Raw genomic sequence first — 72,089 nt, forward strand, 5'->3', positions numbered from 1 at the left:
AGGAGAAGATGCGAGACCCTAAGATATCCACCAAAAATAGATCAAAATTAGATTATCTGGCAGGGCAAACAATCCCATCAGCTTATGCCAGCCCCTATATTCTGGCTGGCCCCAGAATTTAGTCAAGATCGAAGTAAAATTTTTTGGTTTCTGGGGTGAGCCTTCATCCAGGTCAAAATATTCTGGAAGAAGGCTTGCCTGGCACCTGGAATTCACAACCTCGAGCTCTCCTTTTCACAGAACAGCATTCGTCAGATTTGTTGACAGCATAGTGGGGCATAATTAACGTATAATCCAATAGAGTTGAGCTTTTGACCTTGGCATTATTGACATTTGGGGCCAGCCAATACCTTGCTGTGGCCCTCGTGTGCACTTTGGGATGTTATCGGCATTCCTGGCCTCCACCTGTTAGATGCCAGGAGCACCTCCGTCCCCAAAGAAGTTGTGTCAACCAAAATGTCTCCAGATATTGCCAGATGTCCCCTGGAGGGGAAAGTCAACCCTGGTTGACCACCACTGCAATCGTATTTTTTTTTTAATCAAATATATGAAACAAAGATTGCTAAGCAATATAGACTATTTCAGATGTCCAGTCTTTTTTTTTTTTTTTTTTTTTTTTTTTTTTTTTTTAAGACAGAGTCTGTCTGTCACCAGGCTGGAGTGTAGTGGCATGTTCTCAGCTCACTGCAACCTTCAACTCCATGGTTCAAGTGATTCTCCTGCCTCAGCCTCCTGAGTAGCTGAGATTACAGGCACACGACACCATGCCCAGCTAATTTTTTTTTATTTTTAGTAGAGACAGGGTTTCACCGTGTTGGCCAGGATGGTCTTAACTCCCGACCTTGTGATCTACCCGTCTCGGCCTCCCAGAGTGTTGGGATTACAGGCGTGAGCCACTGCGCACGGCCTAGATGTCCAGTCTTAAAGGAAACCACTACTATTATCATTAGCCAAGAAAAAAAAAAAAAGAACAGTGCTAATAATTAGACATAAAATAATCAATGAAAACTATCATTGCCTTGAAATATTCCCTGGAGGAAATGAAACATCTGCGTAATTTTATCCTTTCACGTGTGAAGATGAGTGGGATAGCAGGTGTGGTAAAATACATTGTTCCAAAGCCTGTTCTGTGGTCTGCTGATGAAAATATTCCCTGGCTTGGGCTACAGCTGCCATGTGCAGTCTCTCTATTGACAGTCTTTCTCAACCACTCCTGAAAATCCCCACATTGTTTGAACTCGAGTTTTGTAATTACAGAGATGTGGTTCTCAGAGCCAAAAATGAAGCCGCCTGGCTGGAGCAGCAGGATATAGAATAGGCCCTTGGGACTGGTAGATTAAAACTTTTGTGGTTTCAAGTACTCATAAATGTGGTGGAGAGGGGTTTTGGAGATGATCCACAACTCGTCAGAGACCCTGCTATTTTTTCTACCCACAGCCATTGTAGAGAATCCAAGCTGAGTTTAAGAGTGCTGTAGAAATACACTGCTGCTACTGCTGTTTCTATTATTGTCTGATGCTGGGACTCTTATGCTCCAACCACGTTTTCACCCAGCTGAGTTGCCTTGTATCACGCTTTTCCAGTGAGTAAGATCATCTGGATAGATTCTCCAAAAGAAATAACCCAGCGAGGGAGGGGCAACCAGCATGACCACAATACTAGTTGTTGTGTGTGAATGGTAAAAAGAATGAAATTATGTATGTGTGTGCATACTAGTCCTTATATGCATGCAGACACATACATATGCATATGTAGTATAAATTAATCTCCATAAATGCCTAAGGTGATGGCAGTGATGAGGGGCAGTTAAAAATGTTAAGCACAAATTGGAGCTGAGACACTGATCAGAGAAAAATTATCTGTAATACTGAGAAAGAGCCATCTGTCATGGCTGGAGGCTCAAGCAGAGAAGAGATAAGTGGAGAGGCCCCGGGAACAGATGGAGAGGCTTGAACCCCCACACAGAGCAGAGGGTCCAACAGCTGGGACTGATTAATCCAGACGGCTGACTATTACGTCAGATGTTGGATTACACCCAAGAGAGTGGCTAAAAGCTCCTAGCACTTTCAGGCCAACATGGAGGCACTTCACAGATGGCATCCACCTTGGAATTCCATGAGGGATGAAGACACTGCTCATCCCTGCCTTGTCCTCTATGGAAAGAGCAAGAGGAATGAGGATAGGCCCTTCTCACCCCTTTATTGTTCTTTATTTTCAGAGTAAATGGAAGTAGAGAAGGAGAATAAGTGAGCTTTTTAAAGAATCTTGTTGACCTGTGTCTTTGTTCTCTGCTTGCTCTCTAAATTACATGATAGAGAGAATGATAAGGAACTTTAATGTATGAAGTTCAGTCCAGTAAATTGATCCCATAGCCTAACATGTGATAAAAAGTTTCTGAAGATGAACTTGATCTACTCACGCTTCTTAGTAATCCCACAGACATTTTATATGACATTTCAAAAGCTCAGGTAATCCCACAAGCATTTTAGCAACATTTCAACTTAATACTTGTCCCCTCTCCAATGTTCCCTTCAAGTCAGAAACCTAACTTTCAGTACCCAACTCTACTGTCAATCAGTCACTGGGACCTTAAGGAATTGATGGAGTCTTGTAGATTCCATCTCCTTCGCATTGTTTGAAACCATCTTGGCCTCTCTATCCCCATTGCTGTTGCCTTAATTCTGATCTTTAGTAAGTCCTGCCTGGACTGTTACAATAGTTTCTTTTAAGCTATCTTCTGGTTTCTTTGCTCCAATGCATTCTTTTCATAGGGTCGGAGCCATAAGAAAACTTCCTCTTTGCCCCCTGAATCTGAAAATCACTGACAAGAAGCAGGTTAATAAGGAGAAAAGGCATACACATTTATTTGAGATCATAGTTTTACATGACTCGGGAGCCTTTAGAATGAAGATCCAAAGATACAGAGCAAACTGTCCATTTTTATGCTTAGGTTAACAAAGTATGGACAGCCATGTAGAAATGTGATTGGACAAAAATGTTGTGATCTAATGCTAATAGACTGAGTGGGAAACCCAACAAGGCCTTTCTGTCTAGATTCTTCTTGACCTCTCTGAGCAGCGTTCCTTCCTTCTGGGTATGGGGCAGGACCCTCTCTGGAATGGAGGTCTTAGGACCTACAGCCAAACTAGGTAGGTCAGAGAATTTCTGTATGTCCAGTTTTTACACATATAGTGGGAGGGAAAGTTAGAGGAATGTTTTTAGGTTCTTTGGCTGGCTTTGGGGAAAAGGGTTTCTGGTTTCTAGAACCTGCCTTGGGTAAGAATAATTCTAGCTTCTGTGGCTCCTCTGGGGAGAATGCTACTGAGAGACAGGAGGGCAGGAGAAGGTCAGAGAACAACATTTGCTTCTTAGGTTGCTTCTGAAGCGTTTATTTTGGGGTATTATTTTCTGAGTCTCCACAATAGCTTCCAGAATAGCCTTCTTAAAACTGAAATCTGTTCATATTATTTTCCTACTTACCACTCTTGTATGGCTGCCCGTTCTCAAAGGTTTTTAGACGTATTTAGACTTGACAGAGTATAGATGAAACTCATTAAAGCAACACAATTCTATATACATAGTCAGATTTTCATGAAACTCTAATTTTTTTTTTTTTTTTCAGAGAAATAAAGTTCATCACAGTGAGTCAAGAAGCCTCATTCCAAGCTATGGTGTAAATTTCATAGACTAAGAAATGTGCAAGTTGCCTTTTTGCTAAGTATGACACATCACCTCTCTCTCACAAAGGGATATATGTTGTTACCAATGTAAATTCATTAGTTTTGATCAATGTTTTGTGAACTCAAAAGTATCTGAGACAGCTCTCAATCAATTTAGAAAGTTTGTTTTGTGAAGGTTAAGGATATGCCCACAACACAGCCTCAGGAGATCCAGATGACATGTGCACAAGGGGGTCAGGGGACAGCTTGCCATATGCGTTTTAGGAAGACATAATACATCTGTCAGTACATGTAAGGTTTACATTGGTTTGATCTGGAAGGATGGGGCAACTCAAAGCAGGGGTGGTACTTCCAGGTCCTAGATAGATTTAAACATTTTCTGATTGGCAATTGGTTGAAAAAGTTATTATCAGTAGAAAGGATTGTCTGGGTTATGATTGTCTGGGTTGTGGCGACTAAGGTTTCATCTTGCAGATGAAGTCTCCAGGTAGCAGGCTTCAGAGAAAATAGACTGTAAATGCGTTTTTATCAGATGTAAGGTCTGTGTTGATGTTAATGCTAGAGGGCTATAATGAGGCTTGTCCAACCCCCTCTTCCATCATGACTTGAACTAGTTTTTCAGGTTAACTCTGGGATGCTCTTGGCCAAAAGGAGGGGTTCATTTAGATGGTTGAGGGACCTTAGAATTTTATTTTTGGTTTACAGTATCATGGTTATATAAGATGTTAACATTAGGAGGTGCTGGGTAAAAGGCATATGGGAACCCTCTGTATTCCCTTTGCAACTCTTCTATAAATCTATAATTTCAAAATGTTACTATTAACTATACTCTTGAGATTATTTATGTCTGTTTTATCTGAATAATGGGAATACCATCTAATGGTGTGCTAATACCTCTTTCCCCAACTCCACATTCAGTGATAGCTAGTTGGTAGTTTCACATCAGACAGTGTGGGAGTATTTACACCCTGGCAAGTGGTAAGTGCTATAAACGTTTATCAGCATACTAAGGCAGCCAGATGTGACTTTCTCTGCCTGAATATGAAAAGGTATCAATACATATGGGTTGCCAAAAGTGCAAGGGAGAAGAGAAGGCAGCAGCTGTGGAAACAAGCTCCCTTCTTTCTCTGTAAAGGCTGCAAATCTGCTTATGAGTGTTTCAGAGTCACTGGGCAACCCAGGTCACAGGCTTATGGTAGAGATTCCTGTGCTGCTCCCAGCCCCCAGGAAGGCAGGGTGTGGAGTCTGTCATTTGAGATCCTGAGAACTTGGGAGATGCAGGGAGAGGCCGTGGAAGCCAAACAGCAATCTTCTCATAATTTTAGCCATAATGAGTATATTGAGAATCATTCAAATATTTAAAATTTGGCATTGGGGGCAGGGCCCATCAGTTCTACATAGCAGCTACCAGCATAACATTTTCCGTCATGGTTTCTGTCCATTAAATGTCATGTTATTATTATTCAACTTAGTATATGAAGAAAAAAAGGAATACTTCCAGGGACCACACACCCAACAGAGTGGGATGTTGAAAAGATTCACCATCCAGATCTTTCAAGGTACAGATGATCAGCACTGAGGGTACAGTTTGATTTTTTTTTTTTAAATGGAGTCTCGCTCTGTTGCCCAGGCTGGAGTGCAGTGGCACGACCTTGACTCACTGCAACTTCTGCCTCCCAGGTTCAAGTGTTCTCTTGCCTCAGCCTCCTGAGTATCTGGGACTGCATTTACCATGCCTGGCTAATTTTTGTATGGCCTCAAGTGATCCATCCGCCTCGGCCTCCCAAAGTAATGGGATTACAAGTGTGAGCCACCCCACTGGGTCCTACAGTTTGATCGTTTTTTAAGGAGCAAACTCGATTCAACTTTCCATATACATGGGATTTCACACTGGCAGGGTGAGGCAGGGGATCAGAGGTGGGGTTAAGTATTGAAATCAGCATATAAGGCAATAATAGTTGATAATCAAAACTACTCTCTAAAACTCAAATCCATGGTTCTGCAGAGATGGTACACTGCTAGAGGGAATTATTTAGAATATTCATTATGTGTTTTTTGGTTAGCATACCCAAGGGAGGGGGCACCTTAGATATTAATGAGCCACAGCTGGGGATTTTAAGCAACCCTCATTGCTCATAAAGTCCAGAAAAAATAAGGATCCTCTCTGGTCCTGCAGGGCTTCTGAATTCTCTGCTAGACCTGCATTGTGTGTGAAAACCTGCTCAAGATTATCTGAGGATAGATGCTCATAGCATTTTACAACTAAACACTAAACCAAAGTATTTTTAGCAATTTTAATAAGCGCTGAGTTTTTCTAGAAATCAACTACTGTATGAATCAAAAGTTTGTGTTTTGCTCTTTAGGGAACTTTTAGCACAAGTCATTCATTGTTCTGCAAAATCCTGACACCGCCAGTTCTCAATATAACACACCTGAATCTACTGGCATTCGTAGTTATTGCATCCTTAGTTTTCCTACAACTGTTTATTATTAAAGGGGAGTACTGTTCTGATAAGGTTGGAAATCATTGCCTTGAATTTCTGTCAAGCACTGGAATCTCGGCTGCTTGAAACCAATATGTAGGGGCCAAGGGAAAACCTCCCCTTCGCCCTCTGAAGGCTTGCTGAAAAATCAACTGACAATAGGCAGATTAACAGGACAAAAGGCATACAAATTTATTAACGTGCATGAGAGTCCTACAAAGTATAAGATCTCAAAGAAATGGCCAGATAATTAATGCTTTTATACCATCTTGAGGTTACAGAATGAATGGGGCCTTGGGAGATCTCAAAACGTGCTATGTTGTCAAAACAAGGTTATGGGAGAAGAAGAGGGGGCCTGGCTGGCAAAGGTGGTCTTGTTATGCAGATAAGACCTCACAGGTAGCAGCTCTCAGAGAGAATAGATGGTAAATGTTTCTTTCAGACCTTTAAAGGTGTCAGCCTGTCAGTTCATCTTTCCTATATCCGGACAAGGGAGAGCCTAAGAAAAAGCCTGGCTGCATCAGTGCAGATTTTCTCTACAGATGCAAATCTCTCCCCACAAAAGACAGATTTGCAGAGCTGCTTCTCTTTGCTGGTGCTCTGAACAGCCATCTCAAAATATGTCAAAGAAATATATTTTGGGGTGAAATATTTTGGTTTTCTTTAAAGTCAAGAATGAAATTTTTTTTTTTCGCTTTATATTCAGGTTGTTGTCGCCTTTCCCAGGGACACCAGAGGTCCTGGCTTTGCTTAAAGACAAGCCTTCTCAACCTCAGAACGAATTAACATTTGGGGAAAATGCACACTGGATATTGCTAAACTCCTTACAGTGCACAGGACGGTACCCAAGCCCCCACCCCAACATGGGGTATATCCGTGGTCTCTACTCAATAGATTTGAGCAGCAACCTCCCCACAAGTTGTGACAATCAGTGTTAAAAGAAACTTTATACAAATTAAATTTAACAGAGTTTAAGTGAGTAAAGAACAATTCTAAAATCAGGCAGCCCACAGAACCACAACAGGTTCAGACTCCAGGTCTGCCACATGGTTAGATAACATTTATGGACAGAAAAAGGAAAGTGACACACAGAAAACAGAAGCGAGGTACAGAAACTGCTGGATTGGTTTTATAGCACCGTGTTTGCCTTATTTGAACAGGGTTTGAACAGTTGGCTGCCCGTGATTGGCTGAAACTCTGTAATTTGTACCAGGGTAGGTTACTCTGTTTACATATCAAGTTAGGTTACAGTTCACTATGTATGGAGAAACCTTTAGGCCAAACTTAAAATATGTAAGGAGGCAGATTTAGGCCAGACTTAGTTTTAACACCAGAAATGTCTCTAGACATTGCCAAATGTCCCCTGGGAGACAAAAATCACCCCTAGTTGAGAACCTCTGGTTTAAGTCAGCTCTACTCTGGAATTCTTTTCAGAATGAGGAGAATTTGGGCCATGTTTCTCAAAGCACAAATTGCAAATCAGATCAAAAATACAGGATTCCCCCAAGGTACTGACCGAAAGTGCAAATCAGAATCTGGAGTGTGTCATATGGTAGGTCAGAGGCAGGCGTGATGCCCCTTACCTGTAATCCCAGCACTTTGGGAGGCCAAGGCACGTAGATTTGAGGTCAGGAGTTCCAGACCAGCCTAGTCAACAAGGTGAAACACTGTCTCCACAGGGCTTGGTGGTACATGCCTATAATCCCAGCTACTCGGGAGGCTGAGGCAGGAGAATCACTTGAACCTGGGAGGCAGAGGCTGCAGTAGGCCGACATTGTGCCACTGCACTTTAGCCTGGGTAACAGAGCGAGACTCATCTCAAAAATAAAATAAAATTAGAAAGCTCCTGGCTTGATTGCAGCTCTACTTGTTAGTGACAGTGTGGCCTCAGCAATTTAACCTCACTGAGCTTCCTATTCCTCAGCAGCAAACAGTGAAAACCATGCCACATCTCAGGGTTCTTTCAAGGATTAAGTGAGATACTGCATGTGAGGAACTCACAATAGTGCAGGTCTTACTGATCTTTGTAATGCCTTGTCATTCTAACCCAAGTTGAGCACACACAGCTGGAACAAGGTCAGAGACCCTGGGAGCAGGGACTGAGGAGACAGCCTTGGCTTCAAATAGGCAAAGGCTTTGAACTGTTCCTGGTGGTGGTCTGCAGTTCACCCCAGTTGCCAGCTTAGCTCATGGGGACAGCAACTGCTTCAGCCCCCTGGGGCAGGGAGCCTAGACTCCTTCCTCCTTCCTTTCAAGAGATCACCATAGCCCCAGAGAGCAACGATTAAAAAGAAAAACCACACACCTTTCGGAGTGATATAACCTTACCTACCAGGTGCCCAGCTCTTCTCTGTGATATCATCTGCCCTGTTACTCAGTAAAGATCGTAGGGTCAGGAATCAGCTAGGCCCTATCCACCTCATTCTACCTCATTTCCTCCTGCAGTGGTTACTGCTATCAGGATCTGAGAGGTCAAGTCACTTGGTCAATGTCACACAGCTAGTAAGGAGGGAAGCAAAGATTTGTATGCAGTTAGTCTGACCAGAGTCCATGCTTCAAAAAGTATGAATGAGAAACAACATGTCAAAGTACCAGTGACGTAACTGCCCAATGGGTTCACCTTCCAATTGCCTAGACCAGGCATCCCCAAACTTTTTACACGGGGCCAGTTCACTGTCCCTCAGACCGTTGGAGGCCCGCCACATACTGTGCTCCTCTCACTGACCACCAGTGAAAGAGGTGCCCCTTCCTGAAGTGTGGCGGGGAGCGGATAAATGGCCTCAGGGGGCCGCATGCGGCTTGCAGGCCGGCCATAGTTTGGGGACGCCTGGCCTAGACAGAGCTGATTTGTCAAGACGGGAACTGCAATGGAGAAAGAGTAATTCACACAGAGCCAGCTGGGGAGGAGACCGGAGTTTTATTATTACATCAGCCTCCGAGCATTCCAGGATTGGAGTGTTTAAGGATAATTTGGCAGGTAGGGGCTCAGGAAGTGGGGAGTACTGATTGGTCAGGTTGGAGATGAAATAAAAGGGGGTCAAAGCAAGTTTTTCTCGCCATCTTCTGTTCCTGGGTGGGATCACGAAACTGATGGAGCCAGATTACCAGTTTGGGTGATATCAGCCGGTGCATGGAGTACAGACTTTGCAAAATATTTCAAGCACTGATCTTAGATTTTACAGTAGTGATGTAAACAGGAGCAATTTGGGGAGATTCAGACTCTTGCAGCTGCAGGCTGCATGGCCCCTAAATGGTAATTTCTAATCTTGTAGCTAATTTGTTAGTCCTACAAAGGCAGACTGGTCCCCAGGCAAAAAGGGTTTGGTTCCCGCCCCCCTCGGGAAAGGGCTGTTATCAGTTTTGTTTCAGAGTCAAACCATAAATAATTCTTTTCCAAGGTTAGTTGGCCTACACCCAGGAATGAACAGAAGAACAACTTAAAGGTTAGAAGCAAGATGGAGTTGGTTAGCTCTCATCTCTTTCACTGTCATAATTTCCTCAGTTATAATTTTTGCAAAGATACTTTCAGCGTATCAAGACTCTGACGTTTGTATGATGATAAGTGTTCTCTATCTGTGACATCCAGTACAGTAGTCCCTAGCCACATGTGGTTATGTACTTGAAATGTGGCTAGTATTATCCAATGCAGTAGCCACTAAACACGTGGCTATTTGAATTTCAGTATATATTAATTAAAATTAAAGTGAAATTAAAAATCAGCTTTTGGGTCACACTACCACATTTCAAGTACATAACCACATATGGCTAGGGACTACTGTACTGGATGTCAAAGATAGAGAGCACTTGTCATCATAGAAAGTTCATAGCACGATAATTTTAAATAACCACAGAAGCCTAGCTCAGTGTTTCTGTCATTTTTACTAGGAACCCGTTAAACTAAAATGAAGACACACATTAGGACTTTCCGGGGAAAAGCCACCAATGTTTTTTTCACCTTACATGGTTGTTTATTTTTTGTCACTTTGTGGAAGTTAAAAGTAAGTATTTCCTATATCTATATTGACTTCTCATTAATAACTAAGTCACAGGAAAAGTTATTTCTTTTCCCAGCACTCTTTGTTAGTGTTGAGGTTGCCCAATCTACTTTCAAAAAGAAATTATTTCCAAAATGCCCTACTCAGAATTATTCAGTTTCCCTTAAATATGGATTTCACTGTATTTTTTAAAAGACTGTGAAATCTACCACAACATTAATCAGACTGGAATTATTCTGATAATTATTATTATTATATGTGTAGGATAACTATATATTATATAGAGAGAGTAACTTCCTGACATTGCCATGGCATTTGTAAACTGTCATGGCACTGGTGGGACTGTCTTTTAGCATGCTAATACCTTATAATTAGCATATAATGGGCAGTGAGGATGACCAGAGGTCACTTTCATCGCCATCTTGGTTTTGGTGGGTTTTGGCCCGCTTCTTTACCGCATCCTATTTTATCACCAGGGGCTTTATGAGCTATATCTTGTGCTGACCTCCTATCTCATCCTGTGACTTAGAATGCCTACACTGCTGGGAATGCAGCTCAGCAAGTCTTAGCCTTATTTTACCCAGCCCCTATTCAAGATGGAGTCACTCTGGTTCAAACACCTCAGACAGGGGTACTTAAATGAAACAAGTAGGATCCATTTACTTCATGGAACTGGAGCCTTTTGGAGCTTCCTAAAGGAATCATGTCATCCTAAAATGTCAGAGCTAAGAAAACTCTGAGAAAACACTTTACATTTGTGGATAAAGAAACCAAGATTCGAGTGTGGTGGCTCACGCCTGTAATCCCAGCACTTTGGGAGGCCGAGGCGGGTGGATCACGAGGTCAAGGGATCAAGACCATCCTGGTCAACATGGTGAAACCCTGTCTCTACTAAAAATACAAAAAAATAGCTGGGCATGGTGGTGCGTGCCTGTAATCCCAGCTACTCAGGAGGCTGAGGCAGGAGAATTGCCTGAACCCAGGAGGCGGAGGTTGCGGTGAGCCGAGATCGCGCCATTGCACTCCAGCCTGGGTAACAAGAGTGAAACTCCGTCTCAAAAAAAAAAAAGAAAAGAAAAGAAACCAAGATTCAGAGTGAAGGGACACAGCCAGTTAGTAGCAGAACTAGGACTAAGGGAGTGACAAGGATCTGTTTGACCTCAAATCACTGATACATTCCTTCTCAAAACTTGGCCAGAATAGTGAATGTCCTTTTGCTGTAGTACTGACAACAGACCACCATGTCTCAAGTGTCTGTTCAGGTTCAACCATGTCATATAACATCCCCAGATGGTGATTATCAAATTCCTGACACAACATAAAACTACAAACATCCCTTTTCATTCCCCAGCTCCCAGAGTCTTTGAAAACAGAAATCGGCCACTTTTGCCCTTCAAGACCCTCTGCTACTTTGTTCAAAGGAAGTAGAAGTTCAAAGGAAAGTAGCCATGTGGAGGCTCATTGTTCAGACCTAGGCTGGCTGGGTTTCCAAGGCCTCGAGGGAATTAGGGATTGTGGATCATGTCAACTTGATTAGACCTTCAACTAGCCTTTCAGGAAATAATTCTCTTATTTGGGAGCAAGGAGAATACCTTTCTCCCCATACTCAGTATATTATATCTGTTCCCTTCTTAATGCCTTTCTTTTCTCCTCTCTTCCATGACGCAGAAGTAACTGGATATTTATGAAGACAGCCTCCGAGACCTTTAATATTCCCCCAGATTTGTGTATATCCCTGACACATAATGCTTCAATTTCCTTAGCTTTAAAATCAGGCAAGTAGTGCCTATATCACAGGATTGTTGCAGGATTAAATGCAATCCTTTATTAAGTGACTTGGAGACTCTAGGTTTATTCATTTCCTAAGGGACTTTCTGCCACTAAAACACACACTAGCCAAATAGTGTTCCTCCCCCAAAATGGCAAATTACTTCAAGCAGAAGCCCTTCAGACTCAGCAAGGAAGAAATGAAGAGTCAAATGTTACATCCTCCAATATCAGGAGAATTCAGGAGGGAAGTCTCTTTAGTGTCTTTTTCTTGTATGTTGCCTTATATTGCTGTTGGATTATGGATGAGAGGAAAAAAACTCCTAGATCCTAAAGCATGCTGACTGGACGCAAATAATGACACTATGAGAGCCTGTATTAGTTATCTATTGCTGTGGGGAACATTCCCATGTGAGACCCCCAAAAGGCATGAGTCTCACTATACGGTGAGTTTGATCCCAAACAGTTTTCCTACTGGAGGCAGTCGAGCTATCCAGAAATAGGAACTTAAAGATGAATGATCAGTTTCTAATATCAACCACAATATCGTTTGGGCCTAAAACTATGCAGTGCTGCTAGACCGAGTGACCCCCTGCCAGCAACTGGTTCCTGCTTTTAACTTTTTTATGACTCTTTAAGAATAAGCCTTAAACCTTTTCTTTACTTACCTGACTGCCTTGTACCCTAGATAATGGTTTAACTGTTGATATTTGCAAAGCAAATGCCACCATACGGGATGGCTTTGATTTCTGACTCAGAGACTCCTGAATGGGGAAGTTGAGCTAAGTTGAGTCAGGAGTAGACAAAGAAGAATCCGGTTAAAAGATATTCTGATGAGCAAAACCAAAAAACCTTTTCACATCTCAGTTCTAAAACAAGATCAAACCAGAGATACCTGCAGCCAGGAGGAATAATGTCTGGATGTAAACAAGCTTTGTGATCACAGGAAATTCTGTTAGTTTTTACAACCACTGATTGTGTATCTGACTTTTCAATTGTATAGGCCATGTAAGGTACACATTTGCATTTCCTCTTGCAAACATTGTGTATCTGATTTCTCTATTGTATAGGCCATGTAAGGTATACATTTGCGTTTCCTCTTGCTGTGACGTAAACCAGAGCAGAAGAAAGTGTATTTATTCCTGGCCTTTGAAAAATAAAATTTGCTGTTTAGGCACAGCCTATCAGCCCTCCAGACGCCTCGCTTTCTCTCTCTCTGTCTTTATTATTTTTCCAAGCGCACTCCCTCTTCCAGGTATTGGGACCCTCTTGCAGGTCGAGAGACCCCCGGCAGACATGCCTACCCGTCCCGGACGCTCCCCGACATATTGCCTTGCAACTGATTACCCAAAAACATTGTGGCTCAAAATAATAAACATTTATTATCCCAGTTTCTGGGAGTCAGGAATTCAGGAGCAGCTTAGCTGGGTGGTTCTGGCTCAGGCTCTCCCATGAGGTTGCAGTCAAGATATTGGCTGGGGCTACAGTCATCTAAAGGCTTGGCTGGGGCTACAGTCATCTAAAGGCTTGACTGGAGATGGTGGATCTTCTTCCAAGATGGTTTACTCACATGGTTGTTGGCAAGAGGTCTGTTCCTCCCTAGTTGGACCTTTTCATGGGGCTGCTTGAGTGTCTTCATGGCATGGCGGCTATAAGAGAGACAGCAAGGGGGAAGATGCCAGGCTGAAACCAACTAGTCTCAGAAGTCACACACCACCACTGCTGCCATATTCTGTTAGTTAGAAGTGAGTCATTAAGTCTAGCCCACGCTCAAGTGGAAGAGAATGAGTCTCCACGCTTGAAGGGGAAAAGTTGCAAAGAATTTGTTGACCTATTTTAAAGCTACCACAGGGCAGCTGTCTGGATGGTTCCTTCATCAGTTTTCTTGCAGTACTTCGTATCAGCTCTCTGTACCTGCCAAACTTCAATGATTATAAACGTATGAGGCATGTATAAAAAGCTCTGAAAAATTGGGTAGAAGAAACTTCAAGTCATTTAATAAGCTTGGCATTGCATTTTCATTCCCCCTTGGTTAGATTTTCATTGGAATGTGGATTTCTATAAACTACATATTAAAACTCCCTTTATGGGTCACTGCTAATCTAAAACTTATGGTGATTTAGACAGGGATTGGATTATAAAATAACTTTGTCCATAAGAACAAATAAAAAAGTGTGAATGAGATCTGAGGAACAGCGTTTACATACTTTAATGAGGTCATTGCTTTCAGGCACTTTATGGGCAAACTTTCTATTTAATTAAATCACAGAAGCCAGATTTAAGCTGACACTTTAAAATATTCATTAAAAAAATTATTCTTCTTGTACCCTGACCTAAGGGAAAGATCATGAAGTGTATGCTATATGCACAACTATATTCTGAGAACAATGAATCAGCTGTTTTTAAGGAGATTTTTTGTTTGCATTATTTTTCCCTAAAATCTATTGTAAAAAATTTTAAGCATGCAGAACAATGGAAAGAATAACACAATAAACACTTGGTTATCCTCCACCTAGATTTGATCATTTTGACATTTTGCCAAATTCGCTAATTCTCTCTGTCTCGCTGCAGACACAAACACACAGACATTATGCACAAAGCATATAAAAACATGGCCTTTTTGGAGCTGCTGACCCATTTGAAAGTAAGCTGCAAATAGTATCATGACACTTCACCCCTAAATATATCTCCCAAGGAAAGAGGACATTCTCCTACATAACCTTAATACCATTGTCATACTTAAGAAGATTAATAAAATAATTCCATTACATGGCCTTCACATGCAAATTTTCCAACTGACGTCAAAAAAACACAGAAACCAGCTTACAGGTGTCCCTACTGATGAAATCAGGAAAAATTTGAGCATCAAAATGAATAGTGAAAATAAAGGAATATAGTCCATTGAACAAAGAATGTCCATATTTATATAATAAATGGTAGGGAAAGGCAAGGGGAAAAAGGCTTAAGTAGAAGGAATAATGAGATAAGAAAAATTACTGTCATAATTGATTTAGGCAATAATCATCATGAAAGCTTGAGTAAACTCCTACTACTGTGACAACTTACCACAAATTTTGTGGCTTAAAATGATGCAAATTTATTATTTCACAGTTCTGTAGGCTAGAAATCCAATGCAGGTCTCCTCAGGCCAATGCCACCATGTTAGCAGGACTGTATTCCTTTCTGAAGACTCTGGGGAAGAAGCCCTTTCCTTGCCATTTCCAACTTCTAGAGGTGTATTAATAGTGTATTTAGGCTGGATGCAGTGGCTCATGCCTGTAATCCCAGTACTTTGGGAGGCTGAGGAGGTTGGATCACCTGAGGTCAGGAGTTCAAGACCAGCCTGGCCAACATCATGAAACCCAGTCTCTACTAAAAATGCAAAAATTAGCTGGGTGTGGTGGTGCATGCCTGTTATTCCAGCTACTCGGGAGGTAAGACAGAATTGCTTGAACTCGAGAGTCAGAGGTTGCAGTGAGCCAAGATCGAGTCACTGCACTCCAGCCTGGGTGACAGAGTAAGACTCTGTCTCAAAAATAAAAACAAATGTGCATTTTTATTTTCTATAGTTTCAATGCTTTGCTATCTTGGGGGCTTGCTGACCCTGGGTCTTCCACGGGCTAGCTAATCCCTAGAGATAATAGCAGATTTGACTACAGGTGTGCCTTTCTAATGCAAACCAACTAATCCAAAGCCCACACCCACAACCGCACCTCTGTTGAGTTCTGACACTCCGAGCCACTACTACACTGCCTTGATCACCCAGGCCAGATACCAGACACTAGAGACAGCTCTTACACCTCAGAGTTCACTGAAATGATTAAACTAGCCAATCTAAACCTGCGTACACTGCCTCACCCATTTCTTCCCATGAAAACCACAATAAAGGCTCTTGCCCACGTTTTCACCTTGCACTCTCTGCCTTTTGACCAACTAATATAGTTTGGATGTGTGTCCCTGCCCAAATCTCATATTGAAATGTAATTCCCAGTGTTGGAGTTGGGGCCTGGTGGGAGGTGATTGGATCACGGGGGCAGTTTTCTCATTAATGGTTTAGCACCATCCCCCTTGGTATTGTCTTCATGATAGTGAGTTCTCATGAAGTCTGGTTGTTTAAAAATGTGTAGCACCTCCTCCCTCACTCTCTTGCTCCCGCTCTGGCCACGTGACATGCCTCCTCACCCTTTCCATCATGATTGTAAGTTTCCTGAGGCCTCTCCAGAAACTGAGCAGACACAGCATCATGCTTCCTATACAGTCTGCAAAACCATGAACTAATTAAACCTGTTTTCTTTACAAATTGCCAAGCCTGAGGTATTTCTTCATAGCAGTGTGAGAACAAACTAATACACCAACCCCAGTGCCTCCTCATATAGCCCCAGTAATTTGGCATGTCCCTACTCTTTGGATCTGTGAGTATAACAAACTATGTTTTCAACAGAAATCATCTCCTGGTCTGTTGGCCTCACTGTATCTGAATAATAATAAAATCCACATTTTCAAACAAAGGGCCACTCATGTTTCTTGGCTTATGATCCCCTTCTTAAATCTTCACAGCCAGCAATGATGGGTCAAGTCCTTCTCACTTTGCATAATTCTGATTTTGTTTCTGTCATTATAACTCCTTCTCTGACTGATTCTTTTGCCGGCCTCTTGAACTTTTAAGGACCCTTGTGATTACCTTGGACCCATCAGGATAATTTTCCTCATAGCTGATTAGCAACCTTAATTCCATTTGTAACTTTTATCCCCCTTTGCCATGTAACCTAACATACTCACAGGTTCCAGGATTAGGACATGGCCATCTTTGGGAGGCCATTCTGCCTAGCACCAGGAGTAAGAGGATATTTACAGAGTCTCAAAGTTTTTCATCACAAGATGTTCATTAATTACAAAGGGGAAAATAGTAAGTAGCTTTATAGTAGAGAAATTTGTCATATAAGACCTTAATCAAGTGATTGAATTCAGCATCGCCAAAAATGGGACAAACTGACATAAATGTGACCCACAATATCATCATTCTGGGTCACAGAACACATCATTTCTGTGCTATTCCTGCCAAAAATGCATAACCTGAGTCCAATTATGGGAAAACAGATAAACTCAAACTAAAGAACATACAGAATAGCTAACCTGTACTCACAAATGTCAATGTTGTGAAAGGCTAAGAAGGACTAAGAAAGTATTTAGGATTAAATGAGATTATAGACACAGGACAACTGAATGCTTTATAAGATCTGAAATTTTCTTTTCCTGTAAAGGACATTGGGACAATTAGCAAAATTTGAATAAGGTCTATAGATTAGATAATAGTATAATGTCCATGAAAATTGCCTGATTTTAATGATTATTAGTGTGGTTATGTAAGAGCATGTCCTTATTTCTTAGAAATTTTCACTGAAGTATTTAAAGGAAAGAAGCATGCCTGCAGTGGACTTCAAAATGGTTCAGGAAAAAAATTAAATATATAAATGTACATATTAAATGTGTGTGTGTATACATGTATATACGTGTGTGAGAGAGAGAAGGAAAAAGTAAATATGGTAAAATGTTAACACTTGGAAAGTATGAGTGGAGTTGATATGGCCATTCTTTGTATTATTCTTGCACCTTTTCTGTAAGTAAAGTTGTGTCAAAATAAAACTTGTGGTTTTTTTGTTGTTGTTGTTTTTTATTTTTGAGACAGGGTCTCACTCTGTTGCCCACACTGGAATGTAGTGGCATGAACGCAGCTCACAGCAACCTCCACCTTTCAGGCTCCAGCAATTCTCCTGCCTCAGCCTCCTGAATAGCTGAGATTACAGGTGCGCGCCACTACCACCTGGCTAATTGTTTTATATATATATATATTGAGACGGAGTTTCGCTCCTGTTACCCAGGCTGGAGTGCAATGGCGCGATCTCGGCTCACCGCAACCTCCGCCTCCTGGGTTCAAGCAATTCTCCTGCCTCAGCCTCCTGAGTAGCTGAGATTACAGGCACGTGCCACCATGCCCAGCTAATTTTTTGTATCTTTAGTAGAGACGGGGTTTCACCATGTTGACCAGGATGGTCTCGATCTCTCAACCTTGTGATCCACCCACCTCGGCCTCCCAAAGTGCTGGAATTACAGGTTTGAGCCACCGTGCCCAGCTAATTGTTGTATTTTTAATAGAGACAGGGTTTCACCATATTGGCCAGGCTGGTCTCGAACTCCTAACCTCAAATGATCCACCTGCCTTGACCTCCCAAAGTACTAGGATTACAGGTGTGAGCCACCTTGCCCAACCATATATTTTTTAAATTACCTGATATTTTGGATTTCATAGCTATTTTTCAACTAGAATCTAATCATGGTTCATAGAAATATTTGGACATTAGGTTACCTTAATTTCAATCCATAACACTCCTCTCCACTTTTTTTTTGATGACATCAACTATCTAAAGAGTCCATTTGAACTGCCTTGTTGTACATAATGGATTCATCGGCAGGTTTCCTTGTGGTGTCTTTTAACTTATGCCTGGTAGTGTGAGCTATCAGTTTTCTTACTCCAACTTCACTACTGAAGAGTCGTCTTTCCATGGCAGAACAAGGTCTGCCAAATGCATAAATACTTATTAGCAAGAAGGCATACAAAACCACCACATTGTTCCATAGTACAGGGTTTGCCCACTCTCCCCCAGAACACACCGACTAGCATCTTATGTGAGAGGCTCACTCTGAAACAAACACAGAGATGTTTGGGCAGTAGTACTGGGTAGACTCTACTGATAGTCAGGGGCTGCTGAGTAGAGGAGAGCCATGGGCCATTGCATCTCAAGACCTCAAGAACTACACATACTGTTTTAAACTGGCTAGATGTGGTGGCTCATGCCTGTAATCCCAGCACTTTGGAAGGCTGAGACGGACAGATCACTTGAGGTCAGGAGTTCGAAAAGAGCCTGGCCAACATAATGAAACCCCATTTCTTTTTCTTTTTCTTTTTTTTTTATAAGAAAATAATTTTTATTTAAAAAATCTTAAGTACTGGAATGAAAATGTAGATAAAGCATTTGAAAATGATTTTTTTCTGACTCACACTGTTTACTGGGTCAATTCTAGCTCTATCCTGGGAAAGGCCTCCAAAACCCTCACCTATGAGCATGAAACCCCATTTCTACTAAAAATCCAAAAAAAAAAAAAAAAAAAAAAAAAAAGCCAGGTGTGCTGGCAGGTGACTATAGTCCCAGCTACTTGGGAGGCTGAGGTGGGAGAATTGCTTGAACTGGGAGGTGGAGGTTGCAGTAAGAGGAGATTACGCCACTGCACTCCAGGCTAGGCAAGAGAGAGAGGCTCCATCTCAAAAAATAATAATAATTAAAAATTAAAAAGATATAAACTGTTGTGTTTGGGCGCAGTGGCTCATGCCTGTAATCCCAGCACTTTGGGAGATCAAGATGGATGGATCACCTGAGGTCAGGAGTTTGAGACCAGCCTGGCCAACATGGTTAAAGCCCATTTCTACTAAAAATACAAAAAATTAGCCGGTGGTAGTGGCACACGCCTGTAATCCCAGCTACTTGGGAGGCCGAGTCACAAGAATCGCTTGAACATGGGAGGCGGAAGTTGCAGTGAGCCAAGATCGCACCACTGCACTCCAGCCTGGGTGACAGAGCAAGACTCTGTCCAAAAAAAAAAAAAAAATTTAAATAAACTGTTAGACATAAACAGTGGCACATTTTGAAGATTATCTCCAATCACTTTTCATGACCACCACTCATTTTGCCAATAAAATATTCTTCACATCCCTCATGTCAACTAGCAGACTACTAGATATAGGTTTAGTGAGGATTCTTTGATCTCTAAATAATCAACTCCAGCAGTACTGAGTCCTGAATAGGCTCCTTCATTGACTATTGCTTGAGTGGATATATGTGAGTACATGCACGCTCACTTCTGTACACTTACCCACTGTATACACATGTAAACATGTATACACTTCACCTCATTCTGAAAACAGTCACCTCCCAGGGACTCATTGTGCCCAACACACACACACACACACACTTGTTTGCTACAGGTCATTAAAAATAGCAAAGGCTAGCCGGGTGTGGTAGCTCACGCCTGTAATCCCAGCACTTTAGGAGGCCGAGGCGGGTGGATCACTTGAGGTCAGGAGTTCAAGACCAACCTGGCCAACATGGTGAAACCCTGTCTCTAAAAAAGAAAAAAATAAAATAAAATAGCAAAGGCTGCTGAAGGTGTTTTTATGCTCACATTCCCTATGACTAAGAAAATGTCCACCTGAATCTAATCATGGGGAAACTCAGACAAACCTGAATCAAGAGGCATTCAATAAAATAACTGCCCTATAATATTCAAAAGTGTCCGAGCCATGGAATTAAGAGTATGACTGAGGAACTGTTTCAGCTGGGGGAGATGGAGAAGATATGACAACCAAGTTCCGCATGTGACTCTGTACTGATCCTTTTGAGATAAACGGCATTGCTGGGATAGTTGTTGAAACTTGGTTGGCGTCTGCAGATTGCAGGGTCGTAATGTATCAGTGCTAATTTCCTCATGTGGATGGTTGTATTTGGTTGTGTAGGACAATTTTTTTTTTTTTTTTTTTTTTTTTTTGAGACGGAGTTTCCCTCTTGTTACCCAGGCTGGAGTGCAATGGCGTGATCTCGGCTCACCGCAACCTCCGCCTCCTGGGTTCAGGCAATTCTCCTGCCTCAGCCTCCTGAGTAGCTGGGATTACAGGCACGCACCACCATGCCCAGCTGATTTTTTTGTATTTTTAGTAGAGACGGGGTTTCACCATGTTGACCAGGTTGGTCTCGATCTCTTGACCTTGTGATCCACCCACCTCGGCCTCCCAAAGTGCTGGGATTACAGGCTTGAGCCACCGTGCCCGGCCAATTTTTTTTTTTTTTAATAAGAATCAGGAGGATTGGAACATCAGATTGGAAAATGGTTCAGGGAAATTGTTCAGGGAAAAACAGTTCTGTATTCTTCTGGCAACTCTTCTGTAAGTTTGTGTTTGTTTCAAAATGAAATAAATTATTTATTTTTTTAAAAGATAATGCCAGTTTTGCACGTTGAAGTGTGTTAGATAAGTGGGTGGCTTGAGAGGTGGTAGTAGAAATTGAAGGAGTGTCTGAGGATCTTTCTGCCACAAATCCACCCTTGGCCTTTGTGGCGTTGATCACGTCTGGGGTCACCACCTGAGTGAATTCCTACATTTCAGGCCTTGCCCCTGGTTTTTCTCTGGGAATCCCTCAGATACTTCACTTTTTTTTTTTTTTTTCTTTTGAGACGGAGTTTCGCTCTTGTTACCCAGGCTGGAGTGCAATGGCACGATCTTGGCTCACTGCAACCTCCGCCTCCTGGGTTCAAGCAATTCTCCTGCCTCAGCCTCCTGAGTAGCTGGGATTACAGGCACGCGCCACCATGCCCAGCTAATTTTTTGTATTTTTAGTAGAGATGGGGTTTCACCATGTTGACCAGGATGGTCTCGATCTCTTGACCTCGTGTTCCACCCGCCTCGGCCTCCCAAAGTGCTGGGATTACAGGCATGAGCCACCGCGCCTGGCCTGATTCTTCACTTATTCTCCATGAAATCCTACTCGCATCTTCATCTCAAAGCAAAGGGATTCAAGATGATTGCGGGATGACTGGTGATTTCCACAGACTCCTCAGTTCTCCTGTAGTTTGGCCATAAGCCTCTCCACTCAAAGCTGAATGTACATGGCTCTTTGTGTCCCTAATCACCCTCAACTAAGTCATGCTTACCTAACTAAACATTCCAGTCGACACACTGTTTTCAAATGTAGGTTTGTTATTATTCAGATATAGTGAGGCCAACAGATCAGGAGATGATTGCCATTGAAAAGATGGTTGGTAACACTTCCGAAGAAGATGGGCCATGCCATGCCACTCAGGACCACCCAGAGTGTAAGAGTTCCATAAAGCACGTGGTCGAGGGCAGGGGCTTTGAATTGGTTGGTTTGTATCTGAAAGACATACTTGTAGGTAAGCCCTTCACTATCTAAAAATTGACTAGCCCTGGGAAGGGCTATCTGTCTAGGGTTAGCAAGGCTTGGAAATGTGAAAGCATCAGAAACACAGGACTAATACACAAACCCAGAGTAGACAGCTACCTTTGCTCTTCCAAGATGACTTAACATATGCCTGGTGGCCTGAGGCCTCAGGTCTTCTCCACATGGACTTCTCCATAGGTCTTAAAATTTTCCCTTTCTGAACAAGAAAGACATAAATGGAAATGGCCAAGCCAGATGGAAGACCTTGAGTGAAGTGCATACTGTTTCAGCAACTCTTGTCACACCCTGCAGGCCTTGATAGACTAGAAAAATGACAAGACTCCAAGTCTTTGAAGAGGAGGAAAAGTGTGAAGAAAACAAAAAAAGGGAGATTGATGTCTGCTTCACCATTTTACCCAAGGCTTGACCTATCATACACTGAAGGTACTTGCATGTTTATAATCATAAATTTTATTTTAAAATTAAAATTCCAATCTGTTGTATATCATCAGACAGGCTTTTCCCCCAATCAGTCTGGATTGTCAAGACCTCTCTATATTAGCATTATGCTTTGTGATGAAGGATGCACTCATTCAATCAATAAGTATTTATTGAGTACTCACTATGTGCCAGGCACTGTAATCAGTGTTGGGGATAAAATGGTAAAAAAAATAAATATGGGCTCCTCCTCTATAAGGCCTACTTGACACTCTAGTGGGGAAGCCAGAAAATCGAGTAACATGAAATAGATGTGAGACTACAACAATGATAAATGCTGCAAGTCACAGTAAGGAACTAAGAGTGGGGGAAGAGGTAGTTTTTCAGAAGGAAGTTAGAAGGAGGGTGAATATCAGATGGTGTTACTGGTGGAGGGTTTCCAGGTTCTTGGCGTTTTGAACAAAGAACTGGACAAAACACACAAAGGAAGGAAAGAATGAAGCAATAAAAGCAGAGATTTATTAAAAAACAAAGCACACTCCATAGGGTGGAAGCAGCCTGAGAAGGCAGCTCAAGAGCCCAGTTACAGAATCTTCTGGGGTTTAAATACTCTCTAGAGGTTTCCATTGGTTATTTGGTGTATGCCCTATGTAAATGAAGAGGCTAAAGTAAAATTACAAAGTTATTTACTTGTTGTATATCTTATGTAAATGATGAGGATGAAGTAAAGTTACAAAGTCATTGTATTAGTTCGTTGTCACATACATAAACACATAATACATACCCAAAACTGGTTAAAAAAAGAGGTTTAATTGAACTTACAGTTCCACATGGCTGGGGAGGCCTCAGAATCATGACAGGAGGTGAAAGGCAGCCACTTACATAGTGGCAGCAAGAGAAAAAGGAAAAAGCAAACGCAGAAACCCCTGATAAACCCATCAGATCTCATGAAACTTATTCACTATCCCAAGAATAGCATGGGAAAGACCAGCTCCCATGATTCAATTACCTCCCCCTGGGTCCCTCCCACAACACATGGGAATTCTGGGAGATACAATTCAAGATGAGATTTGGGTGGGGACACAGCCAAACCGTATCAGTCATTTACTCATTGTATGCCCAGTGTAAATGAAGAGGCTATTTCCTGTCATAGCTGAAGTGTTTTTGTTTGATTTAGTTCTAGGAAATTCTTAGGTTCCCTGCCTTCAGTCTCTATTATCCTGCCTCAGTGGTAGTCCTCAAAATAGTATAGCTAATTACTATGTTGAAGCTCCCCAGGATGACAACATGCTTTGGGGTGGGAAGGAAGACTGTGAGTAGGTGCAGAAGGCTTCCGTGGATGATGGGGGATTACCAGGAGGTCAGCAGGAGAGACAGAAGGTGGTACAGGGGTGAAACAGCATGAGCTGGAAAGAGGTTTCGTTTTGTTTTTAATAAGAGTTCTAATAATACCATAGAGAATGTTCAAGAAGAGGCAATGAAGAACAAGGAGAAATACTAATTTTGAAAAAAATGAATGCAAACTTTATAATTTTCTAAAATGCCTATGGGCCTCCCCACGCCCCCGTTGGAAAGTTAAGTAAAAGTGATCTTTGAAAGTACTCGGTTGTTCCACAGAGCATTCAGAAGCTTTTTATTAATCATTTATTCGCCATCTCTGCCCTTCTTTCCTATGACCTCATGCTTTGTCTGTCTTCCCAATAAGCATGTTTCTGAATTATATGTTTTCAACTCCAGACTGACATTCATAATTCTAATGCCCAATTTGTTTCCCATTTCAGTCCATTTCTTTCAGCAAATAGATTTGCTTTCAGAAGAGCAGCCTTAAGGAACAGCTAGCACAATCTACGGTCCATCAACCAGAGAGTGTATTTCTCAACAGCCCACTCATATTTCATAAATCACAGAGCAATTGTTATAACTGATTACTCTAAAAATTTCATTTTGTTTTCAATCCAATTACTTTGATTGATAAAAGTAAGATGGTTAATGGTTCCTCTTCTTTGAACTTTTAAAACACAAGGTACATAATAACTAGCTTTCTAAACTAGTAAAATTCATGGTACATTGCATCTGTTTTGCAAAAATCGTCATTTATGAAGCTAAATTAGCCTCTCCACCCAGTGAGAGAAGGTGCTTAACTTGAAGAGCCTGTGGCAGAAATCTTAGCTAACATAAATGTAGCCCCTCACTCTTTCACAGTGGCTCTGATATCTCTATCCAAGGCAACGTCTGCAATTTGAAACGTGCACAAAATAATCAGAATTTTCAAGGAACAAGTAACATATCAATGACTGGAGATGCCTGTTTAAACATTCTCTCACCTTTATGTGTCGCAGGAAGCTCTTGTTTCACCTTCCAAAAAGATTTTGAAGTATCTATGGGAACAGCTATTATATGAAGCAGAGATTATAATAGATACGGAGTTTAAGTTGTAGAAAAAGAAGACTGAATTCTTAAATGGGACATCAGAAAATAAAAACCCTTCCTTTTATCTAGTTTGGAGGACCTAAGAAAATTAATAGGCAGAAATTTACATAATCCTTATTAGATTCCATGAGCTACAAATGTACTATTAGTATAGATTGATATGAAAGAAAGATTAGTTATGTTTATGAATACATAATAAGAGACACTTTTGCAAAATAGTAGATTGAAATACCCACTGAATCTTCCTAGAAGTACATTGAAATCAGAGGGTTAATGACACAAATACAAGGATGACTTTATAAGGGCATTAAGGCAGATGGGGAGCAAACAGCCTAATAAAAAGAGAAAAGGAAATAATGCATCATGCAAGGTTATCGACACTGTTCTCAGTAACCTCTTGCATTACTGCTGGAAAGAAGCTAGTAGGGTTAAGTCAAGAATTTTCTATTGTGCGCTGGACACGGTGGCTCACGCCTGTAATCCCAGCACTTTGGGAGGCTGAGGTGGGTGGATCACAAGGTCAGGAGATCGAGACCATCTTAGCTAACACAGTGAAACCCTGTCTCTACTAAAAAAAAAAAAAATTAGCTGGGCATGGTGGCACACACCTGTAGTCCCAGCTATTTGGGAGGCTGAGGCAGGAGAATCGCTTGAACCCAGGAGGCGGAGGTTACAGTGAGATCACGCCATTGCACTCCAGCCTGGGCAACAGAGTGAGACTCTCCATCAAAATAATAATAATAATTAATAATAATCATAATAATTTCCTATTGTGAAGGGAAGAAGTGACCATTGGTTTTTGCCTTGTGACTCAGGTTAACTGCCCAAGAACTTTGATCATCTAGGGGTGTGTAAATGAATGCCAGGTGGTACCAAAAAAAAAATAGTAATAAAGGATTAAATAAGGCCATGGAAAGATGAAGCAAACTGTCACCTGGCAGTGTCTCAAGCCTGCAAACTTGATATCCCCAACTCCATTGGAACAGTAGGGTTCAGAGACCACAAGTACTATTGGCATGAATGAGCTAATGTTTAAATCTAGGAAGAAAGGATTAGCATATGCCTTCCAAAGAATGAGCAAATGCATGCAGCTGCTTTGGGCATTTCCAGTTGATTGAAATGACTCAGGGGTCAGGTTTTGGTGGCCAGGTCCACTCTACCTTTACTGAAACACATGAGTCATGTGTTAGTCGGCTGGGTGAAAAGACCACACTGGCTTCTTGCATTCTTATATTTCTCACAATCCAGACACAGCAACCACATGACCAGATTGCAACAAGACTTAACATTCAGATAAGGAGGGAAAGTTATTGAATCAGAGAAGAGAAAACCTAAATGTGTTTTAAACCTCTAAATGGAGAACTGAAAAATAAAACCATTTTCTATCACAAGGCTCCTATAAGACCAGTAACTTCTATGCTCCCCAGAAAGTATTTACATGGTTTTACATCTTGATTATTCCTTCGCTTATAATATTGTCTTTAAATGACCTGCCTTGGTGCATGTCCAGAGCAGAAATAACAAAAGTTCGATGTCTTAAAGTCCCAGCTCTACAAGTCCTAGCCATGTGACTATGTTGGTTATGATTACACAAATGCAGTTGGTGTTTTAATAAACTCGGATAGCCTCCAGAGATTATTAAAAAGTCCAGAGGTGAGGCCAGGTACGGTGGCTCATGTCTTTAATCCCAACACTTTGGAAGGCTGAGGCAGGCGGATCACTTGAAGCCAGAAGTTTGAGGACAGGCCGGCCAACATGGTGAAACCCCATCTCTACTAAAAATACAAAAAAATTATCAGGGCATGGTGGCACATAATCCCAGCTACTTGGGAGGCAGGAGAATTGCTTGAAGCTTGGAGGCGGAGGTTGGCTGAGCCAAGATCATGCCACTGCACTCGTGAGACTCAGTCTCAGAAAAAAAAAAATGTCCAGAGGTGGTCAGTCCAGGCTGATGTGTTACCTTAACAAGGTCACTGGGCAATCAGAGTCTTTCTCTCTACTTCACCGTTCTCGCACATACATGGTTTGCATCCTCAGTGTCACAATATGGCTACTCTGGCTGCAGCCATCACATCTATATTCCAGGGGACAGGAAGCTAAAAGGGGGAAGGCAAAAACAGCCATGTTCTATTCCTTTTTAAGGAGTCTTTCTAGAAGTGACACCCGATAGCCTTCAGATTGGACAGAATTCAATTATAATGCCATGCTTAGCTGGGAAATATACTCTTTTAGTTAGGCTGCCACCCTAAAAAATGTCAGGACTCATTGACTAAAGATGGAAGGAAATGTGAATATCAGATAGGCAACAAGCAGTCGCAGCCAGTGTCATTAAGGCCACTAACATCTTTGAGTCCAATGCCTACTTGACATGACTGATGAGGTGAAACACATGATACAAATATTAGCTGATAACAGCCCCCAAAACCTAACTTAGAATGATAGGCACCCAAGAGCATAGTCAGCATTTCCATACTTTCTGGAAAAATCAAGTCCCTAGTCAGAGTTCAGAGACTCAGTTTTGCTTCACTACCTTTTCTTTCCTTACATATAATTTGAAGAAATAGCTTTCTTTATGGTTCTCTAGTGTCTCCATGACTGGGCCCAGACTTGCTCTTCCCACTCTATATTGCTCTCAGCCTTTAAAACGTGAGGTTCTCTCATTTTTTATGGCAATCCTTTCATTTTTTTTTTTTTAACTCACAAGTCTTCATAGGATCATTACTTTCTCATCTTACCTGTATCTTGCATTTCCTGGGAAACTGGATACAAGAACTTAGAAGACGTGCAATGTAATAATGTGTATTACTATGTAGGGGTGACTGCATTGGTCTCTGCTTAGAAATGTGGTAATGACAACTAGTGTGCTTTATTCACCACCATTATTTCCATCTGGTGTTTTTTAAATTTATTTTAGAGATGGGGTCTCACTACGTTGGCCAGGTTTGTCTTGAACTCATGGCCTCAAGCAACCTTCTCGCCTCAGCCTCCCAAAGTGCTGGGACTACAGTTGTGAGCCACGAAGCTTGGCCACCCATGTGGTGTTTAAATAAGTTTCAATCTGCATATTTTAAAAGACACCTCGCATTTAAATTATTTAATACTCCCTAAAATACACTCTTCAGGCATCTTGTGTAGTGCTAAGAATAAGTTAACATTTTACAGATGTGAAAATTTTACTTTTGGTGATTAAGTGAATGTTCCTGAATTTAAGCAGCGCATCCAAGAACTTCCACGCTATAAACAGTAGTGTGAAGTCTACATCCACCATCCATTTCCAAGCCCAGGCACTTTTTCACCAGAACAAAAATCCCCAATTCCCATTTGAGTCAATGCAAACCACACTGCTCTATTTTCCGATGCATTGAGAAAATTGAAGGTTTAAAACTTAGAAGTCTAAAATATGCTTCTGTCATGATAAACTATAGTATTAGCACTCATGATTTCAAACACTAAAATAAAAGGTGGTGGTGAGATAAAAATCCATGCTAGTCATTTATTTATAAGGCTTTATCCTACACCAGTCTGTTCGATAGACAAGTCAATCAATCTTGACTATAATGAAAAATCTTGCTTGTCTTAAGAATAGGTATATAGCCCAGACCAGGTTTTCCTAAAAAATTATCTTCCTGTAGGTAGCTTTATAAGAATAGAGACATTTGAAATATTAGAAGATTTTGAAATGACTGGTGAAATTTTAAGCCACCAAGGTTAAAGTAATCGTTTTATAAAATAATGCCTTGTAGTTTGGCATCTAAAATTGGTATATTAATGAGAGAAGGAAGGTTCTAATCTAATGCAGGGGCTGCTGAAGAGTTGGCATAGAGAACAGACTTCAAGAATGCCTGGGGCTAAATGTATTGATTGAAAAGGTCAGCATATTAGCAGGAGCATCCATTAACCCAAAATATTGAGCGTAACCACGGAAACCAAGGGGAAAATGGAAAGCTCTTAAGCAATGAAATGGTTTTTGCCTTCCTGAGATGACACTTTACTATCTATGTCTCCATCCCTGAAGCATTTTCACCAGACCCCTAGGATTCTGAACTAGGGTGGCTATCACTGCATGAAAACTGAGAAGCCCGTTACGGAGCACAGCTAAAATGTGGAAGGCTTGTTGAAAACTCACTAGCATGGAAAAATAATGAATCACTTGATCATAACAATAAAGAATAGAATTTATAGCTAAGAACATAAGAAACTACAGATAATGACCACCAAGCAAAGGTATATTTACATATATACATATACATAGTGTCTTCCATTTTAACCATACATAGCCAGATGCATGACAGGATGCAAGAGCCACCTGTGGGAAACAATTCATGGCCACACAATCCTCGTCAGGATAATTACATTGAACTGTCAAAGGGTATGGTTTTTGGCCTACCCTTAGTCTGTGTGATTTTATATAGACATAAGAGACTGGCAGGCCGGGCGCGGTGGCTCAAGCCTGTAATCCCAGCACTTTGGGAGGCCGAGGCGGGTGGATCACGAGGTCGAGAGATCGAGACCATCCTGGTCGACATGGTGAAACCCCGTCTCTACTAAAAATACAAAAAATTAGCTGGGCATGGCGGTGCGTGCCTGTAATCCCAGCTACTCAGGAGGCTGAGGCAGGAGAATTGCCTGAACCCAGGAGGCGGAGGTTGTGGTGAGCCGAGATCGCGCCATTGCACTCCAGCCTGGGTAGCAAGAGTGAAACTCCGTCTCAAAAAAAAAAAAAAAAAAAGAGACTGGCAAGACACTACTGAAACCAAACCATAGTTTTGCTAATTTAAGGCTAAAACAGGCTGCCCTCTATTGCTCCTACCTCCCTTAGGCTCCAAAGACCTTGATCTCTGGGATCCAGTGTTTATTGGGATTTACCACTGATGTAGCCAAACATTTGGAATTTGGAATCATGGGTTGCCTAGTGGTCTAAATGGGAAGGTAAGCCGGATGAGGTGGCTCATGCCTGTAATCCCAGCACTTTGGGAGGCAGAGGATGGTGGATTACTTGAGGTCAGGAGTTCAAGACCAGCCTGGCCAGCATGACGAAACCTCATCTCTACTAAAAATACAAAAATTAGCCAGGTGTGGTGGTGCATGCCTGTAATTCCAACTACTTGGCAGGCTGAGGCAGGAGAATCACTTGAATCTGGAAGGGGAGGTTGCAGTGAGCTGACATCACGCCACTGCACTCCAGCCTAGGTGACGGAGCGAGACTCCATCTCTAAATAAATAAATAAATGAAGAAGATAAGTGGTTTCTAAGAGGTAACATGAGAAGTCCCCTATTATGATACCTAGCAAAGAGTAGCTGCTGCCCAGTAAATACTAAATATTCCCTTTCTTCTTTTCTCTTCCTCAGCTCAAAGAGGAAGAAAGGACCGTGTGAGAGAATAAGGGAACAGCCTTTCATCCATAGGAGAAGTTTGTCTATGACAAAGCCACTGGCCCTGTGTGGCCACTGAGCACTGAAAATGTGGCCAGTCTGAATTCAGATGTGTTGTTAGTATAAAGTCCACATTGGCTTTTTGAGCACTTCGTATGAGGAAAAAGAATACCAAATATTTCCTGAATAATTGTTACATTGATTACATGTTGAACTGAGAACATTATGGATATATTGGATTAAATAAAATATATTATTAAAATCAAATAAAAATAACATAAAATCAATTTCACCTGTTTCTTTTTGCCTTTTTAATATGGGTCCTAGAAATTTAAATTGCCACACATGGCTCACATTTGGACATCTATCTACCTTTAGTGGATAAAGTTGAGGCAGGGGTTAGGTTTTTGCAAGACCTCAAGAGGAAGGCAGAACTAAGCAAGTCAACTGTGGGAGGCAGGGAGGCCCTCTGGTTTATGAGATAAATCCTTCAGGTATGACTAAACACACAGGAATCAACTCTGTAGAATCAAGAAAAGATCTCTGCCTCTTGAGGCATGTAGGATGAGGGAGGGGCTGGCAAGGAGAACTGGCTACAGGCCGACTCAATAGAACTGCCTTTCTAGACATTATGCTTCTCTCCCTTAGATACTTGTGTCTTTGGGTGTCACCTTCTTTCATTAGAGAATCACAATAACCCAGGCTCACACCACTCACCTTAAAGGAATTGAGTCAACCAAGTAAAAAGAGCTCTCCAGAGAACCTCCAAGCAGCCTTTGCACTGGGAAAAGCGCACACTCCCGGTAGAGCCTGGGAAAGTTCGAGCCATTTGCAGGGGGGAGGAGCCTGGCCTCTCCGGTTCCTGGGTAATAACGTGGAATTTAATCAGTGAGGCAGGAAACCTGCTAGCAGGACTCTCCCTTTGCTGAGAGTTCCTGTTTCCTGTTTTTTTTTTTTCCTATTTGCCCAATAAATTCCATTTTTCTCACCTTCTATGTGTCTGAAAGCCTAATTTTTCCCGGTCTGTGACAAGAACCCAGATTCTCCTACAACAGAATGAGCCGATCAGGCAGTGATTTACCACCACTCCCAGGGCCTTCTCGTCTTTTGTTTCCCCTTCTTGGATTACTCTGTCCCCTGCTCCCCCTAAATCTATTTCTCTCAGTTGAAATCCAAGGACATATGCTCAGATGTTCCAAAGTTCCCTATGGGAATTATTAAATTTTGTTCATTCTAAATTCATCTTAAAAACATAATACCAGGAGGGAGGGGCCAAGATGGCCAAACAGGAACAGCTCTGTCTGCAGCTCCCAGCAAGACCAACACAGAAGGCAGTAATTGCATTTCCAACTGAGTTACCCAGTTCATCTCATTATGACTGGTTAGGCAGTGGATCCAACCCACAGACGGTGAGCAGAAGCAGGGTGGGGTGTTGTTTCACCCAGAAGTCCCTACCCAAGCCAAGGAAAGCCATGAGGGATTGCGCTACCCAGCTGGGTTACTATGCTTTTCCCATGGTTTTTGCAGTCTGTAGATCAGGAGATTCCCTCGTGTGCCTACACTACCAGGGCTCTGGGTTTCAAGCACAAAACTGAGCGGCTGTTTGGACAAACACCTAGCTAGCTGCAGGAGTATTGTTTTCATATCCCAGTGGTCCCTGGAACCCTGGTGAGACAGAACCATTCACTGTCCTAGAAAAGGGGCTGAAGCCAGGGAGCCAGGTGGTCTCACTCAATAGGTTTCTCTCCCATTGAGGCCAGCAAGCTAAGAACCACTGGCTTAAAATTCTTGCTGCCAGCACAGCCATCTGACGTCGACCTGGGATGACTGAGCTTGGTGGGGGGTCCTCCATTTCTGAGGCTTCAGTGGGCAGTTTTCCCCTGACAGTGCTAAGGAGGCTGGGAGGTCTGTGATGGGTGCAACAAAGGAGCTGTGGCCAGACTGCTTCTCCAGATTCCTCCTCACTGGGCAGGGTATCTCTGAGGGAAAAATGACAGCTCTAGTCAGGGGCTTACAGACAAAACCCCCATCTCCCTGGGACAGAGCACCTAGGGGAAGAGGCACTTGTGGGTGCAGCTTCAGTGGATTTAATTGTTCCTGCCTGCTGGCTCTGAAGAGAGCAGCTGATCCTGGCAAGAAGGATTCTCCCAGCACTGCGCACCAGCTCTGCTAAGGGACAGACTGCCTCCTTAAGTGGGTCCCTGACTCCCGTGCCTCCTGTTGAGAAACCTCCCAACAGGGGTCAATAGGTACCTCATACAGGAGAGCTCCGGCGGGTATCAGGCTGGTGCCCCTCTGGGATGAAGCTTCCAGAGGAAGGAGCCAGAAGCAATCTTTGCTGTTCTGCAGCCTCCACTGGGGATACCCAGACGAATAGGGTCTGGAGTGGACCTCTTGCAAACTGCAGCAGACCTGCAGAAGAGGGGCCCGTTAGAAGAAAAACTAGCAAACAGCAACAACATCAACATAAAGGACCCCCACACAAAAACCCCATCCAAAGGTCATCAACCTCAAAGATCAAAAGTAGATAAATCCACAAAAATGAGGAAAAACAAGTGCAAAAACGCCGAAAAATCCAAAAACCAGAATGCCTCTTCTCCTCCAAATGATCGCAACTCCTCTCTAGCAAGGGCACAAAACTGGACAGAGAATGAGGCTGAAGAACTGACAGAAGTAGGCTTCAGAAGCTGGGTAAAAACAAACTCCCCCGAGCTAAAGGAGCATGTTCTAACCCAATGCAAGGAAGCTAAGAACCTTGGTAAAAGGTTACAGGAACTGCTAACTAGAATAATCAGTTTAGAGAGGAACATAAACAACCTGATGGAGCTAAAAAACAGCAGGAGAACGTCATGAACCATACACAGGTATCAATAGCTGAATCAATCAAGCTGAAGAAAGGATATCAGAGATTGAAGATCAACTTACTGAAACAAGGAGTGAAGACAAGATTAGAGAAAAAAGAATGAAAAGGAACCAACAAAGCCTCCAACAAATATGAGACTATGTAAAAAGACCAAACCTACGATTGATTCGTGTACCTGAAAGTGACCGGGAGAATGAAACCAAGTTGGAAAACACACTTCAGGATATTATCCAGGAGAACTTCACCAACCTAGCAAGACAGGACAACATTCAAATTCAGGAAATCCAGAAAACACCACTAAGATACTCCTCAAGAAGAGCAGTCCCAAGACACGTAATCTTCACATTCTCCAAGGCTGAAACAAAGGTAAAAATGTTAAGGGCAGCCAGAGAGAAAGGGCAGGTTACCTACAAAGGGAAGCCCATCAGACTAACAGCGGATCTCTCTGTAGAAACCCGGCAGCCAGAAGCACATCAGAAAGCTTATCCACCATGATCAAGTCGGCTTCATCCTTGGGATGCAAGGCTGTTTCAACATACACAAATCAATAAAAGCAATCCATCACATAAACAGAACCAATAACAAATCCATATGATTATCTCAATAGATGCAGAAAAGGCCTTCAATCAAATTCAACATCCCTTTATGCTGAAAACTCTCCATAAACTTGGTATTGATGAAACATATCTCAAAATAATAAGAACAATTTATGACAAACCCATAGCCAGTAGCATACTGAATGGGCAAAAGTTGGAAACATTCTCTTTGAAAACCAGCACAAGACAAGGTTGCCCTCTCTCACCACTCTTATTCAACATAGTATTGGAAGTTCTGGCCAGGGCAACCAGGCAAGAGAAAGAAAACAGGATATTCAAATAGGAAGAGAGGAAGTCAAATTGTCTCTGTTTGCAGATGATATGACTGTATATTTAGAAAACCCCATTGTCTCAGCCCCAAAATTCCTTAAGCTGATACAAAGAACTGAAACAAATTTACAGGGAAAAACCCCATCGAAAAGTGGGTGAAGGATATGAACAGGCACTTCCCAAAAGAAGACATTGATGTGTCCAGCAAACATATGAAAAAAAGCTCATCATCACTGGTCATTAGAGAATTGTACATCAAAACCACAATGAGATACCATCTCATGCCAGTTAAAATGGCGATTATTAAAAAGTCAAGAAACAACAGATGCTGGTGAGGCTGTGGAGAAGTAGGAACACTTTCACACAGTTGGTGGAATTGTAAATAAGTTCGACCATTGTGGAAGAGAGTGTGGCCATTCCTCGAGGATCTAGAATCAGAAATATCATTTGACCCAGCATTCCTATTACTGGGTATATACCCAAAGGATTATAAATCATTCTACTATAGAGACTCATGCACACATATGTTTATGGCAGCACTATTTACAAAAGCAAAGAGTTGGAACCAACCCAAATGCCCATCAATGATGGAGTAGATAAAGAAAATGTGGCACATATTACACCATGGAATGCTACGCAGCCATAAGAAAGAATTTCATGTCCTTTACAGGGACATGGATGAAGCTAGAAGCCATCGTTCTCAGCAAACTAACACAAGAACAGAAAACCAAACACTGCATCTTCTCACCCATAAGTGGGAGTTAAACAATGAGAACACATGGACACAGAGAGGGGAACATCACATACTGGGATTTGTCGGGGGGTGGAGGACAAGTGGAGGGAAAGTATTAGGACAAATACCTAATGCATGCAGGACTTAAAACCTAGATGATGGGTTGATGGGTGCAGCAAACCACCATGGCACATGTATACCTATGTAACAAACCTGCACATTCTGCACATGTATCCCAGACTTAAAATGAAAAAAAAAAAAAAAAAGAATTGCAAAAAAAAAAAAAAAAGCATCTAGGATAATACATTATTTTTTGACAATTTTCTATTTATTTGTAATGCCTAATTAAAAATTCTTTTAAAAATGTTAAAAATATGTAATAACATAGCATATTCTAGATTACCTGGTCAACCATCATACAACCACATACTGTTATTCCAACTCAGGGTGCACATTTGCATTTCTCTTAATCATTGCATTGGTGCCAAGTGATCTGCCTGTGTGACATGTTTGACTTTTAACACAAGGTTTCTCAAACTTGGGTTAGCACAAACATCTGCAGACATAACGTCAGGACCTACAAGTCCTCAAAATTCCACTCTTCTTCATCTGTCCTCTCAGCCCTTGAGTGTTTTGTACTAGTTTGTGATATCTCTGCAGAAGAGTTTGAATGTCTGATTAATGGCAATCAATCTAATTTCTCACATAGAGATGTTCATTTTCTTGACTCACAGACACGGTGTCTTCAGTGGGTTTTTCCTTTCTTTCACTGTACTACATTTACTATGTAATAAATTTTGGAAGATCATCATGGCCAGGTTCAAAGAACTGGTCATGGGGGCTGGGGATGCCACAGAAGAAGGACTAGTGAAACAGTGAAGGGTATACTGTTCTCATCTGCTCAGGAGGAAAGGGACAGAATGAGAGGGATTGATGACGTCCTGTCATATTGATAAGTGACACAGAAAGTGCTGTGATGGGAGAAAGAATATAGATTTTGGAGTCACATGGACAGCCATGTGACTTAGCAAAATGCTTGATTTTTCCAAGTCTCAATTTCTTCATCTAAATAATACAAATAAAAATGCTAACACATCTTCAGCAAATGGCACTACACAAAGTGGATGTACATATTTTTAAAAGTAAGAACTTTGACTCTTACCTCAGGTCACATGCAAAAAGTTAATTCAAGATGAATCATAGACCTAAATATAAATGCTAAAATTATAAAGCTTCTAAAATAAAGGCAGGATAATATTTTTGTAACTGTGCAGGAGGTAAAGATCTCTTAGGGCACACAAACTTTAGCCATGAGAGGAAAAATTGACAAATTCGACTTTAATCGAAATTAAAAACTACTTTTCAACAGACCCTATTAAGAGAATAAAAAGACAAGTCAACTACTGGGTGAAATATTTACAACACATAAAATGGAAATAGGACTTACATTTTAAAAAACATAAACAATTCAGCCAGGCGCAGTGGCTCACTGCTGTAATCCCAGCATTTTGGGAGGCCGAGGCAAGTGGGCAGATCACAAGGTCAGAAGTTCGAGACCAGCCTGGCCAAAATGGTGAAACCCCACCTCTACTAAAACTATACAAATTAGCCGGGCGTAGTGACGGGCACCTGTAATCCCCGCTACTCAGGAGGCTGAGGCAGGAGAATCACTTGAACCTGGGAGGAGAAAGTTGCAGTGAGCTGAGATTGTGCCATTGCACTCCAGCCTGGGCAACAGGAGCAAAACTCCGTCTCCAAATAAATAAATTATTAAATAATTTAATAATAAAAAGTACCTTAATTAAAAAATGGGGAAGACGTGGACAGCCATTCATGAAAGAACCATGACTAATAAACACATCTTAAACAGCATTAAGCAGCAGGGAAATTGCAAATTAAAACCGCAATGAGATGGCACTACACACTCGCTAAGATGGCTAAAATTAAAGAGTCAGACATTATCAACTGTCAGCAAGAATGTGGAACAAATGAAACTCTCATGTTGCTGAAAGGAGTTTAAAATGGTACAACCACTTCATGGAACTCTTTGGCAGTTTCTTAAAAGGCTAAACATACACCTACCCTATGACGCAGTAATTCCATCTATAGGTATTTATCCAAGATAAATGAGAACATATGTGCACAAAAAGGCTTATAGAAAAATATCTGTGGTAGCTTTATTTATAATAGCTAAAAATAAAAAATAGCTCAAATGTCCATCAAGAGAATGGATAAACAAACTGTGGTATATTCTTACAGTGGCTTACTGTTAAGCAATAAAAAAAAAATTATTGACACATATAACAACACGAATATATTTAAAAACATGCTCAGCAAAAAAAAAAAAAAGATAAGCACAAAAGAATTTATATTCTATGATTCTGAAACCACCTTTGCAAAAATTGTAACAGTGAGAAAATTATAACTGAAAAAGATCTGACCTAACCAACTCCATCTTGCTTCTAACCTCCAAGCTGTTCTTGTTCATTCCTGGACATAGGCTGAACTTTGGGAGGAACTTAGTTTATAGTTTAACTTTGAAAAATAGATGATAACCCTCTTCTTGCCTGGGAACCAGATTGCCTTTGCAAGACTAACCAATTAGCCACACATTAGAAAATATGGTTTCTGAGCCATGCAGCCAGAGGCCACAAGATACTAAACCTCCCCAATTGCTCCTGGGGTTAACGTCACTACTGCAAAACCTAGGATTGAAGCTCGAGATATTTTTTGGGCCCTGCACTCCATGGGTCAGATGCCACCACATAGATCAATAAACTGGTTTATCTGGTCTTGTGGCCCCCACTTAGGTACCAACTCAGTGCAAGAGGACAGCTTCGACCCCCTGTGATTTAATCTCTGACCCAACCAATCAGCACTCCCTACTCCCTGACCCTCTACCCACCAAATTATCCTCAAAAAAAACCCAGTCTCCAAATTTTCAGGAAGACTGATTTGAGTAATAAGTAAAATTCTGGTCTCCCATTCAGCCAGCTCTGCGTGAATTAAACTCTATTGCAATTCCCTTGTCTTGATGAATCGGCTCTACCTGGGCAGTGGGCAAAACGAACCCACAGGGCGGTTACAATTGGATTTTTGTGAAGCTCTAAAGCAGATAAAGCTAATCTGTGGTAATAGAATCAGCCAAGCGGTTGCTTGGGGTGAGGGGTGGGGAGGTGTGGCTGTTACTAACCCGAAGTGGCAGGGGAGATGCTTTCTGGAGTGACTAGAAATGTTCTATATTTTGATGAGGCAGGTTAATGTATGTGTCCATATGTGAATCTTATGAAAAGTAAACATTAAAATCAGTATATTTCACTGTAAGTAAATTATGTCTTAGTAAAATGATCTCTTTAGCAGCTCAGGTACTCTATTCAAGCAAAACTGAAAGTTATTGCCATAAGGATGAATGGAAGTTATCTCCCAGAGATGAATGATGCTAACGGCCTGGTGGGTTTTTTTGTTTTTTTTTTTTTTTTTTTTTTTTGAGGTGTTGATGAAGTGGAGGACTATTCAACTGCGGCAGCAGCGGGTTGGGGGTATGGGATTCCTCGTGTGGTAACGAAAAGCAAGCCTTATTGAACTTCAAGTTTACAAAATTGTTTTCATGTCACATTTTCTAACCAGGATGTGTAACATTGGTTTGGCAAATGGGGTGAATAAAGTATTTCTAAGAACAAAATGAAAGGCCTGTGGGCTGTTTAGAAGTAGCCAGCTGAATACTTCAAGAGGCAGAGTGAGGGTTAAGCTAAATTGTGAAACTATGCATACTTAATTTCTCCGTTAAAAATAACACTCTGGGCCCAGCGTCCAGTGGCTCACGCCTGTAATCCCAGCATTTTGGGAGGCCAAGGCAAGTGGATCACTAGGTCAGGAGTTCAAAACCAGCCTGGCCAAGATGGTGAAAGCCTGTCTCTACTAAAAATGCAAAACAATTAGCCGGGCATGGTGGTGGGCACCTGCAATCCCACCTATTCGGGAGGCTGAGGCAGAGAACTGCTTCAACCCAAGAGGCAGAGATTGCAGTGAGCCAAGATTGCGCCACTGCACTCCAGCCTGGGTGACAGAGCAAGACTTCCTTTCCAAACAACGACAACACTGTCAAGGATGTCTCAACAGTTGCTATAGACAGATTTGCATATTAAATATTTCATAATGATTCTTGAAATACTGATAATTTTGTATTCATATATTCTTTTTTAAAAGACTCCAAATAATTAAAATGTTTTTAGAGAGGCTGGGAACACACAGTGAAAATAATTGTTTAGCTTATGCTCTTGTGATCTTGCAAAAGATCATTGAATACTACAGAAATTGTTTCATGGGTTTGATTGCATGTTTGACAAAGTGGCAAGGTCAATGCCAATTCCAACGAACTTTATTTTTTTTTTCCATATGTCCATCTAGTAAAAGTCATCCAAGCATAAAATTTCGGGTTGAGTTATAGCAGGAGTTGGTGAACTTTTTCTGTAAGAGTCAGACAGTTAGTATTATTTGTGGGCCATATTGTCTCTATCACAGCTATTCAACTCTGCCATTGTGCTATGAAAACGCATCATAGAAAATATGTAAACAAATGGGCATGCACGTTCCAATAAAACTTTATTTATGGACACTGAAATTAAATTTCATATAATCTAATGTCATAGAATTTTAAAAATCATTTAATAATGTTAAAACTATTCTCAACTTCAGGACAATACATTAAGAAGTGATACTGATATTTTCTAGCAGAGTTATTTTACTAAGTTATTTAACTTTCCTGAGATTTCAGTTTCTTTATCTATGCAATTGGAATTGCCAGATATACCTTAGAAGGATGCTGAAAGTTAAATGATTAGAATCTGGAGGAGTTCTGTGTATTCTGGAAAGCACTTTAAAAATTAAATATTCGTATTTTAAAGGATTATTAAATAACATATTTATTGTCAGAGTTAATACATTGAATATTCTCATACAGGTGATCAGTCACATTACTGTTACCGGAAAGGGGGTCTGAATCCAGATCCCAAGAGAGGGTTGTTGGATCTTGAGCAAGAAAGAATTCAGGGCAAGTCCATGGTGCAAAGTAAAAGCAAGTTTATTAAGAAAGTAAAGGAATAAAAAGAACGGCTACTCCATAAGCAGAGCAGCCTTGAGGGCTGCTGTTTGCCCGTTTTTATGGTTATTTTTCGATTCCATGCTAACCAAGGGGTGGATTATTCATGCCTCCCCTTTTTAGATCATATGGGGTAACTTCCTGACATTGCCATGACAGTTGTAAACTGTCATGGTGATGGTGAGAGTGTAGGACAACCAGAAATTACTCTTATCACCATCTTGGTTTTGGTAGGTTTTGACCAGCTTCTTTACTGCAACCTGTTTTATCAGCAAGGTCTTTATGACATGTATGTTGTGCTGACCTCCAATCTCATCCTGTAACTTAAAATGCCTTAACTTACTGGCCTTGTTTTACCCAGCCCCTATTCAAGATGGAGTTGCTCTGTTTTAAACACCTCTGACATTACCATGATCATATCATCTAGGAAACATAATTACGAACACTGGCAATAGACAGCATGAGGCAAAACTACCCTAAATAAAATAAAATTTCATTTTTAACACAAGAAACTGTGCACTATAACTCTCCATGTTCCTGTTTTCTTTCTCTCAGTTGGGTGGACAACTTCATTTACGGAATCGAGGTCATTTAGAGAAATCAGGCAGAAGAGGGATAAAAATTGAGTTGAATTGCTGTTTAAAATCTCTTGCTCATCAAGTTAAGCTGTAGTTTCCCTCCCCCACTCAACCCCCTAGATCTTTTAGGAGAGAAAGGCCATCTGTTCTGGATAATTCAGACATTCACCTGCCTCAAGGCAAGACAAGATGATCTCTTAATGCTTTTCTTCTGTCAGCGGCAGACATGATTATTATTAACGAAAATTAAACTTAAATTGCTGACCACTGATGCGATCACTGCAAATACTGTTGCTCCTTATATAATTTCTGTTTGGGAAATATCCAGACAGAAGAGTAAACTCTTGTTCAAAACGTTTCATGTCTTAATTTTGAAAGAGCTAGTTTTGCAAGTTTGTAGAATTTATAGAGATGGAAACTTCCCAGTCTCCTTCGTTATCTTCTGTTCTTCTCCTCTGGCTAGAAAAAGCCAATAAAAGCCAAGTAGAGGATGAAAAATGAATTCAATCTATAGGCTCTTCAGTTTACCCAAGAGCATGTAGAGCCTTGAGCACTGTAATTTAATACTATTATGTTTGGAGGATTGCTTTTAATGAAGTAATTATTTCACGCTGAATGAATAAGTAACTTTAACACCATGTGACTCCACATTTGATGTCACTACTAACCTTTTCACATGTCTCGTCTTTGTTTCCTTCTGTGTTCAGCTGTACAGCCACTTATGCCAGAATCAATAGAACAGTTGTATGATTTTAGATGGGCCTACAGGCCTCGGTCTCCCACAATATAGGCTGAAAAGGGTATAAAAGCCTCCAGAGAGGGCCTACACTATTATTTGTTATACTATATTTGGGAAAATACACAGAAATGAGATCCTGATTACAAATGGTTTTTGGATTACAAATTGTTTTTTGTTGCTTTCAACAAGCCTTACTGATATAATTTCACAATTAGAGAGTGGAATAAAGCTTTATAAATGACATCAACTTACGCTAGCCTTAGAGCTAGCATTTTTGTATATTGGCTGTAAAGTAACAGTTTTGATTATGCACATTTCTACTTCAGCTAACGCCTTTTATGACAAGATAATTAATCTTACAAGTGGAAACTGTTAGTACAGTACTGATAAGAACTGTGGGAAGGATATATATTTGAGATTAAAGTAGATGAGGGAGTGAAATGTTTCAGACTTGTGGCCAACGGACATCTTGTTTATTTCAGTCCCTCCCAACCTACCCTCAGACTTCTCAGGGGCTCGCCTGAGCTGAACAGTGGTACAGAAAAACTCTCAAAAAGTGTTAAAGTCTATTTCTATCCATCTTAACTAAAAATATGTGAAAAGGGGTATAGATTAGACTTTAACAGATAATCCTATCTAGTTTGGGATTGTCTTTCCAGAAAGGTTGAGTCCATCTAACCATCATAGCCATAGAGAACACTCCTATCCATGAGTGAACAACACTTCTTAATTCCTATTTGCCCAACTTGTATTTAGAGCCAGGCTCTGGGCAGGAAGCTTTACATTTATCATCTATCATTTACTGTTCACACACAAAAGTACTGCAAAAATGAATGCTCATATATGGATGTTTGTTACACAGTTCTCTCCGTATTTTTTAATTTCTCAAAAGGAAGAAGGAAAGGGAAGAAGAAGGGAGGAAGGGAAGAAAAGAAAAGGAATAAAGGTCCAGAGATCAGTAGCTTCCCCCAAGGGTACACAGGTAAAAACTTGCCAAGTCACAATCATCCTTGGAAGCCTGAACTCTTCCTGTCTACCCTGTTGCTTCTTGTACTTTCTGTCTTTTTAGGAAATAAGGAAATTGATGAGGTTGACTTTCAGAAATCAATGGTCTCTTTTCTCTAAACCACACAGTGGTACATATGAATCTTAGATGTTCTCTCTTTAATATCCTAACATCAAATGATAGAGTATACATTCTAGTAAGATCATAAGCAAATATTGGGGCTGCATGGTATCTATTGGACATGTTACATGCTGACCATTTATTTACTTATGAGGAGCTTCAGTACAGCAGCAAAATCTCCAAACTTGAACAAAACATATAGGTTTGAATTTTATTTTTATGTCTTTGAGCAAATGCCATCTCCAAGTGTCAATTTTCCTATCTATAAAATGAGGTTGTCAATATCCTCAGCCATGAGGAAACGCACATCAAAACCACAATGAGATACCACTTCACCCTAAGCAGGATGGTTAAAATGAAATAGACAATAATAAGTGTGGACAAAGATGTGGAGAAATTGGAACCCTCATACACTGCTGGTGGGAATGTAAAGTGGTGCAGCTGCTGTGAAAAAATGTTTGGCCCTTCCTCAAAAAGTTAAACATAAAATTATTATATAACCCAGCAATTCCACTACTAGGTATATACCGAAGAGAATTGAATGTATACATTCACACAAAAACTTATGTGCAAATACTTCTAGCAATATTATTCATAATAGACAAAAATGTCCATCAACCAACTGGGAAAGGCTAAACAAATGTGGTCTATTCCTACAGTGGAATATTATTCAGCCGTAAATAGAAATGAAGTACTGCTATATGCTATGTATTAGTCCATTCTCACATTGCTCTAAATAAATACCCAGGACTGGGTATTTTATAAAGAAAAAAGGTTTATTTGGCTCATGGTTCTGCAGACTATACAGGAAGCATGATGATGGCATCTGCTCAGCATCTGGGGCCTCAGGATAATTATAGTCATGGTGGAAGGTGAAGGGGGAGCAGGTATGTTACACGGGCAAAGCAGGAGCAAAAGAATTACAGTGAGGTGCCACATACAATTAAGCACTAGATCTCTCAACAATTCACTATCAGAAGGATGGTGCTAAGCCATTCATGAGAAATGCATTCCAATAATCTAATCACCTCCCACCAGGCCCTGCCTCCAACACTGGGGATTACATTTCAACATGAGATTTGGGTGGAGACACACATCCAAACTATGTATGCTACAATATGAATGAACCTTGAAAATATTATGGCAAGTAAAAGAAGCCAGAAACAAAAGGTAGCATATTGGTTGCCAAGGGATGGCGGGGAGAGTTTGGGTGGAAATGGGAAATGACCGCTAGTAAATACTGGGTTTCTTTTGGAGTTGACGAAAGTGTCCTAAAATTGATTGGGATGACAGTTGCACAACTCTGTGATCACACTGAAGTACATTGGATTGTACCTTGTAAGTGGGTGAATTGTATGCTGTATGAATTACATGCCGATGAGACTGTTATTAACAAATAAGCAGACTAGGAGCGTGAGTTGGAGTTACACTGCAGAAGAACTGTGAGCCAATTAAACTCCTTTTTAAATATACATCACCCAGTCTCAGTTATTTCTTTATAGCAATGCAAAACAGACTAGTACAGACTCTATGATATTAATAGACTCTGCTAGAAGAAAGAGCTAATGGCCTCAGGGAAGGGAAAGCCTCTGGGTGAGAGTCAACTTAGTTGACTCTTTTCTTTTCCTTCATTCCTTATTTCCTTCCTTCCTTCCTTCCTTCCTTCCTTCCTTCCTTCCTTCCTTCCTTCTCTCTCTCTCTCTTTCAAAAGGGTTTCACTCTGTCACCCACACTGGAGTGCAGTGGCACCATCACGGCTCATTGCAGCCTCAAGTTCCTGGGTGGGCTCAGGTGATCCTCCCAACCTGTCTCCTGAGTAGCTGGCACCACAGGTGCAGGCCACCATGCCTGGCTAATTTTTTGTTGTTGTTCTTCTTCTTTTCATACAGATGGGGTCTCGATACGTTGCCCAGGCTGGTCTCAAACTCCTGGCCTCAAGTGATCTTCCCACTTTTGCTTCCCAAAATGCTGGGAATGCAGTCATAAGCCATCTTCAGCCCTAACTTTTTTTTAACGATGCCTAAGGCCTATCCTGGCTGTTCTCTTGTAGAGTCATATATATGGTAACAGCTCTCTGCAGGCAGAGGGGCCCAACTGTCCATGTGAGAAGTCACCACCAAACAGACAGAGTCCGAAACAGCACCATGTTCTCCATCTGGTTCTCCATCTTTGCTGAAAACCAAAACAGAGCCTCTCCTGCTGGAGCAGGAAAAGACCCGAGGCCCCAGACCCCGACTCCGGAGTCACAGGGATAAGTAGGCCCCCATGCAACTCTTTTGGTGTGAAGCGGATCTGTTTGGTTTGAGCAGCAAACGAGCTGAATGAATATTGCTTCTTCCTAGTCAGAACTGCTGACTGTACATTTTGCCATTGTCTCTCCATTTTCTTCTCTCTTACCCAAAACACATACGATAGCGGGTGCCAAGCTAGCATTTATCAAATTCCTTTGTGTGTGTATCATTTCCAGTAATCTCATGAATGCCAGCTTCTAGTTCCTCATGGAGCAGAGATGAGAAGTGGGTAAACTTGACTAACCCCAAACCCCAGCACCCAGGTTCCTAGAATATTCCTTCTTAAAAACTGCCTCTGCTTTTTTTTTTTTTTCCTGCTTTGTACTTCATTTGTCCCCATGGTAAATTGGTTCATGCGAGAAATTCTGTGTGCGGGAAAATTCACAACTCAATAATTGAGAGGGCTTCCCCTACCCATATGAAGTTGCCTTAAACAGTTCTGTCAAAATTAATTTAATTGCTCAGAGCCATGTTCCAACTCCAAAGATGTCAGACAATTGTTTCCTTCCAGTGACAAAACAAGCCCAAGGCTCATTCATCTAGAAAACACTCCCTGCGATTCATGTGATGTACATTCTTTGAAGCGATTTGGAGATTTCTTGTACCAATGTTTGTGGCCATGTTTCATTAAAATGTTTGGCTTTTGCTTCAGGAACCTATCCCAGAAAGCTGAGAAGGTACCCAGAATGAGAGCTGTGTTGTAAAACTGAGTCTAAGGTCAAATTGCTGTGGAGGAATTGAAGAATAATTGGTGCTATGCATGTAACCTTTTCAAGAAGATAATTCATGATTTCTCTTTTTAAAACTTGCTTTTTTCTCCAATTCGACGTTTTGTGCCTGGCTGCCTTAGAGGTCTCATGTTTCTGTGGTATATTTGGACTACAAATGGAGGGACCCAGAGCCAAAAGTTAGAAATAAGTAAAGTTTATACTACGCAGAAAAGAAGCAGAGCTCTGCCCCAAAGTACTGCTCATAAGCAGGTAATTTTTTTTTCTAGAGAATAGAACATTCTATGAGGCTTGGAAGTTATTACATAAATCAACTATCTCTGCTCCCACCGGCTTTCTCTTCATGACAGCCACACCCACTTGGTGCAAAAGTGGAGATTGAATTACAGGCAATGTATGCACTATGAGATCATGGACCTGTGCGATCACTTACTTTGGCAATAACTTTCTACTCATGTGAACTTTTCAACCCTCATATCACTGTTTTAGGGCTTGCCAAAACTAAGAATAACTCCTAATGTGTCTCGATGGCGTCTTCCTTTTTTTTTAAGACAGGGTCTCAGTCTGTCTTCCAGGCTGGAGTGCAGTGGAGCCATCTCGGCTCACTGCAACCTCCGACTCCTGGGTTTAAGTGATTCTCTTGCCTCAGCCTCCCTAGTAGCTGGGATTACAGGTGCCCAGATGGCATCTTCTTTTTATTCTAACATGATGAAAATTACCAGACACTGGAGACAAGAGTGTTGTCCCTTTATTCTCCATCACATGAAGCGCCACTAATATGAAGTGCTCTTGCCTCTGCCAAAAGGTGATACTCTTCCCTGTGTGAAGAGTCCCGGGCTGTGGAGGGGATGACTCCCTCCACACCAGGACTGATGATAGGGTTTGCCCACTCTCAAGAGTAAGGATTTGGCCCCAACCTGACACACAGTTCCAAAGGCCAAGGGTGGTACATCTCCTTTCACTACTCCTGGGTCCATAAGTAGAGAGATTATTTTGCTCTGGATATTTACTTTTCCACAGACCATAGGGCAATAGCTACACAAATCAATTTTAGTCCACATCAGAATCCACCCTGCCAGGAAAGAATTTATTGACATTGTCTGTCACGGTAATTGAAGCATTTCCATGTTTCCTCATTTGAATTTGAGCATCACCTCCAAGTAGCAATGTTGCCAACTCAGTCCCTGAGCATGAAACCACCTGCTTGGGTTTTAATTTACATTCTCCTTTTAGTTCTCCCCCTTCCACCTGCAGCGAGCAGAAATAAAAATCTAGCCACCTGCAAAGGATTCTTCCTTAACTGTACATAAACCTGCCACCTTTGTATAATAAAAGAAAAAAAATGATTGTGCGCTTTAAAAGCCTGGTGAAGACAAGAGGAGCTCAGATAAGGGGCTCACCCACAGCCCGCAGTCCCCACCCTCTTCCAGCCCCCATCCATCTCCCAAAGAGATGCTATCCGCCAGTGAGCAGGGCGAATTGCAAATGGGATAATGACAAGACCCTGGGAGGAGGCAATTTCCAAGATCAGTTCCACTGAGATAGATTCAAAAGTGAAACCCCTGGGGCTATGCTATTATGACCTCTAACAAGAAAATGGTGGCAATGGATCTCTCTTGGCCTCTATGTTCTTGTGCGTAAGGCAATTTACTTAACACAATAGATAATGATCAGACAAGGACAGTCTGTGCATTTCAAGAAGCCTACTTCCAACACAGCATCAACAATCTGTTATTTTTAGAACATGATTAGGAATCGTCTTCGACTGCCCAATTTCTGTTTCCTTCTAATCAGCCTCTTGAAAGACAGTACTGTATTCGCAAAGCGGAATGTTAGAAGCACACAGAATACTAGGAGGGACAACACAGTTGTTGTTAAGAGTGCCTAAAAGATAGAAAGAAAGAGCAGGGGATGGTCTCTGGGCCTGTTTTGGCAGGTACCATGGGTCAGGAGTCACTTAGGGCAAAGTTTACCAGTTGGAGAAATTTCTGCTGTGCTGAGGGCCATCACGCAAGGTCTGAAAAATGGAACAAGCCTGAGAGTAGATGTGCTGTGTATACAGCAATGTGGAAATCACAGCCACAGGTAAAGTATTTGCCTGTAATGACCATACTTGAGCAGTCTGCCATAACATATGTAAATTGGAAGTTAATACACACCCATTAGGGACAAAGATGTGAAGTTGTGTGGACTCTAAATGGAAAAGGTACTATGATTGGAAAATAATAATCTAGGGCCAGGTGTATTGAATCATGACTGTAATCCCAGCACTTTGGGAGGCCCAAGCAGGTGAATCACCTGAGGTCAGGAGTTTGAGACCAGCCTGGCCAACATGTGAAACTCCATCTCTACTAAAAAATACAAAAAAAAAATTAGCCAGGCATGGTGGTGGGCGCCTGTAATTCCAGGTACTAGGGAGGCTGAGGCATGAGAATCGCTTGAACCCAGGAGGCAGAGGTTGCAGTGGGCTGAGATTGTGCCACTGCACTCCAGCCTGGGTGACAGAGAGATTTCATCTCAGAAAAAAAAAGAAAAAGAAAAAGAAAAAAATAATAGCCTATCCAAGGAGGCAAGATTAAAATAAATAAGTACACACAATCATAATACATATCAACAAGTATATGATCATTTAGTCTTGGCAAGGTCCTGGGACTCAACTGACAAAGACTCACTTCTTCAAGAAGAAACCAGGACATTTTTGGTTCTCCACTACCTTACCTTGCAAGATTTAATGGGATAGCCTAAGAAGAAAAACCCAATAATCCTAGAAATCACAAGGACTATTGGGAGAAAAGGGCATTTCAAAACAGCTACATTCTCTCTGGCATGTTACCTGATTAGTTTCCGGGTTTGTTTTTACTCTCAAAAGGTTAGTTAGAAATTACAGGTGCATTTCAAATTTGCTTAGAATGTAAGCTGCCAAAGAGTCAGGATGCTTTCATTTGCTCTTTCTGTAACTCTTCCTTGTATGATTACTTAGCTCTGTATTTAGCAAAAAATGAAGGGTGATCAAGCAAAAGCGAGTACACTGCAAGGAAATGCATTCTAGAAACTCAGACTTCTGCACTTACTTTATTTTTTAAAATTCTGTACTCTCAGGCCCTAAAATTCCATCCACTGCAATGGGATCTAGAAGCACTGAGGCAGTGTCCTGTCCTAGGTGCAAAACCAACAGAGCATGTTTCTTGTAGACTCTAAAAGAGTCAAACTCTTAGAAGCAGAGAGTAGAATGCTGGTTGCCAAGGTGGAGGAAAAGTCGGGAAATGTTGGTCAAAGGCGATAAAAATTCCGTTATAGAAGATGAATAAGTTTGGAGTCTAATATACAGTAGAGTGACTACTGTGTTGTCACAATACCATGTTGTATGCTTGAAATTTGCTAGGATGGTAGATGTCAAGTGTACTCAGTGGAAAAAGGAAGAAAGAAAGAGACAGAGAGAAAGAAAAAGAGCAAAAGAGAGAAAAAGGAGAAAGAGAGAGGGAAAGATGGAAAAAAGAACATAAGTATGTGAGGTGATAAGTGAATTTGGTTGATTGCGATGATCATTACACAATGTCTACATATATCAAAACATCAAGTTGTGTATTTTAAATATATACAATCCCTATTTATCAGCTATACCTCAATAAAGCTCCCCAAGATATCAGGTGAGCACATTTCTTCACAATATTCTCCAAAACCAGCCCTGCCTTAAGTACATCAGAAGCTATGGTATGACACTTTGCCAAACCAACGCCAGGGATTCACCAGCCTCCATTGCCTCTTCTACACACGTTTAGAGCACATTGAACACCGACAGCTAATAGGCCACTCTCTCTGTCACCCTTGAGCATTTCTCTCTCACCAGGTGGGCTGTATGCTCACCTCAAATCAGTTGTATTTGTTCCCACAGCTGTGTGGGCCAGTTGTGCTTGTCACTTGAATCCTGTAATTTTATTAAAAGTGGTAGTTTGTGATGGTGTGATGGTTTTCAGGCAAGTGGCAGGAAGCACACATCATGCACCACACAGAAGGGGACTTGGAAACAGAGGCAAAATGTATGACAGCGCAGCCAGACAGCTCAGAGGAGACATGGTCTAAACACTCATTCCTGCAATCAATTCAGACAGTCCCCAGGAAGGTTGAAGACAACACTGCAAGGGCTTCTTCTATGGCCTCCATGTCTCTACCACTCTTTCCAGCATCTTTAAAACCCACCAGCAGGGAGCTCTGTCACATACCCTGGAACAAGACTTTGAGAATCAGATTTAGGGCCCCAAATGTAAAACTGCAGGAAGTCATATGGTTGATTGGAACTTGTTTAAAAAAATTAACTTTCCTTTGGCTTACAAATTGGAAAAGAACATTTGTGTTTATAAAAATGACAAACTAATTAATTCATAGCTATCATTTGAAAACACTCAAAGGGGAAAGGTCCGTGTTTGCATTTTGAAAATTTAAAACAGCGAAATTTTTGGGATGCTGCTGCAAAGCTCCATTAAACCAATATTAATGAACATTTCAGCAAGATTGTGTGATGTTTCTTAAAGAGAATGGCATTAGTTTTTTTCTCCACATTCAGTATTAAATGTAAAAATAGTATGTCAAAGCAATAAATAGCAGAAAATCATTCTGAGTTTAATTTTATCTCACACGCATGTGAAATAAATGAAGCGTGATGTGACAATCCAATGTTATCTATTGTGGAGAAAGAAAAATAGATCTTGGTAGAATCTTGGATATTTAAAAATGATTGTTAAAATATGGATATGTCATAGACATTGTACTTACATTTTAAATGTTCCAAGGTTAGCTACTCAAATGCCTTCCATTATTATAGTGCCCTTGGAGTAAGAAGTGGAAATATGCTTTTAGGATTATCATCTCTTCCTGGGAGGCATCACAGAACTGTTATTTCCAAAATGTTGCCTTGTTCTTGGTACACTGTAGAGTCTTTTAAGAACAAAGAGTTATTCTCAATTCAGGCTGGACTAAGTTGCACCAACTGAACTCCAGCATTATTTCAGAAATTCTGTATTCAGTAGGCAGGATGGAACAAAATAATTAGGAGATGGGGCCCAGAGACCTTCCGGGAAAGATATTCTTGCTGTGTTCCACAGCTTTTTCTGCTGCTTTATTTTTCTCTCTTTCACAATTCCTCCCACCCACTCTTCATGCCAGCAAACAGATGATCCGGGAGAATAAGAATATTGTACGATCACTAGTTAATTTACTTGGGATTGCTATCCAGGCACCACAAGTTTGACCTCTCAGGGGTTTCCAGTGAATTTTGGCAGCTGCTAAACACAGTTAGTTGCCCATAAGCACTATTGATTCTGCTTCGTTTTACATACCACATATGACAGGGCATAACGCACCATGACTGGCTTACATTTAGGCTACTCTGTATTGAATCAGACACTGTTAATCACTTTCAAGTTCTAAATTTTGCATTGTGCATATGGTTATTTAAACCTATGTAGTTCAATGAAAATGCTCCCATCCTGTACAGACTAGCCCAAGGGGGCACTACATGCAATGCTCCCAGAGGGTCAAAACATGGCACTGGCTCTTTTGTTAAATGACTAGTTTGAAAGAGGCAACTCGTTAATTTAACATTTATTCAGTGCCTACTAGGCAGCAGGCCATAAGTTAAACTCTGGGGATTTTTTAAAAGGAATGCCTGGTAGCTGCAGTAGCTAACATACAACACATTTGTGCTTTATGGAAATTCATAATCCAGCTAACAAACAGACACCCAAGCAAATGTATTGATGAAAATGGTATGAAATAAATGCCCACAAAGACCCCAGAGGAGGGAGGGACGTTGGGATCAAACCTTTGTTGCCTTGATATATGAACCTTTTTGCAGACATGTTTTCATTTAAAATAGCTAGGTCAAGTGGTAATTTTATTAGGAACTGTCAAACAATTTTCCATGTGGCTGTTATGTACCATGTTAAATTTCCACCAGCAGTATATGAATTCCAGTTGCTCCACATCCTCACCAACACTTGACATTGTCAGACTTTAAAATTTTACCCATTCTCATGTACGCAGTGATATCTTGTTGTGGTTTTACTTTACATTTTTCTATTACCAGTATGTTGAACACCATATTTCCATGCTCACTGGCCATTTGGATATCCTATTTTATAAAGTGCCTGTTTAAATCTTTTGCCTACTTTCTAATTGGTTTTTGTCCTCTTTTATTGATTTGGAGAAATTTTTTTATATATTCTGGTTATAAATCCTTTTTTGGATATATATATTACAAATATCTTTTTCCAGAAATGAATATTCATTTGTACTCAGAAAAAAAAAAAAACAAACCTTCAGGATTAAATTTGAGCAAGCACTGTTGATAAGGATAGAATAAATTCTACATGTTTTCTTTACTGACTGCCCAACATACCTTCATATGTTATAAATGAAATGAAAATCTGATGTGTGATAAGAGACTGAGTTTTAATCATGTGTTTGGTGGCTATTCAGTCCTGGTCATAGCTGAACACATATTTGTTGAATAAACTAATAGCTGAAAAAAAAGTGCTTTCTAAAACTGAAATTTACTTAAAACTAAGCCTCCTAAGTGGAAAAGTGCCATTACAGTAGAAATCAGGAAATTATTTTTAATTAAATTATTGGTTTGTTCGATGAATATCTGAGGGTCTAAGATATTTAAGCTCTGTAAGAGATGTAAGAAACATAAAAACAAAAATTTTCTTTGAATAACAACTTACGATTCATAAAATGCCCCTAGAAATTGTATTGGAACTGGAAAACTAGCTCCTTGGCCAGACCTGTAATCCCAGCACTTTGGAAGGCCAAGGCAGGAGGACTGCTTGAGGCCAGGAGTTTGAAACCAGCCTGAGCAGCACAGTGAGACCCCTTCTTTACAAAAAATAAAAAATTAACTGGGCATGGTGACATACCTGCGGTCTCAGCTTCTTGGAAGGCTAAAGTGGGAGGATCACTTGAGCCCAGGAATTTGAGGTTGCAGCGAGCTATAATCACACCAATGCACTCCAGCCTAGACAAGATCACAACCTTGCCTCTCCAAAAGAAAAGAAAGAAAAAGAAAACCAGCTTCTCAAAGTTGCATTGCTTACTTGTTAATTCAAAAAGTTATTTATCATGTGGCTACCATGTGCCAGAACTAAAGTTTTAGGACAAGGTGGACAGTAAATAAATACCTGAATTATGTAATTGCATGAAAACCATAATCTCCCATCCCTCCAACAGCGTTATCCTCCTGCCTCCATGATGCTTGTGAACTTTGGACAACCGTCTTCTTTGTTTGCTTTAATTTTACTTATTTTTTTAAAGTGATATCTTCATGTGGTTCAAAAATCAAAATGGTACAAAAAATATACATTGAGAAGTCTTACTGGCATCCATAAGCTGGTCTGTCCTCCTATTGCCTCACTCCTCTTATTAGTTTCTTGCACAGACTTCCAATGGTTCCTTATGGAAATACGTACAAACACATGTATGTTCTGATTTCTCCCTCATTCTTACACAGAGTTAACATGTTATATGCTGTTATATAAATGGGCTAAAGGGGGCCCCTGGATAGTGGTCCCCATGTTGTTTTCTTCTTCATAGCAGGCTAGGACAATTAGCTCAAAGCCCTCTGGCACTAAACTCAAATTCATATACTATGATTGCCTTAAATACAGCCCAAATAATCATATTTTTAGCTATTTAAAGCCTGTCTGTCTTGCACATCCCATGAAGCTGTACCCAACATCTGCTAGCCATAGAGACAATGAACCTTGGGCATATGAAGGACACCAAGCCACTGCTGCCCATTCAAATTCTCTGACCCACAGACTCCCCACCTTGTTACCGAGTAACATCACCTACCTGCAGGAGCCAGTTCTCCAGTTTCCCAACTCCCCTGGGAATGCCCTCATTCTCTTCCTCTTCTGGGTGGTGGCTCCATGCTGGTCTTTCTGGAAGGTCTCCTGGTGTGAAGAACTTCACTCATGTATCCTAACCAGTCACCACCCTAATAAAGTTCATTTGTGCTACTGTCATTTCGTGGTCATGTCCTTTCCTTGATCACCTCTGAATCCTCTATCTCACCATATACACTCTGCCTTTTCATTTTGATTGTTTTTTAACTCAGCAATATAGTTTGGGCAATACTCCTTCACTCTTTGATATAGCTGCAAATTACTCCACTGCATTTAAACAGTCCCTACTGATGGTCGCATGGATAATTTCTAGTCTTTTGTTATTGCAATGATGCTGCAATGAATCACCTTGTACAGTCATCATTTTGTTCATGTACAGGCAGATCTATAGGATACATTCCCAGAAGTTGGATTGCTGGGTCAAAGGGTAAACAAACACTTTTATATTTTTGAAAAACATTGGCAAATCATTCCTCTTAGCAACCGTACATGAGAGTGTCTGTTTTCCCATAGCCTCACTATTTACCAATTTGTTAGGTAAAAATAAACAAACTTGAGTCTTGGGCTCATTACACGGTAAAGATTGCTAACATAATATTTGTCAACATTCCTGTCTCTCACCGAATTGTGACACCCTTAAAGTCTGGAACCATTTCTTACTCATCTTCATACCCTGTTGCTTAGCTAGCAAAGTTCTTTGCACAGAATAGCTTCTGCCACTTCCCTCTCTCCCCCTCAAATATATATTTACTGAGTTGAATCAATCACCACTTTAACCTAGAGAAGCCCCCCAGACCTTCCCATTGCGGTATGTGCTACCCCACTTTCAGCTGACTGCCAATTTCCTCTGGAGGCTGAGCCTGTTCAGCCCACCCTCAGAGGGAGGAGAGCCTGAGATTGAATGCGCCACGGTTTCCAGCAGCTCTCAACCAATGCCTGAGGGGAGATGGTGTTTAAATAGCCAGCAGGCTCTTCTCTTGGGGATATACCTCTGAGGTATGGGGTAATCTATGCTGAGAACTCTTCCTGGGGTAAAGCCCTGTTGTTCCGTTGTCCAGCCCTTTGTCCATAGCAGGAAGTAGCTTGATAATGTAACCTTTAATGATGTCCCTGCCTTTCCTCCCTTTCCAGGCTCACCTTCTCACTCCATTATTGGAGTTTCCTCGAATCACCTCCCAAGTAAACAACTATCACTTTCTCAGCCTCTGAAATAAAGATAATATCTCTCTTTCTTTTTTTCTTTCTTTCCTTCCTTCCTTCCTCCCTCCCTCCCTCTTTCTTTCTTTTCTTTCTCTTTCTTTCTTTCTTCCTTTCTTCTCACTCTGTCACCCAGGCTGGAGTGCAGTGGTCCAATCATAGCTCACTGCACAGCTCACTTGGCCTCCCTAAATCTGGTGATCCTCCAGCCTCAGACTCTTGAGTAGTTGGGACTACAGGTGCATGCCACCATGCTTGGCTACTTTTTTTTAAATTTTATTTTTAGTAGAGATGAGGTCTCACTACATTTCCCAGGCTGGTCTTGAACTCCTGGCCTCGAGCGGTCCTTTCACCTTGGACTCCAGCAATCCACTTACCTCGGCCTCCCAAAGTGGTGGGATTACAGGCATAAGCCACTGTGCCTGGCCAGCTTTCTTTTTTCAGATGAAGAAACCTAAATACTGAGAAAATAAGTGAAGTGCTCATGGCACGGTTAGCAAGTGAAGAAGCTATATTCCCTGGCTTCTAGAAATGTGCTGTTTTAGGAAATTGTTTTTGTCTTTATGGATGGTCAATTCAACCATTGAAACATGAGAGAAGAATGGAAGAAGTGTGTGTGTGTGTGTGTGTGTGTGTGTGTAAATCAATAACAGCACAAGGTTACATAAAAATGAATAGTAAATAAGCAAAACAGCTCTCACCTATGGTGCATATTATGAGCCAGGCAAGTGCTTTTTGTGTGTTTATTCATTTAACACAAAACTCTACAAGTTAGATGCATTATTATCATCATTCCCAGGTCACAGATGAAGAAAATTAAGATACTGAGAGTTTAAGTAATTTGCCAAAGATCACACTTGCCAAGATCTGACCTCTGGATTTGTGCTCATAGCCATCAAACTACAGTGTCTGCAGGGACTGGCCAGAGACGTTCTAGAAGTGACAGATTACCCTTGGCTTTTGGCAGCAGGGGTCTTGAAAAGAGAACATGGGATTATGCCTAATTAAGGACTAATTCTTCCTAGGGCCGTCAAAGAACTCATTTGTGTCAGCGAGAATATTTTCCAGGGCAGAAACTAAATATCCAACTAAAAATGACTTAAACAACAGGGGTCTACTGATAAATCTCACATAATCAGAGGTCTGGAGGCAGGAGGTTCCAGACTTGGTTAATTCAGCAGTTGAATGACTTCAAAGCAGCAGTGACTCACATATGTATTCTTTATTTTCCATCCAATTCTATCTTCTTTGTAGTTCTCTTGATTCTCTTTCATGGTCTTGCAATGGCTCCTTCGGCTTCAAGTAGCAAATATCATAAAAGGAGGGAGGAACTTTGTCCCAGAATCTCTTAGCAGGTATTGTCTTTGGTCCCATTGGCCAGGAATGGGTCATATGTTCTAGACACAGGGGAACCTGGGAAAGTGAGTCTCTGGCATTGTCTGTCTCCAGCATTGAAGGCAGGTTCTGCTGGAAATAAAAAAGTGGAAGGAGACTGGCAGTGGGAAGGCAACCAATCTTGATGCTGTATGGCTTAAATCTCATGTTGAAGCCTTCTTTTTGGCTGTGCTGTTTGGAAAAGCCAGAACCCAACAGCTTTGCAAAGATAATCATGGGAAAACACCTGGAGATGGTGCTCAGGTTCTGGCCAGAGATGACACCATCTATTGATGTCATATTCACAGCAGGATGCCAGACAGGCCAGAAACCAGGACCTGAAGCAGTCAGTGCCTATTCTGAACAGGGAGGCACCACATTGACGATATTTAGGAAGCCTCAGAGACTAGCTTCCACATTCAGACCAGAACCAGGACAACTGGGATTGCTGGGCTCAGCCATCAGTGGATATTTGATGAGCATTTATTCTACTTACGGCAGTATATTAAGAATTTTGGGAGAAGGGTGATGCCGAGATATCAGATATGCATCCTGACAAGTGGCACATGCCTGTAATCCCAGCTACTCAGAAGGCTGAGGCAGCAGAATCACTTGAACCCAGGAGGTGTAGGTTGCAGTGAGCCGAGATTGTGTCACTGCCCTCCAACCTGGGGGCAACAGGCGAGACTCTGTCTTAAAAAAAACAAAACAAAACAAAACAAAACAAAACTTAGGTGACATGCATGGTTCACAGTATATTTCGTTGGACAGCACCCTTCTAAAAAGACACTTCTAGAGAGGATGTCTCTGTTAAGAGGGTTTCTCTTTGTGTTATATTGTTTACAAAACCAAGTTAAACTTGAATTAGTTAAAATTCTGAAAACCACCAAAAGGCCTCCAGGAGATTTGCAAAGGGAAAGTTTTCTTGGAGGCGTTGCCTTGAAACTGCTTAAGGCAGAATGCTGCCCAGAACACACTCATGCTTTCTTGTGACCGGTGGCTCTAAGCCAAACTACAGTACATGTAAAAATAACTCTGATGAGTTCATTTTTCTGAACTTAAAGTCAAATGGGTTGTTGGCTCTTTTCACATAGTCTGAATCTTTTACTACCAGAAGATATAAAACACATTTTTAAAAGCAATAACTAATGCAATCCAAGTTATTTAAAAAAAAAAACAAAAGCAGGGCGCGGTGGCTCAAGCCTGTAATCCCAGCACTTTGGGAGGCCGAGGCGGGTGGATTACGAGGTCGAGAGATCGAGACCATCCTGGTCAACATGGTGAAACCCCGTCTCTACTAAAAATACAAAAAATTAGCTGGGCATGGTGGTGTTTGCCTGTAATCCCAGCTACTCAGGAGGCTGAGGCAGGAGAATTGCCTGAACCCAGGAGGCGGAGGTTGCGGTGAGCCGAGATCGCGCCATTGCACTCCAGCCTGGGTAACAAGAGCGAAACTCCGTCTCAAAAAAAAAAAAAAAAAAAACTTTTGGGTATTGAGCAATTTGGGGTTCCCCAAGGATTGTAATGATGACATTTATATTTGTAGAAATATTTTTAAAGTTTTTTACAGTTTTTCTTTAGTATTTCCACTTGAAAGTGACTACATATCCCCATGAGGCAATCTGAGCTGTTGTTTTATGCACATTTTACAGATGTGACACTGTCCCAGGTCTTCTTAATTCTGTTTAGTGTTCTTTTGGCTACATCCAGTGTGATGGAGCCAGATCCTACCTACTCATGAGAGCCAATTGTGCATATCTCTGCACAGCTCAGCAGTCACGTTACGTTAGTAGCTTGAAATCAGCCATGGTTTGAGCATTTGTACCATGAGAATTGGCAAAGGCTACATAGTCAGCTTACTTATTTGGGGGTTTGTGTTGTTTATTTCTTGAGCACCAGTTACTAAACATTTAATGGCACACCACTAGATACCTCCAAGAATGAGAAAACTTGAGGACTAAAAGACATTTTTAAGTAGGTTTTCTGTTGCTGTAACAGAATACCATACACAGGGTAATTTATAATGAATAGAAATTTATTTGGCTCATGGTTTGGTGCAGGAAGCTGGGAAGTCCAAGAGCATAGCATAAGCATTTGGCAAGGGACTTCGTGCTGCATCATCCCACGGGAGAAGGTGGAAGAGCAAGAGACTACAAGAGTGACAGAGCAAGAGGGGGCCAAACTCACTTTAATAACAAATCAACTTTCAAGATAACGAAACCACTCCCGAGACAATGACATCGGTTCATTCACAAGGGCAGAGCCCTCATGACCTAATCATCTTTTATTAGGTCACAACACTTGCATTAAGGGTTAAGTTTCCAACACATGAATTTTGAGGGACACAGTCAAAACATAACAGATACATGATACAACACAGGAGCAGAAACACAAGTTCTCTGAGTTCAAGAACTGAATCCTATAGAGATAGATTCTTTTAAAATGGAAAGATCCATGCTACCTTCTGTTTATATATTGCAAGAAATTGATTATGCTACTTCTTTAACCTGACAAGGCAAGGCCCAAGCCATTTAAACCCAAGCCAGCAGCCAGCCCTCCTGCAGAGGAAATGAAAGTCACCTTTTCTGCTCCAACACAATTGTATGCTTCTGTCTTTCCGTTGTTTCTGTGTCTGTCTCTATCCCTTTTTCTGTCTTTGTGTGTTTGTCTCTATCATACATCTACAAATACATACACCACACACCATTTTTACTATGTAAGTTACTGTAGCAGACAGTTAGAAATTCAAGAAACCAAGTAACGCCTTCATTCGAAGAAAGGTGGAATAATATACTTCATTTTCTTTTATGGAAAAACAATCAAGCACTAAATTCACTGATGAGGGGGAAATCATTGAAACTGGAGAGGAAAGGGGATACTGAATGTGCAAAACATCTATATATACCTCAAATCAAATTACTTCAATCATCTGTGATTGTCTTGTATCAAATCAAGCCATTTTTTCCAATTACTTTATTATTCTCCAACAAGAGAGTCAGATTAGATAATCACATACGAATTTCAGATTGCACTTGCTAACTGACGTTTGCCAATAGCAGTCACTTCAAAAGAGCTGCTCTAAGACAAACTATTCCAAATGAGTGGTTTGCATAGGGGGGAGGTCACATTAAAAAAAAAACAAAAACTCATCCCTTCCCTCCCCACGCATCAATGAACTCAGTAAAACGTTTACCAGATGGCTCTGACTCTGAACTTTGGTTGATTCTCCTCCAGTTCATATATTAGAGAACCTGAATATCAGATGGTGCTAAAAAAGGAACCAAGTACCAGAAGTCCCGAACTGTAGGACATCAGTCCCCAAGTCTAGCAGGTATCAGTGCATTAGGTCTCAAAGTGTAGATCATTAAAGTATGGCTAAATGTTGTCTGTTTGTCGTTATTTTCTAAAAAGCAAGCACTGAACAATTAGAACCCTTTCAATAAAAATATGGATTTCTGGATCCTTTTGAGTAATCAGAAGCTGTCACAATGGGCAGACCCCCCATCAAAGCCACGGTAGATAGAGCTTCGCTCACGCACGCCAGTTTCTTGCCATGGAGACATTTGAATTTGCACCCTGCAATAGAAAAACAACAAAAATGCATCTTATCACTCTAAACCGAGAAGAGGTAAATGAATAAGTCACATCGTGTTTTCTCTTTTTTTTTTTTCCTCAAGACTTTCTATATTTACGGGCTGTTGTCCCCAACCAAGTTTCTCAGTACTTAGGGGACACCCTAATGCAGCCATGATTCAGAATTACCATTATGGGTTCACTGCTCCTATCTGCCTTTCTGGAATCAAAAGGTTATGCAAGCCAAAAGCTTTCTCATCACTCCTTTTCGGACATCACCTGATGTGAACTGATGGGAGGCTGTTTACTGTTTTTATTTTTCTTACTTAGTGTGAATATTCATGCATGAAGCTACAGAAATATTAATATGTTTGACTCTGTGGTATTGCCCTTGATCTTGCTGCCGGTGTTTGGTAATAGGCAAAGGCACCATATTATCTTTCAAAAATCTCCTGAAGCCTGCTGTCTGAGCACATGTAGCCATGAAGATTTCCAACAGAGGCCATGGAAACAGTATCTGTAAAGCACTTGACCAGTGCTGTCACTTAGGAAATACTAAATGAGCATTTGCTATTAAAGCTATTTGCTAATAACACTGTTTTCAATCCTTAAACGGTTAATGAATGGAGAACATGCAGAAGACATGTAAAAAAATGACAATATTGTGGACTACAGCAGCAGGAACAAAGGAGGCAGAAAGCATGGTGCAGCTAACTCGCCTCAGGACTCTGGAGTAGATGTTCAGGAGAGCTGGTTGGAATATGGAAAAGAAAGTCCAGCTTCTTCCCAAGTTTGTAAACAGAGGTACAGAAGAGAGGCAGCAGCAGCCCCTGACTATGGTGTTGAAGGCTGAGTTGTCTCCCACCACAAGGGAAAGTGTACCATTATTTGTTCAGAAGGCATTTGTGAAGGAGCGCTGTTCTCTGCAGGAAACTGTGCTCTCCACTTGGGTGTTCTCCCTTCTTTTTTTTGTGCTGTGCTGGAGGGAGGTGCTTTGTGCAATCTGTAAACCTTCAAAAATCAAACCTCCCTAAAACCCAGCATCTACACACTCAAACATAAAACTGGAGGGCCCAAAGCTGCCCTTGGGCTGTCCCCAGGTTGTTAGGGAGGCTTTGTGGTTAAAATAGGTCAGGGGAAGGAGTAGGTCAAAGAGAGGCAATGTCTAAGAGGCAATAATACACAGCTATGTTAATCTTCATCAGCCAAAACTCTGGAAGGACAGGTATAAGCGCACAATTGTTCTTAAACAAAGCAAAGACTCATAATTTGTCTTCCTAGATTTCCTTAGTTCTGTCTTTCCATGTGTGTCTCTATCACACAAATACAAATAAACACATCATTTTTACTACATAGGTTACTACAGCAGAGGATTAGACATTCAAGAAACCAAATAACCTCTTACAGCCTCCTGTAAAGCAGATGCTACTTTGTGGGACCTGGGTCTAACTAGGTTTCTCCCATGGGTAAATCAAGCATTTATAAACATTAACTCTTTCTATTCACCAGTGGCATCTTTGATGGTTCCACCATGTACGAAATAGTGACCTAACGAAGAGGAAAGAGTTACAGAGCTTCCTCTGGCTCTCTCTACTTCCTCCAAGATGGTGCTTCAGGTGCCAGGGAAAATGTGCATATTCTAAGGTGCATAACCACATTTCCATGTCAGAAAAAGCAAGTCAAGTGTCATTCACAATACAAAAGATATAGAACGAACTTGTGTCCATCAACAGATGATTGGATAAAGAAAATGTGATTATATCTATATCTATATCTATCTATCTATCTATCTATCTATCTATATACACACACACAATGGTATACTATTCAGCCATTTAAAAAGGGGAAAATCATGTGTTTTTCAGCAACATGAATGGGACTGGAGGCCATTGTTTTAAGTAAAACGAGTCAGACACAGAAAGCAAATATTGCATATTCTCACTCATAAGTGGGAGTTTAAAAATGTGAACACAAGCCGGGCGCGGTGGCTCAAGCCTGTAATCCCAGCACTTTGGGAGGCTGAGGCGGGTGGATCACGAGGTCAAGAGATCGAGACCATCCTAGTCAACAAGGTGAAACCCCGTCTCTACTAAAAATACAAAAATTAGCTGGGCATGGTTGTGCGTGCCTGTAATCCCAGCTACTCAGGAGGCTGAGGCAGGAGAATTGCCTGAACCCAGGAGGCGGAGTTTGCGGTGAGCCGAGATCGCGCCATTGCACTCCAGCCTGGGTAACAAGAGCGAAACTCCGTCTCAAAAAAAAAAAAAAATGTGAACACATAGATATAGAGAGTGGAGTGGTAGACACTGGAAATTCAGAAGGGTGAGAGGATGGGGGCTGGCAGATGATGAGAAATTACTTAATTGGTACAATCTACATCACCCTGGTGATGGATACCCTAACATCCATCTGACTCAGCCACTATGCAATCTATGCATGCAACAAAGTTGCCCTTGTATCCCATACATTTATACAAATAAAAAAGAAAAGAAAAGGCAAATCTGAGCATGCTTTCTTTAAAAAGAAAAAAAGCAAATGGGTATCTGTAGTCCTGTGAAAGTTATAATGGAGTCACGGGTGGCCCCCAGGGGGCAAGGCAATCTGTCCGCTCTGACTTGTCTCCTCTACAGCCAGTGCCCTGGGAAAGAGGCACGCTTTTCTGACAGTGGCATTGGAAGAGCAACTACACTCTCCGATTTCCTATCAGCAGCCTTTCTCCTACACTGTAGATAGGCTTTGCCAGCCTTGCAAGGTGTAATGACTTGCCATATTAAAAGGAAAGGATTTATGTTACAAACTATTGTTAAGAAGAATTATCCCAAATGCGGAAAAAGCAGATTGGCTATTGTATGCCTTAACAAAGTCATATTAGAACATTGTCTGATAATTTCCCCCTTAGGATCAGCTGATGCTCTAGGGAGAGGTAGGATTTTGGTTGACATACTACTTACTGTTGATTAGAATCTGTCAGGAAAAATGATGAAAGACTTTGAAGTGAACAGAGAAAGATTTCTGGATGTACTGTCTAGCTTATTCTTCCAGGCTATATGTGCCGTTCATTGTCTTTGAACTATTTTACAACTCTGTGCATTGTAGAAAACTGATAATAATTCCAATTATGCTTGTTCGTGAAAATGCAAATTAAATTGTACAGGCAATTTAATTGATAATTGCCTTATGGATATTGACCTGTTTTACGTCTGTTTATAAATTCATCTCAGTATTCCTGGTTGCCAATATATCTTTTAAATTATCCTTTGAACTTCTTATGACATCTAAGTTATTCCCTCACTAATTAATGAGTTTATTTTATATTTGTTCAAAAGTTATGGTTTTACCTTTAAAAAATTATCCCTTAATGGGCCCAAAGATTTTGTATAGTTAGATATTAATTTTTAGAAGACTGACAAAATGCAAATATGATTGTAAACTGAACAAGAAGAAAACAAAATTATTCTGTGAAGCTGACCTAGACCAGGGGATTCCCACCTGTAGGAAGACTGTACTCAGGTCCTGCAGAGGCAGGAGAAAGGAATGACTAAGGAACTGAATGGTCAATGTGATGCGAACCCATAGAGCAAAACAACAAGGAAATATAGGTCAGTTGTCGCTGAATCTTATCGTCATGCTAAGGATTAATATAAATGCGAAAGCTCAAACGCACTGCAAAAGGAGTACAACTGCAATATGCATACAATCACTGAATGGCACTATGTGCTTCAGAAGGAAGAGTTACTAGAGAGCAGAAATTAATCTCTGCATTTTTTCTATGTAACTATGACAGATTTGCTTTCCTCCTGTGTGAAGAAAGATTCTAGACAATTATTGGCTAACTTGCTCTGATAGTATTCTGTTTTATTCTGGTATGTTTGAAATGCTCAGTAGGAAGAAAGTTTAAAACCCACTTACCACCTTTTAAGAGTCGAGTGGGCCTAGCAGACTGTAAGATTATGGGCCCTAGCAAAAGAGAGACTCCATATAGATTTCCTATTGATCAAGGAAGGGAAAGAGAATCAAAATAAACAAATTATTAACATCTTTACTCAGTTTTTGCTTTAGATCACTCAGGCTGTTATAACAATATACCTTAGATTGGGTAATTTATAAACAACAGAAATTTATTGTTCATAGTTCTGGAGGCTGAGAAGTTCAAGATCAAGGTGCCAGAAGATTCAGTGTCTGGTGGGGGCCTGTTCCTCATAGAGGGCCCCTTCCAGCTGTGTCCTCATATGGTGGAAGAGGCGAATGGGCTCCCTCAAGCCTCTCTTATAAGGGCACTAATCCCATCCATAAGGGTGGAATCCTGATGACCTGATCACCTCCCAAAGGTCCCACCTCCTAATACTATCACACTGGGTATTAGATTCCAACATTTGAATTTGCCCAAGTAGGGGGGAACATTAACATTCAGACAATAGCAGTTTCTTTTCCTGATTGAAAGGTAATTATAACAAGATGAAATATGAACATTTTATATACATAGCATGACTTTGGTACAGTTTAGTGAAAACTCTAAGTAGGAGAAGAACAAACCCATGTTCCCTGGTGACATGCTCTGGACTAGGGATGATCAATCTTTGTAATGTCACCCTTTCACCTACAAAGATGTGTCAGGAAAGACATCTTAGCTAAAAATTCTTGATCATTGTTTAAATTTTTTTAATTTCACAGCTTCTGCTGATTTTTTTGTGCTGCTGGAGGCTATTTTATTTATAGCAACAACTGGCTGTGTAATGTATAAACCTAGAATCTACATGTGAGAAACAAAGCTGTTCTTATTAACAATGTAGAAGTCTGTGTATTAGTCTGTTCTCATGCTGCTAATAAAGGCTTAACCAAGACTGGATGATTTATAAAGGAAAGAGGTTTAATTGACTCACAGTTCAGCATGGCTGGGGAGGCCTCAGGAAACTTACAATCGTGGTGGCAGGAAGAAGCAAAATGAGAGCCGAGTGAAGGGGGAAGCCCCTTATAAAAGTAGCAGATCTCCTGAGAGCTTATTATCATGAGAATAGCTTGAGAGAAACTGCCCCCGTTATTCAGTTACCTCCCTCCAGGTCCCTCCCACCACACATGGGGATTATGGGAACTACACTTCAAGATGAGATTTGGGTGGGGACACAGCCAAGCCATATCAGTGTGTCACCACTGAAGACAGGGAAAATCCTTGTGGACTGTATTGACTTCAGGAAAATGCTTTTCTTTCTTAGAATATATCTTAAGTATAATGTCTATGATATACTTTGTTTATCCTTGGGAAACATGTTTTGTTCAAGAGCTATACACAGGGAGCCAGAAGGAAGTCTGTGGAAATGATTTTTACCTCATCCTAAGGAAGGGTGTCAAATGAGTGCTAAAGTCCATCCATTCTGGACTGTTCTACTAAAGCCCTATATCCTCCTCTAGTGTTATTTAAACTGAAAAGGTCAGACTTGGGGAACTATTTTGGTTTAGCATATTTTATCTATGGGTTACTCAGGTGGCAACAATGCATTGTAAAATTAAACCAAACTTTATGAATTAGGAAAGGAGTTACCTTGTATAGGTGTGGTCGAAATTCATACAGTAAGTAAAGAAAGCTCTCTGAAGATGGAAGAAGACTGAGATAATGGCCTGGAGACTGGGATGCACCAATGGGATGCACAAATCTGCTATCAAGAGTTTAACATTTTGGTTTTCACTGGACTCTCAGAAGAGTTGTATTAACTGTCAAAAAACAAAATTTCAACAAATTGAGTTTAATGGTTTAATTGGCTTTTATTAGTGATTCATGAATCAAGTAGTATCTCATCTATGAACGAGAAGGGTGCTTCACCAGGCATGGCAGAACAGTTTGTTTTTGTAAGGTAGCTTGAGCTAGAACAAGGAAACAGTATAGTGAAGAAAAGCAGACTTGTCGTTTCAAAGTTACTTTCCTTAGAGCAGGCATCCCCAAACTTTTTACACAGGGGGCCAGTTCACTGTACCTCAGACCGTTGGAGGGCCGCCACATACTGTGCTCCTCTCACTGACCACCAAGGAAAGAGGTACCCCTTCCTGAAGTGCGGCGGGGGGCCGGATAAATGGCCTCAGGGGGCCGCATGCGGCCCGTGGGCCATAGTTTGGGGATGCCTGCCTTAGAGGATTAAAGCAGAGGGAACTTCCTTATCATGCCAGCTAAGATTGACTGCGCCCTTTATGATTGCTTGCTATGAATCTCCTATGTTTTGGAAAACTGGACCATTTCTAAGTTCACTCTGATGATATAGCACCTAGCACAGTGACTCCATGCTTGTTTGGTCTAGTCTTTTGGAGCCTAGTGCAGCAGCTCAATCCAAAACAATGGCCTCTCATACATTTTACATAATATGACCATGGTTTCAAGTCCTCTGCCTCCAAAGTTGTAAATCCATCTTGTTATCCTAAAACATTCAACAGTTGATAATACAAGACATAAGGAGTGACAAGCTTGTCTGTATCATCAGTCCTTGGAGCCCAGTGTGGCATTAAACGTTGTGTCTAGAGAGAACGTAGTACCAGGGTTCCAGTTGGTGGTCAATGCAGAAGCAGAGGCCTAAAGTGTGGCTAGAAGTCCATGTTGCCATGGAGATCCTGGCTTGCCCCAGAGTGAACAAAGGATAAATCCTGTCTTTTTTCTAAGTTAGCTGGTAGGAGGTGACCTTTGGAAGCTAGGCAGATATTTGCATTTCCAGTAACTCTAGACAACACATCTTGCCCACCTAGTTTCTTTTCTGACATTCACTAGTCATGAGATTTTACACACATACACACACACAGACATATGTATATATATATGTATACACAGACACGCAATACACACACACACATAACCCCACAAATACACACACACACACTCTCTCTCTTTGATATGGGAAGAGTTGTAGAGTATTTGAAGACAGTATTCACATTCTCCTGTGTTCTTTTCATCTCCAGCTTCTCTAAATAGATGAAGGTCTATTTGAGGGGGCTGCAATCAAGAGTGGTGGGCTTAAGGTTCAAGGAGTAATGAAGGTTGTTATTTAGGGGCCAGGCATGGTGGCTTACACCTCTAATTCCAGCACTTTGGGAGACCGAGGTGGGTGAATTGCTTGAGCCCAGGAGTTCACGACCAGCCTTGGCAACGTGGTATTTTTTCTACAAAAAATACAAAAATTAGCTGGGCATGCTGGCACACGCCTGTAGTCTCAGCTACTCAGGAGGCTGAGGAGGAAGGATTGATTGAGCCTGTGAAGTTGAGACTACAGTAAGCTGTGATCATACTATTGCACTCCAGCCTGGGCAACAGAGCAAGACCCTGTCTCAAAAAAAGAAAAAAAAAAGTTGTCGTTTAGGAATTACCCACAGGGCAAGGCCATCTTCACAGATGAACAGGTAGTGTGATTTGAGATTAATTCACAAAGTTCTCCAAGCGCCCAAATATCTTTCTCCCAGGCTCTTTCGTGGTTCCTAAACGTCCAGTTACTTATTCTTTGCAGTCTCATTTGTCCCTGGACCCTATTGCCTGCAAGTTTAATCTTGCACAATTCTTGAGGCATAGTAATCAAGGCTGGTAAAGCCTGAGATTGGTCCTGTGGGTGTGCCCAGGGTAAACTCTGTTGTGGTTTTTATGTTCATTAAGCTATAGCTATTCTCCAACAACAGTTGTGTCAGATCAGTCTGGCTACAATGTTCTCGGTTTCGTTTTTCTAATTGACCCTCCAGTTTTCTCCAGCAGAAATAAAGTTCATCTCTAAACCCCAGTAAGCCAGAGTCGTTATTCCTGTCCTACACCATTTAACACTAACAGTGATGGAGTCTCCTGAACAACCATGACCCTGCCCTGTCTACAATCCTGTTTGAATGGAGATATTTCTCTTGCTCTGTCCTACACACTGAAGAGGACAGCCAATGATTTTACCAAAAGTCTGAAAAAAGTCCGAATTTGATTCATCCTGGGGACAGTATATTTTGGACTTCTGGCTATCCGCTTTGTGGACCAGCTCTTCAGCCCTATCAATTCATATAATTCTAGCCTTAAGCCCTTCCAGTTTCTTTCTCTTCCCCTGGGCCTGTGATATTTCTCTCTAAACATCTTATTCAGCCAAACCTTCTGAAACATGGCAATGGGACTCATGAAAAGGTAAATCAGAGAGGTATAACCAATTGGAATTTTCATTCCCCAAGAAACAAGGGAGGGAATTTGAATTCCAAGGATAAACAAGAAAGAACTTCCTAGAGAAATTATTTTATTTGAAACATTGGTGAAAAATTAAAGGTATTTAAGTGATAAGCAATCAACAACATAAGTTATTGGTAAAATGCAAATGTTGCACATATTTTCAGAATAAAAGCAATTTATTGCTGTGAGAAACCATTTCTGGTGTCTCTAGCCTTCTAGACATATACCTCATGCCCCCTCAGCTGTTAAGTCTGCTTGGAATCTATATCAGTTTTCTATTGCTATATAACAAATGACCACAAACTGGCCAATTTAAAACAACATACATTTGTTATCTCAGAGTTTCTGTGGGTAAGGAGTCCAGGTATGGATCCTCTGCAAGATTGCAATCAAGGTGTCAGCTGGGACTGCATTCTCATCTGAAGGTTCAGGTGGAGATGGATCTGTTTCCAAGCTCACATCATTGTCGGCAGCATTCAGTTCCTGGTGGATTGCTGGACTGAGGATTTCAGTTTCTTGCGGGCTTTCAGCTCCTCACTGTATGGTCCTCTCTATATGACAGCATAAAACATGGCAGCTTGCTTCCTTAAAACCAGCAAGAGGGAGAGAGTCTTCTAGCAAGGCACATCAAAATCTTGCTTGTGTAACATAATTAAATGAGTGAAATCACATCCATCACACTTGCTGTATTCTGTTGCTTAGAAACAAGACATGACCTGTCAATATTCAAGGGGAGGAGAGGGTACAAGGGTGTGAATCCCAGGAGGTAGAAATCATGAGGGCCACCCTAGAATCTGTCTGCCATAGGTGGAAACGTTTGAGAAGCAAAGTCTTAAGCCATTACTGGCCATTAACATCTCAGCTGTAATAACTTACCAATCAAGAAACAGCAGAACTAAAGAACCTTGCAGGTTCAAGTGATTCTTCTCCCTCAGCCTCCCAGGTAGCTGCGATTACAGGCATGTGCCACCATGCCTGGCTAATTTTTGTGTTTTTAGTAGAGACGGGGTTTTGCTATGTTGGCCCAGCGGGTCTCGAACCCCTGACCTCAGGTGATCCGCCCATCTTGACCTCCCAAAGTGCTAGGATTACAGGTGTCAACCACCACGGCCAGCCTACTATTATTCTTTGAACAGGTATTGATTGGGTACCCATTACGTGTATATTTAGAGCATCTGTTTCACCCACTGAATTAGTCTAGAGCTACTCACAGATTTCAGCGTGTGTTCCTATACTTGACAATGTCATTGTGATAGCTTTAGCAATGCAGTGCATGGCTGTCTCAAACATTTTCTGTTCTTAAAAACAAAGGAATCTGGCTGGGCATGGTGGCTTATGCTGGTAATCCCAGCACTTTGGGAGGCTGAGGTGGGTGGATCACCTGAGGTCAGGAGTTCTAGATCAGCCTGGCCAACATGGCAAAACCCCATCTCTACTAAAAATAAAAACATTAGCCGGGCATGGTAGTGGGTACCTGTGATCCCAGCTACTTGGGAGGCTGAGGCAGGAGAATCACTTGAATCCAGAAGGCAGAGGTTGCAGTGAGCCGAGATTGCCACTGCACTTTAACCACAGTGACAGAGTGAGACTCAGCCTCAAAAAAATAAAAATAAGGGGATCTAATGCATTACAAAGTTCTATATTGATCAACAATTACTGTAATTAATTTAAACAGAATTTTATAGATGTGGTTCAGCCATTTATTTTCTCCTTCAAAAATAAAGAGGAAGACTCTCAGTTCATCATCTTTCATTAGGAGTGTAGTCGGCCTCTAGAATGCCTGGGCTGTAATTGAAAATCACCCACATCCACAGTGGTAGTCACCTTTTCTGCATTCCCACCATGAAATTCGACTTCATGTTTATTCTTCATTTTCTGTCTCCTTTAGAGTTTGTTTGTTTGTTTGTTTGTTTGTTTTTGTACTTTGGGCTCTGGGGTACATGTGCACATCCTGCATCCTGCAGCAGGATTGCTGCATAGGTACATACATGTCATGGTGATGTGCCGTCTCTGTCTCCCTCCTTCCCCACCGCCCCAGCCCCGTCCCCTACTTCAGGCACTTCTTCTGGTGTTATCCCTTCCCATCCTCCCTGCTCCCCCACCCCACTGTCCCTCCCTTCCCCTCCCCTCCCATGCTCCACCCCCAAAACCTAGCCCAGTGAGTGCTGTTCTCTTCCCTGTGCCCTAGTGTTCTCATTGTTGATCACCCTCCTATGAGTGAGAACATGCAGTGTTTGGTTTTCTGTTCTTCTGTCAGTTTGCTGAGAATGATGCTTTCCAGATTCATCCACGTCCCTACAAAGGACATGAACTCGTCATTTTTTATGACTGCATAGTATTCCATGGTGTATATGTGCCACATTTTCCTTGTCCACTCTATCATTGATGGGCATTTGGGTTGGTTCCAGGACTTTGCTATTGTAAACAGCGCCACAATGAACATACATGTGCATGTGCCTTTATAGAAAGATTTCTAATCCTTTGGGAATATAGCCAGTAATGGGATTGCCAGATCAAATGGAATTTCTATTTCTAGATCATTGAGGAATCGCCACACTGTCTTCCATAATGGTTGAACTAATTTACACTCTCACCAACAGTGTAAAAGTGTTCCTATTTCTCCACATCCTCTCCAGCATCTGTTGTCTCCAGAGTTTTTAATGATTGCCATTCTAACTGGCATGAGATGGTATCTCAATGTGGGTTTGATTTGCATTTCTCTAATGACCAATCATGATGAGCATTTTTTCACGTTTGTTGGCCGCATAAATGTCTTCTTTTGAAAAGTGTCTGTTCATATCCTTCATCTACTTTTGAATGGATTTGTTTGTTTTTTCCTTGTAAATCTGCTTTAGTTCTTTGTAGATTCTGGATATTAGCCTTTTGTCAGATGGGTAGATTGCAAAAATTTTTTCCCATTCTGTTGGTTGCCAGTTCACTCTAATGATTGTTTCTTTTGCTGTGCAGAGCCATGATAATGGTTCCAGTATTTATTTATTTAGAGACAGTGTCTCACTCTTTCACTCAAGCTGGAGTACAGTGGCATGATCAAGGCTCACTTCCTGGGCTCAAGTGATCCTCCTGCCTCAGCCTCCAGAGTAGCTGGGAACACAGGCATACACCACCATGCCTTGCTAATTTTTTAAAAAATATTTTGATACAGATGGGATCTCACTATATTGCCCAGGCTGGTCTGAACGCCTGAGCTCAAGCAGTCCTCCCACCTTGGCCTCCCAAAGTGCTGAGATTACAAGTGTGAGCCACTGAGCCCATCCCAGTCTCAGTATTTAAAAGCATTTAGTCATAGTAATCTGTAGGGCCCAAAGAAAGCTATGAAATCTGATGCTTGTTACTCAGTTTGGAGATATATATAACTCCTGACATGGCACCCCCCCTGCTCAATCTGGTAGCTCTCAAATTCTATTCACAGCTATATTTTTGTCTTTGCTTTACAGAATTCCTCACCTATTGCACTTCTGCAAAGATTGGTTAAAGCAGTGTTTTTCAAACTTTAATATACACACCATCCTCTGTGAATCTGGGTGGAATCATATTCTGATTCGGTAGGTCTGAGGAGAGGCCCAAGGGTTGCGTTTCTGACAAGCTCTCAAGTAATGCCCATGCTGCAGATCAAGGGACCACTCTTTGAGTAGAAAGGATTTAAAGGACAGATGGCAAGCCCAGTTACAAAATAAACTCAGATGAGCCTCTTGAAAGATTCCAAACCAATCTCAACTGTGAAGCCTGCTTTCAATGCTGAGATTAATCCCTGACTACCCTGTGAGCACCCCCTTCATGGCATCACCAGACCAGAGGAGTCCTGTGGGTGATGGATTCTAAGGAATTGGTCTCATCCGTAATCAGCCTTTTAAAGGCAAAAACTGTGTTTAAGCCAAAGCGGAACCTACCTTATAGTTCTGGTTGCAAGCATTGGGTTTTGGATAAGGTTGAGTTTTGGAGAGGGCCTGGTGTCCACTGGAGAATCATCTGCAGAATTGCTTGATGTGTGGGGGAAAAAGCTCTTTCTACATCTGCAGTAGAAAGAAATGTTGTTCTGTTTGTGCTCAGAAGAGAAAGTGGTTCCCATTCTCCTGCTCTGATTTCGAGATGGTTTCCTGAGGGTGGCAAATGTTTTCTCACCTTCTGCCAAGCACAGAAGATGACCACAAATGGGCCTGGAGATGGCTTTGAGCTTTGATCTTTCAGAACTCATATTAAGTGGTTGAAAAATATGCCCCATGAATCAATCAATGGGTCCAAGAGCTTTGAAGCTAATTCCTCAGAATGGGAAAGAGATGATGACTAGGGCACAGGTATGTTGGAAGTAGCTCATCTCAGTAAGCCTTGAGAAAAAGGGGCATCCCACAGGGCTTTGAGATTACTGTGTCACAGCCTGCTTGTAATCAGAATCACTGGCAACTATAAAAACACCGATGCTGGAGTCTCATGTCAGTTGTCTGGGGTGGGTCCAGAGAGTTCTAATGTACAGCCAAGGCTAAGAAACAATGTTTAGATCAGTGGTTCTCAAAATTGAGCAGGCATCGAAATCACCTAGAAGTCTCTAGGAAACAGATTATTAGGTCCTACCTGCAGAATTCCTAATTCAGTAGGTTTGGGATAAGCCTGAAATTTTGCATTTCGAGTAGCAGGCGATGGTGATGGGGCTGGGCCTGCACCACACTGTAAAACCATTG

The 72,089-nt window shown here is 41.3% G+C and overlaps 1 long non-coding RNA gene across 2 annotated transcripts; it reads right to left on the reverse strand.

Moving 5' to 3' along the window:
• Positions 1-13,288: 13,288 nt before the first annotated feature.
• On the reverse strand, positions 13,289-33,837 carry LOC141582799 (uncharacterized). 2 transcript variants are annotated; one of them, XR_012515704.1, is made up of 6 exons: positions 33,752-33,837; positions 33,441-33,558; positions 33,209-33,282; positions 32,424-32,582; positions 30,888-31,032; positions 13,289-13,574 (listed from the first exon to the last, which is right to left on the reverse strand). It is a non-coding gene; the product is annotated as an uncharacterized LOC141582799 (long non-coding RNA). The 2 variants fall into 2 exon arrangements; XR_012515703.1 differs by having other exon boundaries at positions 33,441-33,827.
• Positions 33,838-72,089: the final 38,252 nt, after the last annotated feature.

This window comes from Saimiri boliviensis, chromosome X (assembly GCF_048565385.1).
Source record: "Saimiri boliviensis isolate mSaiBol1 chromosome X, mSaiBol1.pri, whole genome shotgun sequence".
In the NCBI taxonomy this organism is placed as follows: domain Eukaryota; kingdom Metazoa; phylum Chordata; class Mammalia; order Primates; family Cebidae; genus Saimiri; species Saimiri boliviensis.